Raw genomic sequence first — 72,089 nt, forward strand, 5'->3', positions numbered from 1 at the left:
TCCAGGGCTTGTGGCAGGGAGACCCTACCGCAGGGTCTCCGTCGCAAGTCCGATGGTCAAGAGCATCGCAACCATCTTTTTGGCCGCTCGCATATGCTGTGGGTGGTGACCCACAGCTATGCGAGCGGCCAGGAGGCCGCTCCATTTTCATGGAGGGCCCTGATTCAGAGCGAGCGCTCTGGTCAGAGCGTCCGGCTCTGAATCAGGCCCACAGTCCATGGCAGATCTGCGGTGAATGTGCTGCGTGGTTATGCGTTTATTGAGAGGGAAGGGGGGTAAACCTGGCACCCACAATGGTTGGGCATGCCATAGTACACCTTGTAATGTGACTCTTCCCCCAGCAGAAGCCTGTACTCTACGTCCCATTGTATGACTTAAAACGTTGGGAGGTTTTTCATTACACACCCCAGCCCAGGCCGGCTACAGCACATCTGCATTCCTGTGCACCACCTGCAGCCTGCCGCCCATTTCTCTTGTGCTTTCCCCGCCGGACCGGCCCAATCAATGCGCCGGGGTTAGGTCACGTGTCACAGCAGAATCACATGACCTCGTAGACACGACGGGAGACTGACGGGCCTTTCACAGCAGGGAGACGGAGCGTTGTCAGGGGCGGCCGAAATAAGCCCCGGAAAAGGAGGGTCTACGTGGAGTGAGCAGCGTCTAGCGAAGGAACCAATAGCGGCCTCCAGCGGGAGGAGTGGCAGGATTCCTGCCCAATAGCGAAGGCCAGAGGCGGGATCGCTGTTGGGGGCACCAGCTGGTGTGTGGAAACCGGACACCGGATCCTTGTGATGGACGGGAGAAGAGGAGGCGGCTACTCTGGGAGAGACAGATATCCGGGAAGGGATGGTACGGGAACGATAATGGGGTTATATACGTGTAATGTGAATGAGTACAATGGTAGCAGTATATATATCTGTGTGCATACATATAGCCGTCATTGCCTGTGTGTAGTGTATGAGCCACAGTCACAGCCGGCGCCAAAGTGTACAGACACCTCAGCAGCACACAGCTGTAATCAGATAGGGGGGGATAAGTGCAGCAAGCTATTATATATTGTGGGGTATATTGCACTGATGTCACTTCTGCATTTATTATTATCAACATTTACTTATATGGTGGTACAAGGGGTCCGCAGCGCCTTGCAAAGTATATAAACAGAAAACAGTGCAAAAGACTCTAGCTGGGTACACAATTACACAATCACACTTTCGATTTCACTTCGGTTCAGAAGTCCCGATCAAAGTGCCCATACGTGCAAACACACCTATACAATCTAACTTGCAGTCGTCGACCGTCATCTGTTTAAAATATTGGATGAAGAGACACTAAGGGACCTATTTACTACAATCCGCATTTAAAATGTGGTTGTAGTGTGATGTTTCCGACTAAATTTCGCTTTGCGAATGTAATAAATATCACAGGGATTTTTCAAATATCCCTTACAGGGACAGAGCTTGCGATAAAGCTTTGTCCCTGCGAATCCCGTCCGCACACTTCTCCCTGTATTAGTACGGAAAAAAAACACGTGGAGACTGTGTTTGCGCATGCTCCTGCCGCCAGCTACCGTTACCCCCCTCCCCCCCTCGAGTCTTAAGTCATTAGCAGCTTAGGCGGGAATTGAAACAACGTTGCGACCATTGTATAAGTGTGTACCCAGCTTTATAGTACAAAGCATTGCAGTACATAGGATGCTAGCGGTAAACACTATGCAGCATACAAATGTATTCTCATACACCTATCCTTTATGCATCATATTCTGTAATTCCCGGGATCTTCTCTTTTTTTTTTTTTTCTTATGCTACTTTTTCTTCAATTTTGCTTCTTAGTTTGCATGTAGTGTACTAGCTACAGATGTGTCCTTATACATATTTGCTGCACTCACGTTAAAAAGCTCTTGGCTCGACAGGTCCCATGAGACTCTGGTAGGGTTGGGTGTCTTTTTTGCATTTGTTTTTTTTCCGAAATACGTCTTAAGTCGCAATGCGACTGCGACGCACCAAAAGACTGTGCAGAGTAGCAAGAAACCTGGCGATTCACTCACTCCAGGCAAGTCGTGCTTCATGGCATATTGAGACTAGCTGTATGAGGACACATCTGTACTTAATATTAGAGTTTTTTTGCCTCAACGGAATTAGAATCAAGTCCAATTTTGCATCTTAGTTCGCTTACATAGTGTACTAGGTACTTACGCTTACTGTTTTGGCGCAATTTGAGGATAGGTGTATGTGGACATGTCTGTATGCTGTCAAAATACTCACAACATTAGTGGCGGGCAAGACCGGAGATTTGGTGCCGTTGTTGGCAGCAGGCAGGAGATGATGGCATAAGTGAGGAAAGGAAAAGCAAGTATATGAGAAAAGTAGACACTACTCATGAAAGCTTAGGGAGGAACAGGCAGTTGGATAACAGAGCGGAAAGATAGTAGTAAGCATGGAGCTATGGGTTAGGATGAGAGCTGGAAGACTTTAATAAAAAGTGGGTTTTGAGAGCCCGATTGTAGCTTTGGAAGGAGTCTGAAAGGGAATGTAGTTCAGTGGTGAGGGCAGCATGGGCGAAGTCTTGGAGGCAGGAGTGGGTGTAGGTAATCTCGGAGGAGAGGCATTAGTTGTTGGCAGAGCAAAGTGGGGGAAAGGGAGTGTGGAGGGAGATATTGGGGATAGAGGACTGGATGAGGACTTCGTAGGTGAGTGTGAGGAGTCTGAATTGGATTCTGAAAGGGAGGCAGATGTAGAACATTTGGAGAGGAAGATGAGCTGTGCAGCAGCATTGTGGACAGATTGGAGTGGAGAGAGAATGGAGTTAGGGAGGCCAGATAAGAGGATATTACAGTAGTCCAGTCTGGAGATGAGTGGGTGGATGAGGGCCTTTGCTTCTTCCATGGGGGAAAAAAAAAAGAGTCTGATACTAGAGATATTTTGGAGGTGGAAGCAACAATACGGTGAGAGGGACTGAATGTAGTGCTTGAAGGAGATGGAAGAGTCAAGGACAATTCCAAAACAGTGGACTTAAGGGATAGACAAGATGATGAGGTTGTTGATCGTGTAATCAAAGGTGGTAAGGGAATTTGGGAGGGTGGGAAGACTATTAGCTCAGTCTTAGACATGTTAACTTTAAGAAAGCGCTGAACATCCAGTAGGAAATAGCAGAGAGACGGTAAGCGTAGAGGGGAAGAGCTCAGGAGAGAAGAGGTAGATCTGAATATCATCAGCATGGAGATTTATTGGAAACCAAAAGAGCTGATGAGCTCACCTATAGAGGAAGTACAAAGGGGAAAAAAGAAGGGAACCCCGAACAGAACTTTGAGGAACACCAAATGGAAGCTGAAGAGGGGGAGTAGGAATGGTTAGAGAGGTAGAAGGACAGCCAGGAGAGGGCAGTGTCACTCATTAATCATCATTGACCAATGGATTTAAACGGCAATTGCAATAAATGCTAAACAAGCTGGATTTTAAATCCATTGGTCAAACTAGCTCTGATAAACTGCACTGCAATTATTGAATAAAGTAGAGGCTCCACTGTGGGCATGCGAACATTATCAATACAAGAAAAAAGTTTATATTTTCTTTCTTCTTCTACTGATTGACACTGTATCAATATGCAGGTAACAATCCGGACCCTTGGATCATGCATATGCTGAGGAGGCTTTACCAATATATAATATAATTTTCTGTAATTGAGTTGTAGCATGATCCTGTCACTGTACAGTGCTGTGTAATATGTTTGTGATGTATAAATAGAGGATGATAATCTCCTTGTACTGTTAAGCTGGGTACACACGTAAAGATTTTCTGTCCAACCATCCAACTAGAGGTTGAGTCTCCCATATCCAAAGTGCTTGGGACCAGGGGTATTTTGAATAACGGAATATTCCGTATTTTGGAATATGTGTATTCCATGATGAAATATCTTGGGAATAGGACCCAAATATACACACAGAGTCCCTGATTCAGACCCGCAAGCGCTCGCAAGCGGGTCGTTGTTGGCCAAGTGCGCATGCGCACGACGGAGGCGGCTCCGTCGTGTGCATGCGCGAGACCCGAATAACGACGGCCAAGCCGTCGTTATGGGTCTCGCACCAAAGGGGGCGTGCTGTCGATGGTGATTGACAGCACGCCCCCTTTGGTGGGCGTGCCGGGGGTGTGGCTGCCCAGACGGAGGCGTTCCCATGGGAACGCCTACCGTCTGGGGCCGGCCCCACTGACATCACTAGTGATGTCAGTGGGAGTGCTCTTGGCTCTGATAGAGCCAAAAGCACTCCAGGGCTTGCGGCAGACGAGACCCTACCACAAGGGTCTCGTCGCAAGCCCGATGGTCTTGACCATCATTTTGGCCGCTCGCTGTAGCTGTGGGTGGTCACCCACAGCTATGCGAGCGGCCGGGAGGCCGCTCTTAAATTCAGAGGGACAGCCCTGATTCAGAGTGAGTGCTCTGTCAGAGCGTCCGGCTCTGAATCAGGGCCAGAATGCATTTGTGTTATTTACACCTTATACACACACACAGCCTGCAGGTCATTTTATACAATATTTTCAATAATTTTGTGGCTCAAACAAAGTTTGTGTACAGAAATTAATTTATGTTTCTTATACACACAGCCTGAAGGTAATTTTATACAATAATTTTAATAATTTGAGCCTTAGACAATGTTTGTGTACATTGAACCATCAAAAATTTCATTATCTGAGTCATGCCAAAAAAATTCCGTATTTCGGAATATTTGGATATGGGAGACTCAACCTGTAGTTGATTGGTTGGAATGAAAATCTGGTAACATATGGGAGTAACTGTTGATCATCAATTTACTCCTAAATGCCAGAAAACAGATGAAAATGGTCGTCAGACAATGTTGTTAAATGTTTGATCTAAACAATTTGTTCAAACAACAGTTTTTGTCCATTTTCCGGCATTTGGGAGCAAATTGCTGATTCTCATTTGCTTTCATACCTTACCAGATTTTCATTCCAACCAATCAACTAGTTGGATGGTTGGACAGAAAATCTTTACTTGTGTATGCACCATAAGTGTGTGTTATATGCAGACCCTAATAAGACAGACCTTATACCCTTCTCAGTTAGGTGTATTTTTCAACAGCCAATACATTAATTTTACTGTAATACAAGCAAGGTGATCCCTGTGAAAAACTTAGCATGGTTCATGCAAAACATAACCAGACAATTATTTATACGGGGGTTTATCAATTTACTGTACAAATGGATTTACACACAAGAGCCCACCAAATAACACTGGTAACAGCTGTCTTTAGGGGCTTATTTAATGACATGGTACAGGGTGTTCAAATGTGCTTTATCATTTTTTGGGTGGGATAGATATATCTATATAGTAAAGCTGGGTACACACTAGGGGCCTGATTCAGAGCCGAACGCTCTGACCAGAGTTCTCGCTCTGAATCAGTGCCCTCCTCCATGAAAATGGAGCAGCGGCCTGGCCGTTCGCATAGCTGTGGGTGACCACCCACAGCATATGCGAGCGTCCATGATGATGGTCGCGATGGTCTTGACCTTTGCGACCATTGGGCTTGCGACGGAGACCCTGCGGTAGGGTCTCGCTGCCGCAAGCCCTGGAGTGATTTTGGCTCTATCAGAGCCAAAATCACTCCCACTGACATCACTAGTGATGTCAGTGGGGCCGGCTTCAGATGGTAGGCGTTCCCATGGGAACGCCTCCGTCTGGCAGGCACGCCCACCAAAGGGGGCGTGCTATCAATCAACATCGACAGCACGCCCCCTTTGGTGCGAGACCCGGAGCGATGGAGAGCCCGTCGCACGCCGGGTCTCGCGCATGCGCACGACGGAGCTCCCTCCGTCGTGCGCATGCGCAGTGGGGGAACATCGACCCGCTTGCGAGCGTCCTGCGCTCGCGAGCGGGTCTGTATGACCCCCTAGGTCGGCCGACCTGCCAACCTATCTGATAATTGGTAAGTGCATACACACTTGCCAGTTGAGCTGCCACTCATCGACGGGTCCCTGCAGCATGTGTACGGGCAATTGGTAGGTCGCCGGTACACACCAGCAGATGACCAATAAATCTTTCTGGTATATCGGCCATCTACTGCGCTGCAGGGTCGATTTGATATGTCTGTGACAGACGTATCGGATGTACCCACTTGCCAGTGAACTATAGATATATCGGCTGTTCAGTGTGTACCCAGCTTAAGACTTTTCTAATACTCCTACCCATCCCTCTAGGGATTTTTTCACTGCAACTAAATTTGTTAACTTGATTGTTGTACTGTTATTTTTAACACCCTCCTAGTGTTTCGTCTCCCCTTTAATACCCTATTCACACTTTCTGTATCGAATGTTGTAATGTTAAAAGTGATAGTATTGTCAATCTTTTCTAATGCTCTCCTGAAGGATATGGGGCGTATGATTACACATATGACTATGGTTCAGACCCGGCTGGCTCATACAGTTCTCTTCCAGAATCATGGATGACGTCCTACCCGATGTCGCATAGTGATGGAGCAACGCACATGGGATCTGCCAGAGAAAGGTTAAAGTGTAGACACCGTGTAACTTTATTGTCTGCAACAGACTGAATTACTATATTGAGAATAGTTGTTATAAAACAGACAGCAGGGTATACATAACTGTTATCTTTTATAGGGGGTGTAACATGGCAGATCTTTTTTTCCTCTCTATTTTCAATTTGCAAAATTAAACAAGAGTAAAATAATGACTCCTTGTAAAGCATAAATGATACGGTCACACCCTTCTATCAGTTGTTGGGCGTCCTAGTGGCTGGTACCAGTGCTGCCTGTAAGATAATCACCCGCTCGGCAGTGTTAACAGTGATTGTCTCCTGCCGAAGGAGGCGGTAACATTGTGGGTTCCAGTTGCCCGACACCTCCTGTGGCTAAAGCTCTGATTGGACAGCTGGCAGCATTGGGGTGCATTATCTCACAATTCTCCTTCTTTTCCCGGCCACTGTACTTCGATCTCTTACAATCTGAGAGGGTTATCTGGATATTGTGCATCAGTTTCCAATAGCTGAAATATTGTATGGAATTATTTGCATTGGGTTTACTGCTTAAATATTGTCTTAGTATTATGATGAAATGTAAGTTTCAATTCATCATTATCCATTTCTTGCAATCCATAGTGATGGCACAACTGAATAGACACAGCCAGTATACATAGTTTCTACAACTCTTATTAACTACAGCTAATGACAATATAAATACAAAGACTTCCCTGTTACAGATAACACATCTGGTGCCCACTTGTGTTTGGCTTTCTCTAAAACATTTTATTACAGTAGTGAAGGGTCAAATAAAAATGAACAATAAACAATATGCTGGGTTGCTTCTATTATTATAGTGTCTTGTGAAATGTCATGCACTTGTAACTGTATTATCATATAGAAATACTGCTCGGAGGTTCCTGGGCATGTCTGTGGTCTTCCCATCTGGTACTTCTCTTCCTACAGTACATAGCATGCACCAAATGCCCAGGACACACTACACTGAGGTGTTGTATTACTGTCATTACATGTAATGCATCTTATTACTCCATTGGGGCTTGTTACTAAGGTTGAAAAGAGGTGGGACATAGGGAATATTCTGTAGATCTTAGAAAGATCGTTCATTGTATTGGGTTCAATTTAGGGAAAGTATTGTTAAATAAAGCAGAAGCTTTGCTGCTTCTGCTCAGATGGCAGTCCTTTATTTATTAACTTTGATTATAAGTAGTACTTCCCCTTACAGGACAAGTGATGTAATATGATACAGGCTGATCCGACACATTGTTTCTAAAGCTGGGTACACCCTTAACGATGTGTAGCCAGCCGATGTCGTGAGCGGCAGGACCTGGCGGGGGTCCCATCATCGGCAAGTGCTTTCACACTTGCCGAGGGCAGGGGCAATGCTGCATTCGGCAGCATGGTCCCTGCTGACAATATCGCCCTTTGGACATGCATGCAGGTCCAACAGGCGATGTCGCCGATGATGTGACATCGCGGGTACACACTTGCCGATGTGAACGATACGTCGTCTGATCCGCCGGACCGATCGTCTAGTGTGTGCCTGGCATTATGTAGCGGTCACTCAACGAATCTCTGAAAGTTTGTCCTAATCTTTCTCCCGACATTTACAGTCTCTATGACCGGATGGATCGTTCCAGATATGGCTACTCTGAGCCACAGAGAGGTTATGGAAGCTGGAAGGAGCCGCGACCTGTGCAGCAAGGGTGGGGAGGTTTCAAGAGTAACTTTGGATCCCCTGATGCAGCTAGGAGAGCAGGACGCCCCGCGCCGCTCTTCAACCCAGCAACTTTACCAGAGGTGGCTGGTTTTCAGTCAATGAGGGCATTCACTGGCAATTCCTACTTTGGAGGAGGGTTCAAGCAGAGGACCAAAAAAATCTGGAAAGAGAGAGTAAGGAAAATAACATCAGCTCTGCTCAGGGAACATACACTCTGGTTAATTAGACATATTGATAATGGCTCCTCCTGCTCGCTCTTAAAATTAATTTATGTAGCCCCTGTAAGTTTTTCTGAGAGGAATACCTACCTATGGGGGAGATTTATTAAAGCTTGGAGAGAGATAAAGTACCAACCAATCATCTCCTAACTCTCACTTTACAGACTGCGACCTAGATTTATCAATGAGTGATGTTCTTGTTATCACTTGTTTCTAATCTCAAATGGTGCTCCAACCAAACAGCTACTAACTGTTATGCATTTGAAAAATGACAGGAGCTGATTGGTTGGAGCACTATTTAAGGTTATTAACAAGTGATAACAAGAATATAATTTGTTTATAAATCTGGGTCACAGTGTGTAAAGTGACAGTTAGGAGATGATTGGTTGGTACTTTATCTCTCTCCAAGCTTTGATACAAATACCCCTATATTTTTAACATTGCCATATAAAGGTGAACTGTATTGTACAACGTTTTGATTGTCAGGAATATTTTATCAGTTGCTTATTGGATACTCCCATACTTCTCTCATACTAAGGAGTAGATGTACTAAGCCTTGGAGAGTGATAACCAATCAGCTCCTAACTGTTATTTTTCAAATACAGTTTGTAAAGTTACAGAAGCGAATTGGGTGGTACTTTATCTCTCTCCACTTTATCTTCGTCCAAGGCTTAGGACATCTCCCCCTTAATCATGTGCTGGGAGTGACTGCAATTGAGTGATACATACAAGATTTTACTCGCATGTATTTTGTTTGTGTTCAACTTCACTTTTCTGGTTTTGTCGGTATCTCATCAAAACCTGTTATGTGGCAAGGCATGGGATTGCGGTCCTTGCATTCTTATCAATCCAAAGTTGTTAATATGCATTCCAGGCCAACAGCAACTTTCAAGCTATCGTGTAAAGTGCACCCATCACGTACACACATTGGAGGCAGCCATTTTGTGAACCAATCCTCCTGAAGGATGCAACCGATCTGTTCACTAGAAGTTAGTGACATCACTGATGCACAAAAATCACTGATGTCATCTCACTAATTACTGGTTGGTTAGTAAGCTGCCTCCACAAATATAGTTACAGCCTGCTGTAAATATGTAAATGTCCATACATGGAAACATAAAAATGAGGCAGATGTGCAAGTCCTTCAGTTTCTCTTACTCTGTAACCCTTCCTTCTTTCCAGACAGCCAAGAAAAAAATTGTAAAAGATGGAGCCCCACCAGAAAAGAAGATAAGAGCAGCCTCGGAGGACAACGGGGCAAAGTCTGAAGCATCTGAGTCAGAAGGAGGTGAGATGTCAAAGTGCACAGACATTATACTGGTAGAGGAGCAGGATGTTTACAGGGCAGGAAACTGATTGTTGAGAAAAATTACTCAAATTGTTGAGATAATTATTGGAGAACAACATAAGCACAGTTTTCGACTCTGGTGTGTGTGAATGATAGTCTGTACTCACTGTTGTCTTGATGAATACAGGCCTGCAAGTTTCCCCACGTCATTGCGTATTAGTAAGTTTGATGTAAATTGGAGAGATTTGTGGTTACTATTATTATTATTATACACTCAACCAAAGTACTGTCCATGAGTATCGGCTCAAAGAGGGAATAAGGTTCATGTTTTCTCTTACAGATGAGGACACTGAGGGGGCTGGAAGGACCACAAAGACTGTAAGTCACTTAGGACATTGGCAAGATAGAAGTGACAACCTTTCAGTATGTGGACGCATCATAATAATAATTTTAGCTATATAGCGCCTTTCTCCAGAAGGACTTGAGGAACTTTTCAGAAATCATGAACATAATACAGAGGTTTAGATTTGCAGTAAATACAGGAACCAATGCACATAATACAGGGTTGATGCAGCCATTTTGGATAATAATTTCCAAAGATAAATTATTCAACCCATGAAGGTACCAGGAGCGTTTTTTGTTTTTTTTTGCTACTGCACATGCGCCAAAGATGCACATCAAGCAATGGATTAGTGATGGCAGTCCCAGAGAGGATTTAGTCGCACAGTGAGTGACCGGTAGTAGGCGTTTGGTGGAGGTAACAGGGGGTGATTGGAGCTGGAGAGGCCCCCGCGTCTTAGGGGAGCTGCTCTGTCAGAAACTTGCTCAGAGGTTTGATGTGCGACCGATGTTGCCGCTGTTGTACGTAAGCGGCGGATGTGAGACGCCGGAGGTGAGCGTCTCTGCACAGAATGGTGGCTGAGTCATTAGCACATTTTCCCAAGTTCTCTGTGCATGGAATCACAGCAGCGACAGGAACATCCAATGCATTGTTCATCCTACCTACGAGAGTACCAAGTTGGTCTAGTTTATGAAATAATTGGCCAGGTCCACTCATGACTCAGAAAGTACAGAAGTATATGCGCTGTGATGTAAAAAAGTTTTATAAGGTCTTCTTTTTAACCTGTGACACTGTAAGGAGATAGACAGACATATGACATTGTATAGAGCATGTCCTATTTTCTCTTCCAGGAGAGAGATGACAAAGAGGAAGAACGAGAAGAAGCCACCAAAGATGGAAAGGGTAATTAGTAGAATCTTCATGAAAATGAAGCACTGATGGGGATTAACATGAATAGATCCTGTCAGATGACTTTACCTCAGGCTCATCAATTCTGTCATTCCACAGAACAGAAACAAACATCTGTCAAAAAACCGCAAGAAACACAGGGCAGACGTCTGCGAGAGAAAATGGTGGATAGGTACAGGGCCTGGGTCATTTAACACAGCAGAGAGGGTTTGTCTGTAATTTAATATCACCAACAGTCGTTTCTCTTCCAGAATCCAGTTTGTCTGTTCTCTGTGCAAGTTCCGGACGTTTTATGATGAGGAGATGTCCAGTCACTTGCAAAGTGCTTTCCATAAGGAACATTTTCACTATGTGGGGGGAAAACTTCCCAAACAGTCAGCTGACTTCCTGCAGGTACAACTCCTGCCTTCATATTACAAGCGCTACTTATTTATCATATTACTGTGCTCTAATACCACCTTGTTCCTCCTATTACCTCTCCAGGAGTACGTGTTACATAAGAGTAAGAAAACTGGGGACCGGCGAAGCACCATTGAAAACCTCAGCACAACAATCCAGCAAATTTACCGGGATCAGGACCTGACCCAGGGTAATGGCCCCTATATTAGGACAGGTTTCCCACTTAAATGCTTCATTTTCACTTTAATTGCAGGACTTTGCTTTTTGCTTGCACGGGCCTGGAGTTCACTGGAGAAAGGAAACACTGATCTTAAGTGGAGCCTTTACTTACTTGCTTACTTGAGGCTCCCCTCACACAGATGCAGGAGGAGCGCACACGCCACAGGCTGCCTGGATCAGCCGGGCTGGACCAGAGTTTTCCCTCACACGGGAATGTACTCTGTGTCCCGGGAGAGTGAAGATTGGAGGGGGTGGAGCTTCCAGCGCTGCTCTCCCCCTCCGGCAGCAGTAGCCTTGTTGCTGTATTAACTGCCTTTGTAACCCTGTTTTCATGTACTTTCAGCCTGGGTACCTGTTTTAATTACTACCTGCTAATTGGATTTAGGTGCACAACTGCTGTCAGATGTTACAGAAGCGGGGAGTTCTGACAACATGCTTCGCTTCCCGGCAAATTCAAGTGTAGTATCTGTTCTTATCAATATAATATCTGATACACTCCCTATCTGAATCGCCACAGGTTTATATACTCCCTCTATGTTCATGTAGATAGTGACTAATGACGTTGGACAGTAACTGATGAAGTCAGAGTACGTCTACTGAAGAGGATCTATCCGCTACACTGACAGCATAGTCGGTGTGATGGTTGGCATTGTTGCCTTGCCGCACTGTGATCGTGGGTTCGATTCCCGCTACAGCCCTAACACTGCGGAGTTTGTATGTATTTTAGGCGCTGTTTACTCCCATGCGTGGGGTAACGAGCAGTTGCCCTCAGGGGCCTTGTGTGTGTAGGACCTGGTGACATGTAGGCATCTGGGGTGCTGCATCCATTAGGATGGGACCTGCTGGGACTCTCAGCAAGTCGGTGTACGCCAAGTTCAGGCCCGTGTATTCCCTTATCTCTGGCATGGGTTTTGTTCCCTCTATAGGGTTATGTTCCCAGCCAAGGTGTGTCCCGCTCTGGTTCTGTGTTTTTGCAACGTGCGGCGTCCCAACTTACGTCAGGTTCCTCTATTTCGGCGCATTTTTTGCAGGAATCCTCTGCTGTGCGAGGCGCAGGTGGAGGGCCCCATTAGCGGTTTCACAAAGGAAAGACCTTGCGCAGACTTGAGCTGTCCCGAAGGAATATGACCTGCTGTCTTTTCTGCCTCATTGTTGCTGCACACCACTTTGTTGCCGGTTTAGTTATGGATTCCTAACCGGTGGCTCTGGGTCTGAAGTGTTGGTGACGGAAAGTCATTACCCTTCTGCGAATCTCTCCAGTCTCATCAGGGAGGCTTCGGAGACGCTGGATTCGGAGGGCTCTGTTCCTCACACAGTTTCTTCCAGCGGATTGAGTATCGAAGGTAAAGAACCTTCCAGGGTAGTCGCTGCGGTAGCCGTTTAGACCGCCAAACGCCCCTTCCTGGGCAGGGCTCTGCATCCAGTGGGGGTCCGCTAGCTAGACCTTGGAGGGTGGTCTCTGGTCTGCTTTGATAGGTTCTGGAGTCGTTATCCGGACTTGGCGAGCCCTGACATGGGCAGCGTGAGCTGTTGTCACTACTACTGTCTCCCTCTCTCCCTCCACCTCTCCCTCCACCTCTCTCCCGCTCTCTCTCCCTCTCTCTCTCTCTCCCTCTCTCGACTTTGCAAGGTCTTCCGTGTCTGTGCCTTCAGTTCTAGGGATGGCCTTCGACACCTCTCTCCAGTGGTGTTGTCTTGCGGTGGACAGTGCTGGGACCCTACCGACCTTGGTCTCAACGGTTTGGTCAGTGCCTCGTCCTTGTTGAACATTCTGTTGTTGGGCAAGTTGTCTCCACTTAGAGACCATTCATTACACGAGGTTCTACTCATGGGAGTCACAGTGTGTAATTCTCCAAACTCAACAGGGTTGCTGGGCATCCCTCTCATCTCAGTTCCCATTCTATATGGTAGCACCTGTCACTCTCCATTGGTGGAGGGTTTCCGTTCTTCTCCTCCAGGTCCGCGAGTCTCCTGGGCTGAGATGCCGTGAAGTTGCTTTTCGGCTCTGGGGCTTTGGGTCACCATCCACAACGGCTCGGCTGTTCGATGGGCCCGAGCTCCAAGCCATCATTCTAAAGGGCTCTGTCCGTCCTCACTTGCCGATCGCAGTCGGTCGGACAACGACCCGGTCATGGCATAGGTACGTCTTCCGGTAGGCAGAAGTGCACGGCAGTGGTCTCTCTCTAGAGTGGTCTTCCTACTGTTCGGGAGCAAAGCTTTCCTCGTGGGGATTTTAGGGCCTCTCGGCACATTTGCAATGCTCCACAGTTTTGGATGGGTTCTGGGTATCCGCTGGCTTCCGCAAGTGGCTGCCTTGACTATTCTGTGGAATTTTTATCCAGAGTGTCTGTTTCCGCTGTCCACACTGTTCCTTCACGTTTCCAGGGTCATTAAGGCTTCCCGAGTGAGGGTAATCCTGGTGGCTCCAGGGTGGCTGTGCTGGTCATGGTACACGAATGTTCTCCCGAGGGCATTCGGCTCAGGGTGGCATCTTTCACTTCGTCCACACCCGCTGCAACTAGGCTCGTTTCTACCGGGGGACTATCTCGGTTGGTTTTCGCGCCTGACCCTTCTGTGCCCGGGAGTGATAAAGGTGCAGGTCTTTCTTTCTCGTGGTCCGTACTAGGCTGCAAGCTCGGACTCTGTTTCCATCTCGGGCTTACCTCTGGGTTTGGAAACTCTACCTCTTGTGGTGTAACCGTTACAAGTTTTCGCCTCTCACATTTCTTGGCCTTCCGGGTTTGGAGGCTGGCTGACAACTTTGTCTCATGACATTACAGGTTTTGGCCCTGTCATTTTCTTTCCAGCTGCGTTTGGCTCTTCTTCCAAGGGTCCATACCGCTTTTGCACAGTGTGCTGCGTATTCGCCACCTTTTCATCCGCAGGTGGAGCCGTGGATTCTTAATCTAGTCTTCTGAGTCGTTTTTGTTCAATGGATCTTCAGTTAGTTGCTCGGAAACTGTTCTTCCTTATGGCTATTGCCATTTAGGGTTTGCAGGTAGCCTTGGCTTGTCTTCCATGTAGATTGTGCGGTTCTCAGTACAGGTTTTACGATTCCAGCCAACACTGATTTCGGGTGTTGTTCTTCCTTCTTTGGCAAATTCCCGGGACTGGGATGATCTGGCTCTGCTAGTTGGGCTGAGCTCTGCAGATTTCCTCAGACGCGTCATCTTTGGTACGCTGCACTGTTCTCTGCGGGTTCTTTATGATAGTCAGAACATGATTGGCTGGCTACTCAGCAGACCCTTGCGCGTTGGATCCATTTGGTCATTATTCCAGCCTATTCTGGTGCCGCCAGACACCGGGTGTCAGCGCCTTCTGCTAGGGCGGCAGCCATCTTTTGGGCAGTGCGACGCAAGACTTCAGGTTCACTGTGCGGCAATCTGGCCCCTGTCCGCACGTTTACTCTTATTTACGTTTCAGTTTTTTTTGCCTCTGGCAGCACCCACTTTGGGCATACAGTTCTCCAGTCATTCAACCTGTGCGTTCCCTCCCCTAAGGGCGACTTCTGAACGTCCCATTGTCCAGTGTGTCTGTCCGTCCCCCCCCCCCCCCCCCTCCAGCCTTGCTGCAAGAGAAGATAGGATTTTTGGTCAACTTACCGTTGAATCCTTTTCTCTTAAGCACCTTGGGGAACACTGAGATCACTCCCTCGCGCTCAGTCGTGTGAGGTGTCTTTTCCCTACTGGTTTGTTTGGTGGTTATAACAGTTTCACGAGGTTTCTGCTACTCCTCTTCGGACTCTTTTAAGAGGTAAGAATTGTGGGATTGCAGAGAGTGAGGAGCCTAATTTTTAGAACTACAGTTTAATTTAAGTGCCAGCTCCAGCCCCAACCTACAATCCCATTGTCCAGTGTTACACAGCCTGCTTAGGAGAAATGGATTCAACGGTAAGTTGACCAAAAATACTATTTTTATTTTAGGCGAGATTGTGCGCAATGGGCACCACTTGTGACACGGGGAGATGTACTAAGCCTTGGAGAGTGATAAAGTGGAGAGAGAGAGAGAGAATACCAGCCAGTCAGCTCCTAACTGCAATGTTACAGGCCATGTTTGAAAAATTAGAGGAGCTGATTAGTTGGTTCTTTGTTTCTCCACTTTTCACTCTCCAAGGCTTAGTACATCTCCCCCACAATGTATAAAGGGCCTCATTTATCAACAGGTTTTATCATATGCAACAAGTTTTAAACTCGTAGTGTATAATATATGCTGCTCAAGCCAATCAGCTCCCAACTTCATTTTTCAAACAGATGACAGTTGGGAGCTGATTGGCTGGAGCACCATTATCATACGCTACGAGTTGTAAAACTTGTTGCGCATGATAAAACTGGTTGACAAATGGGCCTCACAGTTTATGCTCTGGTACATTTCTGTTGAGGGGTAATGCTGGGTACACAATTAACGAAGTGTACCCAGACGATGTATCGTGCGGCGAGTCCCGGCGGGGTTGCCGGCATCAGCAAGTACGTACACACCAATGCCGGGAGCGAAGGCGCCACAGCGGTGGCCATGCTGCATTCGGGAGCGTGCTTCGTCACCGACATAGCAGGTACACACTGCCTGTTGTGGATGATGACAACATATCATCTAGTATGTACCCGGCTTTAGTTTTGATTCTCGTGAGCAAAATTTCCCCACCTGTGAGCTTTTTTTCAGGGCAACTTACCATGAATGGAAACTATAGTATTTTTGTAGGTACCTTTTACAGACGGGTGCTGCATGGTGTGACGTGGATTGTTCCACATTTGCCTGCTTGGTTATTAGTGTATACCTGGTAAATCAGATTAATCACAAAAACCTAAAAATGTCTTTTGGTCTCATGATTTACATGATTTGCGTTTTACTTATCTTGCATTAATTGGCTGAAGGAGGTATTATTTCTGATGCATTTTTGCTTTGAAGCAAATTTCTGGGCAAATGCAATGAAAGAGTATGATAGACTGAACAGGGCTGGCTTTGAATCCCACAGATAGAAGATAGCCAGGCATACAGGCTGAATTTGGGCTGTCCACCAAGTGGAATTGAAGGTAGGAAGCCGGGGCTGGGTGTCATAGAAAGGCATCGCTTGTCTGTAGGTGCTGTAGCCATCATATGCTCCTGTTGAGTGGATAGCTCCACTCCTCCCCTGCACAGGCAATTAGCTGAGCAACTTGGTAGGGTTTACAATGGTGAGCTTGAAGGTGGAAAAGCTAAGGGCCTATGTTTTTTGCCTCTTGCAGACTTGGGAATGGAGCATTTTATGAAGAAAGTTGAAGCAGCTCATTGTGCCGCTTGTGATATATTCATCCCCATGAACTTTACTGCCTTACAGCGACATCTCAAATCCCCTCTACACAACCAGAACCGCAGGGTGAGTCCTGTATATAACCTAGGTTACTTCCTGTATTGTGGGGACAATTCTGCTGCTGTCGGTCTGTTTATTAACCGGTGCTACAATAATTAGTCTTCATTCTAGCACCCTGCTTCTATCACAACCTGTGCAGTTCCTCTTTCCTGCCTGGTGCAGGGTGCTAGACTGAACACTAATCATCACAAGTTACGGGAACAATATCCGGCAACCCGTAGTGCCAGGTCATGATTTTACTAAGATGACTGCATACATAGACATATAAGAAGTCTCAATGCCTCATATTGAACAGATTGATTTTCAATTATTACTGGGCATCGTGGTCCATGTCAGGCCTTATGTTAGTTGCCTGTTGGCCAGAGATTGATGGCAGAAAGTCACTGTTATCATCTTTCTCCTCTCTCCCCACTCTAGAGCATGATGGAGAACTCTAAGAAGACGGCACTGGCTGTAGCAAAAAGTATTTTGAATAACAAATTGATCAGCCAGAAACTGGAAAGCTATATAAAGGTGGTTACCTGTCTGTGTGTGCTCTGACTGCTTACTAACTAGCGGATGCCAGAAAGCTGCTGTAGTAGTGAGACATACCGTTACCAGGAGTGCAGGGTATGGAAGATATCTGTAGCTATTAAAGTGCTGCAAATATAATTGCAAAGCTCTGTCTCACTTTAAATGTTGTCAATGGACTGCAATAGAGGTTAGTTTGTTTATTACCTGGTAGTAACGGAGTGTGTGTATTTGTTTAAAGCTCACATGAATGCAGCCTATTCATTCACTATTTCCATATTTATTTACTTTTATTATGTTCTGTTTATTTAAATAGCATCGTTTTTGCAAATCTAACCCCAATCCTAGTTCTAATCATTCAGTAGATACTCTATAGCAGTGCGTATCTAGCACTAAATCTACCGGTGGAAGTTGGGCGCAGACAGCAGGCTGTTAGGTCCATATTTAAGAAACATATACGCTCCCTAACTGTTAGCCACAGACTGTTATATTTGATGTAGTATTGAGCATTTTCCTTGAATTTGCACTTTATATTTCATCCTAAAACAACCCCTATGCTGAATATAAACTGACCAAATCCTCATCGGACTTGTTGGTAAATGTGCTTGGCAGATTACTGCCTACCACTGACATATGCCTGGCCTGCGTGTTCGTTCAGCTTCCAACCTCACTAACAGGCTCTTGTGACGCTGGAAGAGACCGCGCAGCATGGCCTGATCTGGTGCAGTTTGGCCATAAACATTTACTTCTAAATTGTACTCTGATTAAATAGGTGAGTTGAGATCCGAGAACGAGAACACGCGTAATCTTTCAGAACCCACATGTCATCTTTATGGAAAATCCCACCTTCCGTGTGTTTTGGGACACGTAATGTATATGTTATCCAAAATACAAGCCGGGATTTCTGTAAAGATGATGTGGGGGCTCGGAAAGATGACGCATGCCCTCATTCTTGGATTCAAACTTGGCAAAAAACAAGTTGTTCATCTTCACTTGTAAGTTATAATCCAATTTAAATGCAGTTATTTAAACAAAGACTTGTGGTGATATCAATTTTCATTTTCTAATACATTTTCTAGACTTATTTTCAAAGAAGATAATAAAAGTAAAGCGGGTACAGTATATAAAAGGCGGGTGGCATAGCCATTAAATAAGAAAATAGCAGGACTGATTCGTTGTCTGTCGGTAAATGTCATGCCCAGACTAGAGACCGTGAAATCTGTGATTGTGGAACACTGTCTTTACGTGATGAAATATCAGAGTAGGGGGGGGAGCGTAGATCAGTGGAACGGCAGCTAGGACCATTTTGCAGGAAGAGCAGAGGATGGGTGTGAGCAAAATTCTTCCAAGGTGCCCATGAAGTTCTGAGCTTACTAGGAAATCATGCAGAACTCTACTGATATATTCTAGATGATAAAGTTGCAGTTGATGAAGGAAAGGAGAGACAGGGTTTCACAATATTGTTCAGCTATATAAACTATTACCTGTACAGGTATTTTATTTTATCATTAATTTTCCAGGGGCAGAATCCGTTCACAGATGAATATGAGGAGAACGCAAGAAGAGGCATTGGCACAGAGGTAGCCCTAGAGGGCCAGAAAGATGATTTGCCCTCATCCAGTGCTCTCCCTGATTCACTGGAAGTTGATAACTCACATGTTACAGCATCTGGGGAGTCTGGTGATGAGAGAGAAAAAGAAGAGGACCTAATAATGCAGTGTGAGAACTCTGAGGGGGGCCCTAATATACAAGCCGAGGAGCAGCTCAACACTTAAGACCCCACTTATGGGCATGAAAGATCAGAGGTTCCTTATGATACTCCATAAAACCTCAAACGTGGTAGGAGTTGAATCCTCCTGAGCAGAGTTACCCCTGACCAAAATATGGTACATCTGAGTCAAGGTAGCCCAACATTTACCATGGGGCATATTCTGGTACTTTCAGTATATAACACCATAAACAGCCTCCATACACACTGTTCTTTTCATTCTGAATAAAAAAGAAACATGGTCATTTTTCAAAAAACAAAATCTGAATGTGATGTCCCATTGGAATACTGTCATCCTATCTTCAATAAAAATAAATATTTTTACGTGTTTTTTGTTTGTAAATGTGTTAAGATTATTTTAACAGTCTCTAGAGCAAAAAAAAAAAAAAAATCATTTCTAAGAAGACTTCATTATATCAAAGGGATTTATTTGGCTCCACTAGTATGCATACATTCCATAAATTCACTTTTAAAGTGAGATTTGAGGAAAAATCTTTTAATGATATTTGAGGTAACTGGGGACTATAAGGTGTAGTGGTGGATCCAGGAGGACGGGCACTTTTAATTTGAATGCTTAGCCATAGCTTCTCCCCGCACCAGCACGGAACTACAGTTTTATTTAAAGTTCCCTGGAGGGTAGGGGAAGTTGCAGCATGAATTGAATTTTATTTTTCACACCAGACTTTGACAGTGGTCAATATAAATGCCGATTTGCTCCGCAGAGCTGGAAATGTTTAGTGAGCGTCAGTGAGAGGGGGATCCTGTGCTGCCACCAGTAGAGCGCCAAAATGTGAGGTCTCTCTATTAAAGCTGTGGGGGGCTCCATATCACAGAAGGGTACGTATCCATTTGGGGTACATGCATCCAGCGTGGTAGGCCATTCATAGGGACAGTTGCCCTAGGTAGAGTTATTTCTTCCCTTTTCATGTACCTCTGCTGGATTCTCTGTGAAGAAGCACACTGGAAGCAGCAGCTGTATTAGGTGTTCCAGCACTCCACTTCTGCACTCTGGGGGTGATTTTTCTGGGTAGCTAGTTCCCTCAGATTACAGGCTCTGAGAGCTGTCCTGCAGGTTCACTTTTTTTTTGTCCCTCTTTAATTGCGTTCTGCTATGGATTTGTGATTTCTGCTCTGTCATATCAGGCAAGAGCGCAAAGGCTGGAAAGGGTTCTCCTATCAAAGCAGGTACTAGACTAAATTGCCAGTGCAATTATCAGGTGCTTCCACTTCTGCAGCCTGGTGGGCTTGAGATCAGGTGTCACCCATGACCGGGGGGAACACATTGCATTCGAGTTATCTGAACTAGCCTGGGCCAGTTCCATGGCTCAGCTGGAGTCCAACACCCGGGTGTTATGTTGGGGTTGCCTTTCCAAGATGTTCAAACAGGTGGGTGTTTTTTGGATTGGTCTCTAGTCCCCAGGTCTGATTAGTTAGACTTTCTGGTTCTGTGACATCCATTCAAGAGGAGCCAGCTTGGGTTCAAGAAGCACGGGTAAGAACTTAATCCCATACGGAGGTCAAAGTAGTGGCTGATCCCGACTTGGATAATTCCTTGTATTTTAAGGTTGAGGCCAATGGGTCAGCAGATGTCTTGGCTCAGGCGATACAGCAAGTTCTAAACATCCTAGAGACTGAAATGGCTAGGGTGTCTGATGCTTCTAGATTTAAGTGTAAATGGATGCGATTGGTTTCTTCACTGTAGTCGCTTTATCTGGGTAGTCAGGTATAGCCGGTGCCAGAATGTAAATGCCAGCTCTCAAGCAGAATTTTGTCCAACTATCCTCATTCTATTGGGCATACAGCATAGTTGCATTTGCCTCCAATTGTGGATGCCTCCATTTAGAGTTTGTCAAGATTCACCACTCTTACCATCCCGAGTGAAGCATCCCTAAAGGACGGTGCAAATTGGAGAGTGTAGGTCCTTCATACATCTATTTTTTGTTGTGGCCGATGCCAACCTAAGGCCCATCATGGCTTCAGCATGTTGCATGTGGTGGAGGAAAAGTGGATGGTAGAGCTTTCTGAGGGCTTACAGTCCAATAGGCCAAGAGCTGCTTAACTTGTTATGACATTATTTCCTCAAGTGTTGTCATTACTTTGCCATATGGACAAGAGTTTATGGTTTTATGCCAAACTCTTCCAGGTACGGAAACCAGACTGGTCCATGCTAAATTTGGAACTCCGGGTAGAAAGGTTCAAGATGGATTCTCTGAGGTCCATCCTAACAGTTTGGAGCTAGGCGAGTTAAGGGTGTATACTGTAATCAAAGACCAGTATGTGCACATTCCCATAAGGAAATAAGATAGGTGCCTTCTCCCAGTTTGCTGTGCAGAACTTGCATTACCAATTCAAGGCATGTCTGTTCATTCTGGTGATTGCTCCATGAATATGGCCGTGATAAAGGCTCTGCTGATGAGGTACAAAAGAATTAATATCATTACCTACCATAAAGATCTTCTGATCAAAGCCATTTCACCATGTTTGTTTCAGATTTGTGTGCTGGAAACCACATAGACCCTGGAATCCCACAAGTGGATTGTTAATTACAAGAGGTCCAACTTCACTCCTTACAGAATATGGTCTTCCTGAGATTTCTGTACGACAATCAACAGCAGCAGGTGTTTCTGTTGGAGGGCAAGATCCTCTCACTGCAGGGTTTGATAAAGTCCTTGTTGGTTCACAAACCGCACCAGATTCACGCACATATACCTCGTCCTGTTCCCAAGAATTAGGTTGAAAGCTACACTGATTCCTGGCTGCATATTCTGCTCCTGGACACCTAAATTTTCTTGGCGCAAGCCCATACATATTAATTCACAAATAAATGTCTTAATTTTTGAATGAGGGTTATTGGAAAGACTGGCTTGATTTTAAAGGTGATACACTATATACAGTTTAACTAAAAGGAGTTCCAGTCCAAACTTATTTCAAAGTGGAACAAGGTTACTAAAGTGTATTCCCACCATTGAAGTCAATGGGTCCCCGCTCATTGGCTGAGAGGCGGAGGATTGCCTCTCCCAGCCAATGAACGTTCACCCAATGCATTTTTATGTGAAATGCTGTGGCTGGAGCAGCATTCGGGAATTACCAAATGATGGTACTCTGTCCGGGGGTTACATGATCGAACCATAGAATTTGACGGCAGATAAGAACCACTTGGCCCATCTAGCCTTGCCCCGTGATTTCATATTTTTTCTTATAAGAAGACCGTGGATGCCTACAGGAAATGAAGAGTAACGGAACCAAGAGGTGGGTATGTTTTGTGGTGTTGTTTTTTTTACAGGTAACGATTGTGGATTCTACTGGACATGAGAACAGAACAGCATAGGGACAAGGTAAGTATGTAGTGTGAATGTATGTATGTGTAATAAAAATATACAACATACTGTATGGTGTGTGTGTCATAATTTTTTAAATATTTGCAGGTGAACTAGAGGTACCAACTGGCCCTTAATGCACTGCATTCTGGTAATTGTGGTTCTCCAAGTAACAGCATATGGGGGAGGTCTGCTTGGACCTCTAGTTCACCTGTAAAGTACAATATTGTTTTTACTATTTGTTACACAATCAACTCCGCATCCAACGCCCAAGGGTCTGGAGGATAGTCCCGTGCTATCAGTCCCGGCCTGGGGTACCTGGTCCCTGAACCTCTCCCACCCTATTACATTTAGCCACATGTCTGATTAATGGGACTTTCTTCTAATTGTTTTGTTCCCTAAGATAACAAAGGTCACACAAATACTAAAGAAAGTAAAAAGGGAAGGCTTTCCAGTCATCTTGGTATAACTGGATGGTCGTGGTAAACGTATAGTTTTAACATGGCAGAGAATCCATCTTGACAGCTTCCACCAAGGTCCGACCTCTTAAACTAAGTCTGCTTTCTTCACAGGAATTTGCAGAAATTGACAATAAAGGTGTGGCTGTTGAAGCCATGATCCTTCAAGAAAAGGGCTTGTCTCATAAAGGAATTAGTACTATGCTTAAAACCATTAACCAATTTCATCCAGGAATTACGATTACGAGTATAGAAGATTTCTATTGGCATGAGACACAGGGTTTCCCTGCCACATTTAGAGTTTTTAGATCCAAGTCAATACCTGTGGACTGGGCTGACGGGGGTCAGCAGAATAGTGGTGGTAGGAGGTCTACTTATAGGTGAAACCCATGTGGTAAATGCTTGGTGCTTTCAGAGAGATCAGTGATATCTGCAAAGCTCCCAGTCTGCCCTGGAACCAACTGAGTGGAACTCAACCTCTTTCCCTGAATGTGTCACGTCTGAGGTTTGGATTTGGTCAGAACAGGCGTGGGAGGCAGAAGAGGAGACTTGGGAGGCATGGATGAAACTGGGTGGCTTGAGCCAGGACTTCCTCTTGTATGATGTGAGGAGTTATATAGACTGTAGAGGATGATGGGCCCGAAGCCAAGGACAGTAAAGTAAATGTCTTTATTGAACAGCAGATTGGAATAGGAACTACAGTATATAAGATACTGAAAAGATGGGCATTGAAGAACTTGATTGGTTTGAGACCGATGTTGATGAATTGAAGAACTTGATTAGTTTGACACCGATGTTGATGAATTGAATACTGGATTGGTTTGAGATTGATGATGATGATGAATTGCAGTACTGGATCAGTTTGGGACCAGTGTTGAATATATTGGATGTAAATAATGATTGGAGTAGCAGATGGGACTAATGGTTGGAGGTATAGGCTGGGAACAATGTTAGTAGACATGAGCAATCTCTGTGGTAAACCAAGACTGGGTGTTAAATGAAATAGAGACTTGTAACCAGACTTGGAACTGGAATCACATGGACTGGAACTGTTCAGATACAGAGTACCTGGGAGCTCAGCACAGAGCTGTAACTTCAGCAGAAGCGACGTTGTACTGGCAACAGAGGCCAGTCATGAAATGGAATTTATAGGAGAGGATCCCAGGGATTAGATGCTGCGATCAGCTGGTCTGGGAGCAGCACTCTGAGTGAAGGAAGAGTGTCAGGTGACAGAGTCCGACATGGCTGCGCCCATTGATGTACGGTGAGGTAAATGGCTGGGGAGGCACTGGCTAGTATCAGAGCCAGAATTACATATACATATATGAACCTCAGGGTTCATGTGGGCATTATACAAAGGTGTAACAGTATATAGTGCTGGAAAGTTGGTGTGGTTTTTTTAACTCAAATAGCTATTATTACATTACAGATCATACACATCAATAAACACATAAGTTTATAGCAGTAACAATATGGTCTCACATTCTGTTATACAATCTGCAATACATTATATAGCACATAGACATTAAAATTGAATGATATGGGAAGAGAAGAAATGAATGGAGGACAAAAAGAAATAAAAAGGGGGAATAAAATAAAGAGTACACACCTACTAAAAACATTTAAATTAACATAAAAAAATTACTGGAATTATCATATAGTATATGTATATGGAATACTAGCTGAAGTCATCATCGAGACACGAGTGTCATAAAAATTAGACCAGGGGCGCCATTTAATCAGTGGGGATGAGGTAGAAGTGGAATATTAAAAACCAAAAGTTTCCATTTCAAAGCTTCTTTGGACCTTAGACACTATTTTCGATAGAAGAGGGGGATCAGATCTTTTCCAGTATTGTGCTAAGGCCGCTCTTGTAGCTATAAAAATAAGTCCAATAACATATATGTTATGGGCTTGTACTGATAAGGGAAAATAATGTAAAAGAGCAATTTCTGGAAGTTGTGGTATGACCTCCGAAGTGACCTAGGCAATTAACTGAAAGACTTCTGTCTAGAGAATTGATTATAGGACAAGACCAAAAAGTGTGTGTGTACAAGTGTGCCCTCGGATCCACAATTTCTCCAACAAAATGTAGAAGTCTCAGGCCATATTCTGTGCAATTTATCTGGAGTGTGGTATAGACTTGTATAAATTGAAACAAAATTTCAGAGTGATTCAGACATTTGGACATTTTAAAGGTATTTGTAAGTATTGTAATCCAGTCCTCATTTGTCAGGGATATTTTAAGTTCTGACTCCCATCTGGTTTGTATAGAAATGTTTTTGTCTTCCAAAGGGGACATAAGCATTCCGTACCACATAGATATACCGCCTTTATGGCCAGTAGTGGAAAATGTAGACATTATGTATGGAGGTGTAGAAGGGAGGGGTTGTGCCGGAGAGGAGGTGGATAACACCCAATGCCTTATTTGCACAAATTAGTAAAAATCATTCTTAGAAATAGAATACTGGTCTTGGAGTTGTTGAAATGACCTAATATGTTGGTCGATGTACAAATCTTTAACTTTTAGAATACCATGCTCATACCAATTGCGTAGGAATAGGTCGGGAATCAATTTTGAGAGTGCCAATATGGAAATGTTAGAAGATGGAAGAGAAAACTCACCATGCGCACCAATCAGTTTATCCCAAACTATGAGGGTATCAGACACACTCCTTAGAGTAAGAGAATAAGGTTTATCCACAGCATTAACCCATAACAGATCTCGTAGAGGAAAAGCTTTACACATAGAATATTCTATATCTACCCATGGTTTAGTGGGAGGAGGAGAAAGCCAATCTTTCACCTGGTTTAGAAAACCGGCATGCTGATACAACTCAAGGTTAGGTGCAGCCAAACCACCTCTAGCCTTAGATCTAAATAAACAGACTCTAGCCATACGAGGTCAGTTACCCTTCCAAATAAACATGGCAATAACTGAATAGGATTTATTTAGAAAGCCTGATGGGACCAAGTACTGTATAGCTCAAAATAAATAAAGAATTTTAGGTTAGTAACATCATTTTCACGGAGGATAGACGTCCCATCCAGGAGATTTCATAGTTTACCCACATCCTAGGAAGTGCAGAAAATTGGTCTAGAAGTGGCTGATAATTACACTCTATAACATCCTGCAATTTTAATGGTATTCTAATTCCTACGTATCTAAGATCAGAAGTCTGCCAAGCATAATGATAATGAGTTAGAAGTGTATGTAGGGAGGTTCGATCAATATTATATGCCAATGCTTCAGTTTTTGAGGTATTTAATTTATAGTATGATGCTGCAGAATACAGTATGAAGAAAGGGTAAAGAAATTTCAGGTTTTGTGACAAAAAGTAGTACGACATCAGCAAAGAGACATATCTTATGCTGAGTAGAACCAATAGAGAAACCTTCAAAGGAGGGGGAGGATCTATTTTGTTCAGCAAGGGGTTCCATAGCTAGTGCAAATATTAAAGGTGATAGAGGGTACCCCTGTCTTGTCCCATTGTAATATTAAAACTATTTGAGAGAAAACCATTACTATAGATAGGGGCCGAAGGGATAGTGTATAAATTTAAAATAGCCTTCAGGAACAATCCAGAGAAGCCAAACCTAGCAAGAACCCGAGACATACTGTATATAACCAATGTAGCCTATCGAAGGCTTTTTCCGCGTCGAGGGAGAGTAGGACCATAGGAACAGGATGAGCAACATGAGCTTCCAGAAGGGAAAAAATTCTTCAAGTATTATTTGGGGCCTGTCTTCCCATGGTAAAGCCAACTTGATCGTGAGACACCAAATCAGGAAGAATAGGATTCAAGCTATTGGCTATTCGATTTGCATAAATTTTAACATCGGAATTCAATAAAACTATTGGTCTGTAGTTTTGGTATGATGTCAGATCCTTGCCAGACTTAGGTATAGTAATGATTTGAGCCACTAACATTTCTTTAGGAAATTAGTTGTTACATCATTACAAAGATTAACTAGTATAGGGGTTAGAGTACACTGGAAATGGAGATAAAACTGTTAATAAACCCATCTGGGCCAGGGGCTTTATCTTTTTAAGAGATTTGATAGCTCATTGGACTTCATCATTACTCCAAGAGAAACATAAAGCAGCAGCATCTATATAAGAAAGACGCTGCAGATTAACGGAATCTAAAAAGCATTAATTGAAACTTCAGAAGTTTGAGGAATAGAACAGGGGTGGGGACCCTTTTTTCTGCTGAGGGCCATTTTGATATATATAACATTATTCGTGGGCCTGGTGCAGACCACACCCCCTCCATTGATGTCGCATGGGGCGGGGCCACAATCGCCGGTGATTACAGCAATGCCCGGAGCATCCTGAGGATGCTCCGGGGAGCTGTAAGGGCAGCGGTGTGACCATCTGAAGAATCCTAAGGATGCTCCAAGCAGCACTACCGCATAGATTCTGGCTGCAGGGGGCCATTCTAGGCACCATTCTAGCCAGATGAGGCTAGCAGAAAAAAGCTCTGAGGGCCAGACCAAATGATTCCGTGGGCCTTATATGCCCCCTGGGCCTGAGGTTCCCCATCCCTGGAATAGAAGAATCCTGAATAAGGTTATAGTTTCTCATAATAAGAAGCAAATTGTTGTGCTACATCCCGGGGGTTTGAAATTAAAGTTCCATCAGATTTAGACAGACATTTGATACTATTAATAGCATTTTTTCCCCTCAGTTTACGTGCAAGCAATCTACTTGCTCTGTTTCCAAGAGTGTAGAATATTTGGTTCAGCTTGGTGATAGCACGTTGAACCTGAGAGAGGTGCAAATCATTTAATTTCTTCCTGGCCTTGAGCAGAGCAGAGTGAATGACAGAATGACAGAATCTTTTGGGTGTCGCTTTTGTTGAGCTTCTAATTTCACGAGCTCAGATGGGCACGCAAGTTGAACTTCCTGGTTAATTTTGAGACCTTTGACATTAATACTTAAAAAATTAACCATGAAGTAGAATCAGGAATATATGATGTAAAATATCCAGAAGCATTGAAATAAACTTCGTAGGGTGAGTACATGTGTGACAAAAATAAAAATAAAGAACAGGGAAAAATGGGGGAAACAAATGACAAAACTGGAATATAAACAGAAATAGCATCCATAGAGGAGCTAGAGCTTCTGTCACTAAAATAACATGACAGAAAGGTTGAAGGTGTTGGAGGGCAGGCCTGGCTGGAGAACCCACAAACTACCTCAATCTGCAGAACATTTCCTTGAATTATTATATAAATAAAATATTTATATATCAAGCATTGCAAAACTTAGTAGCATATATAATATAATGAATTATAATGTAACCACTAAAATAAAAAAGAGAAAAACAAATCCTTAAAAAGTTACCCAACTAAAGTTAACTTACTACCTATGTACCTACCGCTATCTCTGCTAACCCGCCCCCATTACAATACACTAAATTCAAATTCAAAGTCTTGTTAATCACATTCGGCTTTTAAAGAGCTAACCAAATAACTCTGCAATATGGTATATCACGTAACAGTAGGGCTGAAGTCACATTAACAATTACAAACAACCAGATATGCTCTAAAGAAATATGGTATATTTAAAAAAAAATGCAATTCGTAAAGTGAAATGGAATATTTGTTAGAAAAAGCATAGTTATAAGATCATAATAAACTTGAGATAAGCACAAAATGTAAACATTTAAATAGGAAACATCTCAGCTTCATTCGGCGATAAGAAACCAACACAGATTAACTGTGATTAACTCAAATGACAAATGGAAAGGGGGCAATCTAGAAATGGATGTAGAAGAAGTCTAGTAAATGTAAGGAGCACTTTACCAAATCAAATCATCTCGGCACAGTTGACCACTCCTGTGGGACAGGATTGGGTGAGATGTTAGGAGAACTGTCAATAGAAATGCCCCAATTTTTAAGAATAGCTGGGCCATCTTCTGGTGAATGTATGACTGTGTAGGTATAATATCTTGTTACTATCAATGTAGTCGGAAAGCCCCATCTGTATTGAACATTTCCTTTACAGCGTTTCAGCGTTCAGCGTTTGTAACCGAATCTGGGATATCTCTTATTAATGTTGTCACGTCTGGAACGATCTTCCAAGTCAATCACTTTATCTCAAATAGAGGCCAAATCTTCTTGAAGAGTATTATGCGCTGAGATCAAGTCATTATGAGAAGCTACAAGTTCTTCCATTTTGGTTTGCAAATGGTCTGTACGATCTCCAATTTCACATATGTCAGACCGCAATGCTTGAATGTTGGACTTTAGTTCCGAGGTTATTTCCGTCTTAAATGAAGTCAGCATAGTACAGGGTAACAGGGCCATCTAAAAAGTCTATGTCATCCTGGGAAGGTGGAGCAGGACTGCTCACTTGTTTAGATGAGGTTTTACAGATTGTAGCAGTCTCAGGTGATGATTGTTGAGGGTGACTTTTGCCAGAAGTAGAGGAAGAGCCACAGAAGTGGACAGTTGGAGCAGATTTGGCTGCGTTCATTTTTTTTTGAGCCATGAGGAAATGATTTAGAGAAAAAGTGACCCTTGAAGTGAAATTTTGTATAAATGGAGGTAGCGGTAGAATTTCAAATAGTGGATACATTGAGACAGAAAAATTAAAGCAACATTTTTAGTAGGGGCAGCGGGAGTATCATAGCCAGCTTTAACAAGTGAACATAGTGCACTTCAGCTCACATAGCCACTGTAATAACGCAGAAGATCCACTGGAGGTCAGCGTTACATCATGAATGGAGGAGCTAATTTAGAAACGTTAGAGAATGAAATGGAGATATCAGTGAATATATTTACAATGGAGGAGAAGATATGCTTTAAAACATATAAAGAACCCGTGGAGCAAGTATTTTGAGCTCATAGATAGTAATGTACACTAGAGCAGTTCTGGAATCCAAATATTAGTATTCAATAACAGATAATCAGAAACAGGGATATGATGCTTGTTAAAGGACTGGAGCCTGGTATGGTGCTGTCTACCACAGTAGCATTCACCCCTATTATGAAGAAGCTAGAGATAGGACAGAGACCTCGGTCCAGCCGACAGGTCCCTTACTGTGGTCTCTAAATACTGCATGGACTCAGGGGGAGTGTGGGGAATAGAATCAGGGATACCAGAAGCTGGGAACTGGGAACAAAGTTGGCGGCTGCGTGTATAGGAGCTATAAGTGAGTACCTGACTTTAGACTACAGACATGACAGCCTGCGGGTCCACAGCCAGATTGGGAGCTAATCCCCTCACAGCAGTGGTGATCAAGGCCGATCAGCAGTCTCCCACAACTCCCAATGGTGGTCTCCAATGGTGAAGTCACGGGTGCTGTAAGCTGCATCCGCGACAATCACGAGGGTCCCTGTCTGCAGGTGGGTCATGAGGGAGGGCTCCTAGCATGAAGGAGGTCCGAAGGGTGAACGGAGATCACAGGGACAGAGTAGGAGCCCAGTAGCCAGGAACGTGGCCTCATATCACCACCGTGTCCGCCCACCAGATCACACCCTCAGGCAAGCCTGGGGATTTTGGAGGGTAGATAGGCTGCAGCCTGCAAGGACACAGAAGGTGTCCCCTGGCTCTGTGAACCATGTCCCCCAACAGCAGCAAGCAGGTAGGTAGTGTAGTCGGCGGCTGAAGACTCAAAAATAAGCCTTAATTAGCAAAATTTGGTATGTTTTGTTCAGGGACAGGGCTGCCATCAGAAATCCTGGGGCCCAGTACTGGCAAAATAGGCAGGGCCCCGCTCCCCCCCGGGATGGATGGAGCAGAGTTGACGGCGGGGGGGGCGGCATCAATTGGTACGTAAACCAGTTCAACAACTGCTGTAAAACTCACACACACATCATATATATATATATTATATATATATATATATATATATGGAAATCAACATTGATTCTAATATATATATGTATATATATATAAATGTATGTATGTGTGTGTGTGCGTATATCACACCCACATAAAAATACACTAAAAAGGCCAGATCCACATACAAAGCTAGAAGGAAGGGTAAGTGTAGAAGTGTACGGCACAGGGCAGGGAAGGGCTGGCTGGACAAGGGAGAGGAACAAGGCATGGAATGCTGGCGGGACTAGGGGGGATGAGAAAGGCTGGCTGAACTAGGGGGGAGGCACAGGGTAGAGAAGGCTGACTGGACTGGGGGGGGGACTGGGCAGGGAAGGCTGGCTGTACTGGGGGGGTGGACAGGGAAGACTGGCTGTACTATGGGGGGAGGTACAGGGCGGATAAGGCTGTAACAGGAAAGGGGGCAGTGCAGAGAAGGCAAGGGGGGGAGGCATAGGGCACAGGAACAGGTGGGTGGACAGGGAAGAGTGGCTGAACTAGGGAGGGTAGCATGTCAAGATCAGGGTGTACCTGCTCAGCGGTGCATTCAGCTGGCTGCGCTGGTGCAGCCAGCCAGGTAGAATCCGCCCTACTGCTTAAGTATGGAGAGAGAGGGGGGCCCGGCAGGTGGAATCTGTGCTGCAGCGGCAGCCAGGACTGCAGAGAGAGAATAGGAAGCCGACGTTTGCAGAGCCAATCACAGCTCGCGGACCGGGCAGCCAATCAGGAGCGGCCGCTACGGCTGCTCCTGATTGGCTGCCGTTCCGCGATCTCAGGCTGGCTTGCGGCCACCCTGCTTGTATATTCCTCCCTGCTGTCACTTGCTGCTGCTGCAGCGGCGCTGCTACCCGCCGGGCCCCCCTCTCTCTCCCCTTCCTCCGGGCCCGGGACTCGAGACCCGGCGGTCCCCCCCTGATGGCGGCCCTGTTCAGGGATGTGTGGAAAAGGTAGACAGAGGAGATAGTGCCTCACCTGCCATACACTTTTTACTCCAGAGTTTGACTATAAAAATGATTAGAATACAAATAAAATATTTATAATATTTTCTTTCATATTTTCTTGTCATTATTATAGTCAAAACCTAAGTATGACAGGAAAGGCTCTACTAACCTGCCTCACTTGACTGCACAACATTTACTCTTGCTCCCATACTGTGGTTTAGATGGAACTCTGGGGTGCAGCCTGTGTGCTATCATGCTGGGAAGACACTGTGAGCAAGGTGCTGCGGAGAGCCATTTCCATACTTAGTGACAGGGCATTGAGCGGACAGGGCAGGAGCAGCACAGACAGACCTCAACACCAGCCGGGAGCGATATGCTGCCTAAGCGGAACTCTGTGCTATACAGAAGTGATGCACAGTGTGAGCGGACCTCAGCGCTAGCCTGGACAGAGAGGTAAGAAAGTGTTTTTTTTGTTTAAGTAAATTCTATTGAAAATGTTTTAAATGCTTAAACAAATAAAACACAGATGTGCACATTGATAAACATTATAATACAAAAGGGGTCACAAAATATGATAAAAACCATCTTGTGACAGCAAAATCAATAATCACACAATACACATTACAAAACATAAAATGAATAGGTAACAAAGAAAAAGAGAAAACTAAAGGGGAGATAGGAAAGAGCGGGAGCAGAGGAAGGAGGGGTCAGCACCGGGGTCACAATAAATAACTGGCTTACCACTAAGTTATCAGAGAATAGGAACTAAGATGAGCCCATAAGGGATTAAGGGCTGATTCAGAGCTCGCTCTGAATCAGTGCCCGCCTATTGTATTTTTAGAGCGGCCTCCTGGCCGCTCGCATAGCTGTGGGTGACCACCCACAGCTAGTGCGAGTGGCCAGGATGATGGTCGCGATGGTCAAGACCATCACGACCATCGGACTTGCGACGAGACCCTTGTGGTAGGGTCTTGTTGCCCCAAGTCCCAGTGGACTTCTTGCTCTTACATAGCAAGAAGTCCACCCACTGACATCACTTGTGATGTCAGTGGGGCCGGCCCTAGACAGTAGGCGTTCCCATGGGGACACCTCCTTCTGGGCAGCCACGCCCCCGGCACGCCCACCAAAGGGGACATGCTGTCACTCAACATCGACAGCACGCCCCCTTTGTAGCGAGATCTGGAGCGATTGCTTGCCCGTCGCTATGCGGGTCTCGCGCATGCGCACGACGGAGCCGCCTCCATTGTGCGCATGCGCACTGGGCCAACATCGACCCGCTTGCGAGCGCTCAGTGCTCGCGAGCGGATCTGAATCAGGCCCTTATAGCGGTCAGATTCGCAGAATTCCATCCTAGTGAACCATATCACTGAATAGACCTAAAACTTATCAGGAGACATAATAATATCATCAGTAGACCTATACATTTTGATTTGTTGAAACCAGTCATTCAGGGTCAGGGGAAGGCAGACCTCTAGCGCACAGGGATAACAGCCTTAGCCAGACTATTGAAATATATAAACAGCAATTTTTTTATACAAAGATAAGGGTGAGGTTTGAAGGTTTAAAAGCCAGAATTCAGGCCCCTCTGGTACCTCTGAGCCCAATGACTGAAATCACCCCGTGCCAGAAAACCAGCAAGACTGGACAAGACCATCATATATGGAGTGGGATCCCCAAACCGGTACCACACCTCCAGCAGCATGCAGACTCCCCAGGGTACATCTTAGATAAAATGGACGGGCATCAATACCAGCGAGATATGACCTTAAGATGAGTCTCAAGAGTAAGTATGTTGGTGGAACTACTCCAAGACTTCTCAAAAATACATTTCCATTGAGGAACACTCATGACCATACCCAAATCCCTTTCCCAATTTCTAGTAAAGTTAGGTAGTGTAGAAAAACTATTCTCAATTAATAGTTTATATATAATCTATAACATATGAGGGGAAAAAGACTGAGGGCCCGAGTCAGACCCGAATGCTAAGAAGTGTTCGCTCGTAGCTGGCCGATTTTCGCATGCATATGCATCGCAGTGCATGTGCGCAAACTAGTCCGATCGATCGGGAAGTGTTCGTACGCTGCGCATAGACAGCCCAGCAGAGTGAGTGACAGGAGAAGCCGTTTGTGGGTGGTAACGGGCAGGACACTAGAAATGGGGGAGTGTAGATGTGAACACACGAGTGTCTGACTGAAATAACGCCGCTTCAGAGGTGTGCATAATTAAGAGGCAGTGTCATAGTACACGTCACCTGGTTGTATTACACACTGAAGTGATCGCAGTGCTTGAGGTAGGGTATAGTCTTCCTCAAGCGCTGCATTCGCTTTCGATGGTACCCGATGTACTGATGGTTGCGTACATTTCATGGAGATGACATGCGCTAGTGGGCATCTTAAGATAGGCCGGTGGGCGTTTGCATGCACAAAGCGATCGCATGGCCAGACATAGTGGACGTGCTTATGCCTTGCCGTGTGTTTGCCTGCCATGCTGTCACTTAGCCGAATTTGCATACGCTGGGAACGAGCGAACGCATCTAGCGACCGGGTCTGAATCGAGCCCTGAGATCCCACCAGTTTTTCAAAGTGAGTCAAATCACGAGTCCCTGCATAAAGAAGATCTTTTGAATAAGGAAGTGTTTAGAAAGTGGTTTTTAAGGGCCGGAGCGTGACAGACTGTTGGGATAAAGGTCCGGAACCAGTGTTTGAGAACTCAGAGGACAGGACAGTGAGTAATTTGGGTAATCTGCAGCCTGCCTGAAATCTGTTAACAGATGCTGCAGACCAATTATCACAGCTGGGCCACTGGAGCCTAAATCCTCAAGGAGGAGCCTAGGTCCAGCACCCAGGCCCACTACAACCAGAATGACCACTGTAGCAAAACTCAACACAAACCCCAACATTATAGGGGAGGACCCACAGAGCAACAACTACCGATGGTATAGTGAGCAGTGAGTCCCAAAGTAGATCAGGAGCTACAATGCTGAGCATAAGCAATATAATGCAGGACAGAAGTAAACTTAAGTACAGTGAGGATAAAGTCTACTTGAACCTGCAATGAACAGGAGAGATGTACTCAGGGGACTTTCTAGTAGATAAGATCACTGTGGCAGAAGACTTGGCACTGGAAGCACTAGGAACGTCTTGGTAATGCCCAGGAGATTTCAGAATACAAGCAGGCTGGAATCACAGAATAACTCACAGACTTGGACTGTGGTTCAACCGTATAAGAACAGGAAATTGCAAACGTGGAACTGGAATGGCGTGCGCAGGACCCGTTCTGCGAATGTGCAGAACGAGTCCTGCCTGACTGCATGCACCCTCTATGCCTTTGTCTGATTGACAGGCAGAGGCATTTAAGGGGCAGAGATGGCTGGCGTTCCCTGAAACGTGGGCGTGATCACACCGTTTCCGGGAGAGACAAGGCCAGTGGGTGCGTCCACCGAAGCAGTTTCCTGGCCTTGCAAGCCTGAGTAAGCTGAGGCTTACTCAGTTGGCTGGTAGCCTGGCGCCATCCACCATCGTGACTGATGGTCACAATGGTTATCCCAGCCTGCGAACTTGGTCGCAGTGGTGGGATCGCAAATGAATATACCTCCTTCTGCATTTGCATATTTACAAGGACAAAATTGCAAAGCTGCGCGCAAGCAGCTTTGCAATTCCGTCCCAAGCTGAATCACCCCCAGTTCCAGTTTTGTGACATTCCCTAGTTCACTTTTCGGCTTGCCCAGTTTGTCACTATTATTACAGGTGGCTGTGGATGGGGTTAAGCTCCCTGAATGCTCAGATTTAATCTTGTTTTCCATCCAGAGAAAACTGTCCGTATTACTGGAAGTCTAGATAATCGTACAGGGTGTACTGCATGTATAGCCTTCAATTTCCGTGCCTCATATAGCACCATGGGATCTACACCTGATGTTGAATGCCTTGCAGCATTCTCTCTTTGAGCCATTAGATTTGGTGTTGTTAAAGTTCCTCACCTGGCAGAATGCTAGGAGAGTGTCAGAGGTGGCCGCTCTGTAATGGACGTCACACTCGTTCTCCAGGAGGACCAGGATGTACTTAGGACCAAGCTTTCTTTTCAGGCAAAACTGGTCTCCCATTTTTGGCTTTAACCCGTGGTTGTCTATTCATATATGATACATGTGCTTGTCGACATTCATAATGTCGACAAGGAGGAAATTGGCATCAGTGTACTGCATTCTAACTTTGCCGGCAGTATTGCTATAAATATGCTGCGTTACCAGAATGTTTACAGTTACACTGGCAATAATGTTAAAATGCTTTAAGTTGTAACTGTGTCAGCATACTAGTGATGATCTTCTGCATGTTGAAATGAATGTTGATATGCAGACTGCATTGCATTCATACATCCACAAGATTCTACGGCGTAAATTTACTAAAGTGAGAGATTTTAGAAGTGAGTTTTAAAAGTGATGTTGCTCATAGCAGCCAATCAGATTCTAGCTATTATCTTCTAGAAGGTGCTAGTTAAATGTTAAGTAGAATCTGATTGGTTGCTATGGGCAAGATCACTTTTAAAACTCACTTCTAAAATCTCTCACTTTAGTAAATTTACCCCTACATTTTAATGTATTTAGGAATGCCATTTCTGGAATAAAAGTGCTTTGGAACATCCCCAGACTGCCCAAATGGATGAAAAGGAAAATAGGTGGTTTTTACTTATGTTAAATCCTTTCCTTTGGATACTGAGCCCAGTCCTTTACACTGTTCTGTCAGGAGACAATTCTTATTCTCCTCCTCCACCTCCTTGTTCCTCTCTATCCATTCCTGTGAGGCTTGGAGAAACCTAAATGGAGTGCAAAGCTTTCAAGGATTTAATCTAAGTATAAAAAAATCTCTTTTAATGAGACTGGTCTTTCACAAGCCAATAAGTTCTGTTAAAAAATGAGTGAAAATGTAAGTATGTGACGAGTTTTTGAGGTCATTGTACTGTAGCCTTTCCCAAAGTGTCTACTCAGGAAACTATTAAAAACAAAATGTAATTAATATCAATGGGTATGAGGGGATGTGATCAGAATCCCGATGGCCACAATACTGAGAGCGGCAGCCCAACGGTCACGATACAGGCAGATTCCAATGGTAAGTATTAGGGTATGGTTTAGATACTAGGGCAGTGGTTCCCAAACTTTTATGAATCACGGCGCATTAGTGCATCATCATTGTTTTTACGGCACCCCTAAGCCAATAGTTTGTTATAGAGAAATTCTGAAAAAAATGTAGTGAAGTAGTACAGTGAAGTAAATTGTGCTTACCTGTTAGGTTCAGTAATATGGTGGGGGACAGGTTTGTGCTTCTGTTTGTGCACATATTTACATTACATTGACAATAAAAAATTTGATTTGGTGCTGGACCATCAACCTGAGGCACCCCTGCAAGTGTCCCGAGGCACCCCAGGATGCCGCGGCATACAGTTTGGCAACCACTGCACTAGGGGAAGGGTTAGGCCGCGGGAGGGGTGGGTTAGGGTTAGGCCACGGGAGGGCTGGGTTAGAGTTAGGATTGAGGTTAGAATACTTTACAAAATCCTTCGGATTTTGACCATCGGGATGCCACTGTAGGTATTCTGACCATCGGCACTGTGGCCTTTGGGACCCCGTACCCAACCTGGTATGAGGACTAAATGGTAGAAAACTAAAAAGAATAGTTTTGCTGTAAACTCTGATCACCTTATTTCTGATTGGCTGGCAGAGGTTTTAAAGTGGAAAGGTGTATGCAGGTATATGTTAATGAGCAGCTTGGGACCAAGCAGATGCTCTTGTTATGGTACTGACCGATACACCCATTTCGACCACTCTCAACCAATCATTGAGATAAACAAAAAATTGGCATGTGTGCGCATATAAATAGGTAGTAGACATCCAGGGCTGCGATCAGAATTGTGGGGCTCGTTACTAACAAAATAGGCAGCCCTGCCCCCCGGGTATACTAGACATGGTGGAGGTGGAGGGAGGGAGTTAGGGGGGGAGGGTGACACAGGGCAGGGAAGATTGGACATTAATGGGGGGGCACAGGGCAAGGAAGACTGGACAAGGAGGGGCACTGGGCTGGGAAGGGTGGACTGGAGTGGTAAAGGGCAGGGAAGGCTGGTTGGACTAGGGGAAGGCAAAGGGCAGGGAAGGCCGGCTGCACTAGGGGAGGGGCAGGGCAGGGAAGGCAGGCTGGCTGGACATGGAGGGGGCACCAGTAAGGCTGGCTGGACTAGGAGGAGGAGCACAGGGAAGACTGGCTAGACTGGGGGAGGGGCAAGGCAGGGAAGACAGGCTGGCTGGCAGAACTGGGGGGTGGTCAAGGAAGGCTGGGTGGACTGGGGGGTCACAGTGCAGGGAAGGCTGGCTGGACGAGGGGGAGTAGGGAAGGCTGGCTTGACTGGGGGAGGGGCAGGGCAAGGCAGGCAGGCTGGTAGGACTGCGAGGTGGGCAGGGAAGGCTGGCTGGACTGGGAGGGGACAGTGCAGGGAAGGCTGGCTGAAATGGGGGAGCACAGTGCAGGAAGGCTGGCTGGACTATAGGGGGGGAGCACAGGGCAGGGTCAGCATACCTGCAGTCTTCATAAATTTCCTGAGAGAGAGGGGCTCGGGTGGCAGTGAGGAATGCACTGGGCGGCAGGCAGGGAGAAAGCATCGGCGCTGCTGCATTAATACTTCGGAGCCGGTTGCAAACCCACACAGCTCGCAGAACGGCAGCCAATCAGAAGCAGCCGTTCCTGAATGGCTGATCAGGAGCGGCCGCTCCTGACCAGCTGCCATTCCACGTGCTGTGATTGGCTCGCGGCCAACTCCAGTCCATAGTTGAAATGCTGCAGTGCCGATGCTTTTTCTCCCTGCCTGCCGCCCCGTGCTTTCCTCGCTGCTGCCACCCGAGCCCCTCTCTCTCTACGAGCCTGGTTTTGGAGTCCCGGCAGTCCCCCCCTGATGGCGGCCCTGTGGACAACACAATAGGATAAATGAGGCAAATTAAGCATATTGAAAACAAGTGTTTAGAGCTCCAAGAGAAAAATAAGAGCCACATTGAGTGGATATGTACTCCTGGATTGGGATATCTGTGCATTCATTTGAAGTGTAAAGTAAACCAGGTACACAGCTGCATATTGGAATCTGTGGTGCGAGTGGCCAGTTTAATCAAGAGCAGTCAGACAAGGTAACCTCACAGAGCAGTCTAGTTAAGTGCTTCTCAAACTCTGATTCAGACCCGCTCGCGAGCACTGAGCGCACGCAAGCGGGTCGATGGAGCTCCGTCGTGCGCATGCGCGAGACCCGCATAGCGACGGCCAAGCTGTTGCTATGGGTCTCGCACCAAAGGGGGCGTGCTGTCGATGGTGAGTGACAGCACGCCCCCTTTGGAGGGCGTTCCGGGGGCGTTGCTGCCCAGACCGAGGCGTTCCCATGGGAACACCTACCGTCTGGGGCCGGCCCCACTGACATCACTAGTGATGTCAGTGGGAGTGCTTTTGGCTCTGATAGAGCCAAAAGCACTCCTGGGCTTGTGGCAGCGAGACCCTAACACAGGGTCTCGTCGCAAGCCCGATGGTCGCGATGGTCTTGACCATCGCGACCATCTTTTTGGCCGCTCGCATAAGCTGTGGGTGGTCAACCACAGCTTATGCGAGCGGCCAGGAGACCGCTCCAATTTTAGGTAGGAGGGTCCTGATTCAGAGCGAGTGCTCTTGTCAGAGCGTCCGGCTCTGAATCAGGCCCTCTGTCCTAGTCCAAATTTTAAGGATATCCATGCTTGTGCACAGAGGTTGTAATCAAACTAACTGAGGTACTCACTAAGGCTGGGTACACATCAGAACTACGTATATCCCAGCTGACCTGACGCCCGATGGAAGGATATATTGGGCGGCCGTACACAATGCACGATCTTGTGTACGATCGCGTGATATACCTGATATACATGAGGTGCGAGGTAAAGTCAAACAGCGGGGACTTGCACGCGGGGTCTCAGGGACACCCGCACGTGGAATCCCTGCTAATTGAATCCCGTCCAGTGCGACAATTAGCCGCGGGGTTTATTGAATATGCCCCTTAGTAAATTCATCCTTAGGGATCTATCAGGGAATACACCAATTGAATGTACTATTATATTTTTTATGTTTTAAATGCATGTGTGGAGTGCTTTATATGTGTTTGTGCTCTTTTTACCCCCAGGTGTGACAACATCTTCTGCATCTTGTAGCTATTTAGCTAAATGTGATCCTGTTTGTGTCTTCGACATGATCTATATTTGTTTCATCGTTGTTTCAGCCATTTGTTTACATAATTTATCCAATGTATGCCTGTTTACATAATTCAGTAATCATCTTTAAATTCTACTAGAATGTATATAATTTATGTGGACAAGTCACGCTAAAAGTTGGGACCAAAGAGCTCTGTATCTATGGGGAAGAGAAGAAGAGCAGCAATGGTAGACTGTGGGGGTGGAGCTAAATCTGGGTCTATCTTTGGAAGGAGTTGCCATGGTGATAGGAGACAGAATGTCGGCCATCTTTGAGGGTTGGTGGCAGTTAGGGAAGGGAGAGCCCAGGGGACATATCCCAGGGCTGAGTATGATGCAGGGACATAAACTGCTTTGTTTATAGTGAAAATATCAAGTAATAAATAGAGGATTGGTCAGACATAGCCTAACACATAAGAAAAGAAGTAACACACAATTCATCAATTGCTGTTTCCAGTAGATTCCAGTAGTGCTGAGGTAGGTAAACTCTGGTAGTGCTGAACTACAAGTCCCATCATATCCTGGCACCCAGTAAGGAAGGTTTGGAGCTTAGGGGGCTGATGCAGAGTTGGAAATAAATCAGGTGTAAAATGTAGCTGAAAAATGTCTATATTCACCCATATGCAGAGCTGTATGTATCTGGTGATGGGTCTGTAACGTATATGCCTAGTTTGGTACTAATCATCTTCAGCAGCACCATGCACTTGCAGCAAATATGCTGCTGTATACAACCTGTTCTGCCTCTTCAGTCGTAAATGCAGATGTGATCAAAATACATCTGAGCATGCATTAGACCTGCTTACATGTGCTCCTTTACTGAGCGTGCGCAATATGAAAATACACTCTGCAAATGGGCCTACGTTCAGCTCTGCAACAGCTCCAAAGCATCTATCGTTGCAGGGCTTCAACTAGGAGTAAGCGAGCAGCACCGGTGCAGCACCATGGCACCTGTATTTGGTTTGCAGGGTGCCTAGACCAGAGAGCCACCCAGAGTGTCCAAAGTATGCTCTGGCGGCTTAGTTTCTCCCTGGTGACGGCGGCCCCGTCCCCTTGACATGACATCATGATCTCCCAGGGGCGGGGGGAACAGTGGTTTCTTATACGGGCCATACATCTACGGCCCTGATTCCCTGTGCTGTCGATCCATGGCAGATCAGAGAAAAACATCATGTTAAAGTTCCCAGACTTGCCGATCCCGATAATTTTTTGGTCAGGATCGGCAAATCAAGGATTTCCAACATGTTTGATTTTGCCAATTCCTTCACACTGGCGTTGGCAGAAAGGGGGAATTGGGACAATCCATTGCAGATGTATGCACCATACTTGCCGACTATCTGACTGCTCCTTCCGGGAGGGAGCAGCCAGGTCGGCTGGGCAGGGGGCGTGGCCAGATGGGCAGATGTAATCTGCGGGCGTGACAGGGATCGCGTCATTTTGGCCCCACCCCCGCTACGCAATGCTGATAAAACAAGCATTGTGAAGCAGGGGGTGGGGCCAAAATGACGTGATTCATTGTGAATTGCGTCACTGCCCCCCCTGCTGTGGGGGTTTAACAGGTATTCGCGGGGGTCGGTGGGGGTGGGCGGGGGGGGGATCGGCGGCAGTCGGGAGGTTTGCCTGCCTTTCCGGGAGGCCGGGAGCTGCACACGTTTATCAGGAGGCTCCCAGCTGAATCAGGAGAGTAGGCAACCCTGGTATGCACCCCATTAGTCACAGTATCAAGAACTCCTTCCAGCAGAGCTATAATCAAGCTCAAATATTACCCAGCTTTTAGAGGACACACACAGGAGCAAAGACAAGTGGAGATGAATATCTTCTGGGAATGTTTCCCTGGATGTTCTCTACAAGCCTATGTGCAGGTGCAAAAATAATATAATAAAATAATGCGCTGTCAGGAGCAGTTTGTCCAAGCAGCTGCTCAAAGGGAGATAGTTGGTTTCCTGAATAGAATTAATGAAAAGTAAAGCAGTGCTAAGATTAAAAAGTAAAAAACACATTTAATAGTACAAGTCAAGTTAAGCTCATTACATAATCCACTAAACAACATAAATGATTGAATATAGGCACAGATAATGTTCAGTAATAGACATGCATGTCTCAAATAAAAGCTCTTAAAACAGAGAAAACACCCTTTATAGGCGCAGTCTGTTGTGCACCAGACGAAGGGCCTGATTCAGACCCGCTCGCTAGATGCGGCCACTCGCTCCCAGCGTATGGAAATTCAGCTAAGTGACTTCAATGCAGCCGCTCACACGCAAGGCATAAGCACGCCCACTATGTCTTGGCAAGCGATCGCTTTGTGTTTACAGATGCCCACCAGCCTGTTTTTTAGCCGCCCACTAGCGTACGTCATCTCCAGGAAGTATATACAACCATCGGTACATCGGGAACCATCAGAACTGACCGCAGCACTTGCGTTTGACTGTACCCTACCGCAAGCACTGCGAGCAGTTCAGTGTAAAAATCAACCAGGTTGCATGTAGTATGACGCTGCCTGTTAATTATGCACGCCTCTGAAACAGCATTGAAACACTCAGGCACGCCTGCGTCCGCACCTCCACTCCCCCGTTACTACTGCCCTGCCCCTGTAACCACCCACAAACGGTCTCTCCTGTCACTCATTCCACTGGGCTCTCATGGCAGGGCGAGCGAGCACATTTTGATCACTAGTACTAGTTTGATCAAGCGCACTGCAAACTACACGCATGCGCACATTAGCGAACATCGTTTGCAATGAGCGGTCGGTTGCTAGTGAGCAGGTCTGAATCAGGCCTCAAGTCCAATGTATAATTGGAAACCCAGTTAAGTATATATTACCAGTTCGTCGTATTGTCCAGCATAAGGTTTTGTTTATGATGGTTTAGCGTGTAACAATTGCCAATAACCACAGCTGGGCAATTCCAAAGGTGGACCAAGTCCCACACAGTAACTTCACTCCTCAAGGCGGTCCTTGGTGGCGCTGTTCCCAGTAAACACTGCTGGGTACTTTCAATAATGGACCATGGCCCTCATTCAGAGCCACTCGCTAGCGGCAGTACGCTCATTCCGAGCGATGTTCGCACATCTGCGCATGCGTACGGATCGTTATACGCATGCGCGAACCAGTCAGTGCGGCCGAAATTCATGTGCTCGCAAAATAGCGAATGCCTGATAATTTGAATGACAGGATGAGGCGTATGTGGGTGGTAACAGGGGAAGGTGCTTGAAAACGGGGAGTGGAAATCAGAACGCAGGCGTGCTTAAAGGTCAAAACGGGCGTTTTATGGGTGTGCATATTTAAAACAGCAGCGTCATTGACCACGTCACTGGGTTTTTTTTAAGCCAGAACTGTTCGCAAAATTGTGGTAGCAAAAACCAACCACAAGAATAGCGAGCAGTTCATACGCTGGTCGATGTACTCGATTAATCTAATAAATAGCGGACATGACGTATGGTGCGAGCGGCCAGGGGGCGTTTTTAACAAATAAACGAGCGTATGTTTTGCTCGCTCGTTCAGATTTAGAGGTGTGAACAGACTGCAATTTGCGAACGGATCATTTGAATAGCCACCCCTTGTTTTTTAACGAACGACCGCAAATAGCGAACGGCTCTGAATCAGGCCCCAAGTCCCACTGTGTGAATCCACAGGTCCCAGACTTAGGGCCTTATTCAATTAGGCTGTGAAAACCATTTACCGGTGATAATTTATTGCCCATGACGTCAAATTCGCCGTTTTCACTTTTCCCCATATTCAATTTCAAAGTCTTTTCGCAGGTACGAAAAGTCTTTGTCAAAAACCGGGGTTAGCTTTTCACCATAGAATAGGTGGAGAAAAAAAGTGCAGAATTGGGGTTTTGGGGTGCATACTTTAAAAAAATGTACCCTGCACCCTTTGGAATGTCCCCTAAAAGTAATCTGTGTCAAAAAAAAATGTAAAGTTCAATAGGACACCCCAAAAAAAAAGTGGTTTCATTTTGGGGGCAAAAAAAAAAAAGTTGAGTGATAAACTTATAAACTAGCGAAATAAACTCAGGGGGGGTCCCCAAGTATGTGGCAGGTGTTTTTTTATTTTGCGGTTGGTTGCAGCAGGTGGATTTATAAAGAATTTTTAAACTTCACTTTCGGGACTTAAAAATATGCTTGCACCCATTTTCATGTACCCCAAATTTGATGGGACTAGTTATTTTATTAAAATTGTTACTAAATGCTATTCTTCACAACTTTTTTAAAAGCACATTAAAGCACCTGTCGAGACTGTTTAAAACCCTAAATACTTTTAGCATGGCTTTTCGGAGGTACCCATAGCGATCCCCCATGTTAGTGCATCTTTTGGGGGTGACAAGCTGATTTCCCCAAAAATGACAGGACTATTCGCTACATACCTTTCCGCCGGGTCCCGTTTTCGCAGATTCCAAATTGAATACGGGGATACGCGGGCATGCGCCCAATACTTTATCCCCAACAAAAGCTCCAATGACAGCGAAAAGTCCGGCAATGGACTTTTCGCCTCTAGTTGAATATGGCCCTGAGAGAGATAATTTTTGGTTTCAAGCTGTAACCAGTATCCACAACTGGATGGTTTCAATCAAAACCAAACAATAGATAAGCTGCTGGTGCCTAAATCAGGGTGTCACGATGATCCCTGGGCCGTTCTTGCAAAACAATCTCTTGGTAACTTCCAGGTACTGTTCTATGTCCCCTATAGTTCTCACATTGTTGGATTCTGGGATCCAAGGCTGAACCACACTCCTGGTAGCCCATATCAGTGGCCCCTATCTCCTGGCATGGTTTGAGGGCTAGGTCTCATCTACCTGGACCACTGCTAAGGATGGCTCCCTGAAGTGGGGGCACACTGAGTAACAGTCCCCTGTCAGAGCTAACCCTATGCATTATATCGCTGTTCAAAGCTGCACTTCCAGTTTGCAGTGACTTACCACCAAAGAACAAAGTTCTGTATTAGTAGAGGTCATTCTCTGTCTGGCTAGGAGGAAAGACAGGTCCATTAGAATTCTTGAGGAAAACAGTCCCAGATTGGCTGCATCTTTTTCAGGGCAATGGTACTTATGATTCCTAGTACATCATTTTAATGTTACTGCACTGCAGTGCCCCTTTCTTCATATTTCCTAAAAATATATATTAACTAGTAATCTGAAATTATGTATTTATAGCCAGCATATTGAATGCAGATGTTTGGACAGGTATAAAGATCTGAGTAACTGATAAGTGTCAGAACATTTCCAAAACATCAAGGCTTGTGGAGTGCTCAAGGTCATCCGTGGGTGAGAACCTACAGACAGAGGTCTGAAGAAGGAAAAACCTCAAACCTCTCCCTGGGTGCATTGGGTGGCCAAGATTAATCTAGTGTTCAGCAAAGGCTATTCCATTTGGTACAATCCAGCAGAAGGGATATTGTGGCACAAATTACAGAAAATATTAATGATGGAGAGGGGAATAATGTATCACATTGTACAGTACCTCAAGCCTTACTGCATATGAGGCTGTGTAGTCACAAGCCACTCCACCATCAAAAGTGCCTACAATGGCACGTAAGTGTTGGAACTGGACCATGGGTCAATTTAATAAGGTTGCCTAGTCCAATGATTCTTGTTTTCTGTTGCATCATGTCGACGGCCAGGTATGTATGAGTCACAGTTTTGCTGCTAGGGCATGCTAAAACTGTTATAGGGCATTCTGGGATATGTAGTTCCACAGCAACTGGAATGCCACAGGTTGCCTACCCATGCTTTAAGCAATTTTCTGTTAGTAAACCCTGGGTCCGGTCATTCATGTGGACGTTAATTGATGAACACCATCTACATACATCATTACGGATCAGTAACATCCTGTAATGACAATGACATTCTGTGATGGAAGTGGCCTCTTTCAGCAGGACAATGCATGGATTGTTCGAAGATGGTGTGAGGATCTTGTACCCTAGTCTGTGGAGAAGTAGCTGAATTTGGGACCATTAACAGATTCTTTATGAAAAAAATAGGTTAATTATGAAGGAGCTTTCACTTTCTTTTCCTCTGGCATTGTAAGTACATGTTGACAAATAGAGGTATACAGACCTTTGTTCCTGATTGCAGAGAAACACATTACATCTTTTTAACCAGCATAAGTTCCCAGGAAAGCCAAAAGCTCTGTCCAACATACCATCAGAGTGAGTGCCAGGCCCATAACCATCTTCTGCTTGTGAGCAACTTTAATTTCTACACATCACAAATAAGGGTGAGTCTGAGAGCAATGAATGAAGGCAGCTGGATTCTCTCAGAGGTCTTTTTGCCAGTAGAGACTCAGGGCCTGATTCAGCAAGGTTCGCAATTGCAAAGCTGCACGCAGGCTATAGATATGATGTATGCACGCAGGCTATAGATATGATGTATGCACGCAGGCTATAGATATGATGTATGCACGCAGGCACCTTTTGAAATTGCAATCCTTGCAATAATGCAAATGTAGCAGGAGGTGTATGCAGGAGCGTCTTTAGAGAGGAGGAGGCCCATGTGCATCCCCCTCACTCCGACCGACACGGCTGGTCAGCCACCGCAGAATCAATAGACTCTGGGCACTAGAGTGTGCCCAGAGTCTATTGCGCATGTGCAGATCGCAGGGGAAATGGCGCTGCCGCCATTTACTCGGCGATCTCACAGTGCATTGCGAAAACACCGGAAAAATTTCCACGGCAGCTATTTTCCGGTGTTTGACCATCGCTGAGAGACCTGACGCGGGACTTCGGAGACGTAAGTAATACAAAGTATGGGTGCAGGGTGTGCGGTGCGGGGCCCCCCTGGACCCGGGAGCCTGTATGCACCACACACCCTGCACCCATTATAGATACGCCCCTTGGTGTATGACACCCCCTGCTGTATTTCAGATCCCAGCATAGTGTCAGTGCAAGCCCTAATTACAGCAATTGTCCCACAGGAGGGCCACTTACCGTTTTTTGAAAAGCATATATATAGATGTTCACATATTAGCTCCGTTTTTTTCATATATGATTATTTTGTAATAAATGTGATATTATTATTCTATGACTCATCCGTTTCTCAACTTTTTAATATGTAATATAACTTACTAATAAGCGCTGGTTTCCATTTCTTTATATACATGAATTTTTGTATCATCGGTTGTTATTAAAAAGCGCCTCCAGGGACAAGTCCTCCGATAAGAGCCCATCCCTGTGATGTGTAACCATCACCGGGACGCAATCCCTTTACTTCTTGCATTGTGAGCCGGCCGCACTACTCTGCATGAGCAGCCATCAGACCACGCATGTGCGAGCAGCCAGCAGCCAGCTCTCGGTAAATGTTACAGGGTATAGACCAGTGGTCTCCAACGTTATTTGAGCTGTGAGCTACTTTAGAAAAATTAAACCTCCTGAAGAGCTAATAAAATTATAGAAAAAAAAATTGGCTAATAACCAAACAACTGAAGGTCATTTAATGAAAATGTCAAAAAAAAGTTTCATAGAAATTAAAAATGCATTTAATTATTACAGCGATATTGTTGTAGTTTGTAAATATAATTTAAGCACAGGCACATTTCACTGTTAATTACCGGCTGCAAGGAGGTAAGTGCAGTAGAGGAGCAAAATATATAGGCAGGGCTGCTGTGTGAGTTTCCGGCAGGGCTGGGCGGGAGTCCCTCGCTCCACTGTAGCGTAGACGCCGTGGGTGGAACCACGGGAAGCACATCAGGTGAATGCTGTAGAGGCTGCGGTAATCACCTGATGTGCTTCGCTGTGACTCTACCCATGGCGTCAATGTTATGGGGGAGCATGCGTCAGAGCTCACTTCCTCCTAGTTGACTCGGCAGTACTGCAGCTAGGTGAGTTACCAAAATTAAGCCCACGAGCTACTGGTTGGAGACCGCTGGTGTAGACCATAGGCTACAATGGCTACGTCAACTAAGAATTGTGTTAGCTACTGGGGCCAAGCTCAGGAATCCTGCACATACTGTAGCTTGGTAAATCTCACAAATAGCAGCCCCCATAGAATCCTATGGGGGCTGTTTGTGTAATCGTAAATGGGGGGGCGCAGTACATATCCCTAATATCTGCTACGGCCTCCCTAGGTACATATAGGGGATACATGAAATCTGCAGACATCACCCACAAATAGGTGGTTTTGGGGGGATATGCCACAAATGTCTTCAATAAATACACCTCTTGCTTTCCCTCCTGTACTTCCTGACTCTGATCTGGAGAGATGGTCTATGGGTAATCAACATGTGGCCCTACAGCTATTGTGGAGCTACACATCCCAGCATGCCCTGCCACAGTACTAATGTGCCCTAATAACAAAACTGTGACAGGGCATGCTGGGATGAGTAGTTCCACAACAGCTGGATGGCCGTATGTTGCATAGCCCTGGTCTATGCTGTACTCTAACTGACCCTGCCTCTCAGGGAAAACCAGTTTGCATGGCACGGAAGAGCATTTTCATATCTCTAGGTCAACTCTGTGAGCTCTCTACAGGACACTTGAGTCTGCTAAAATACAAACGTACACTATTAATGGAATGGAATTATTAAGTTAATGAAAACTTTTTCTTTCTGTAGGCAGACATTTATTGCAGACCATTGTTTGAGAATCTCACTAGAACATGATTCCGTTGTCTGAATTCAAGAACTTCAGTGCACAAGACCCTGCTCTACGTATCCTGAAACCGTGGTGGGATGTTATGTCTGATTACATCAATATCTTTATGCTTATGGTGTCAGTGTTTGCTGCCAGTCTGCAAGTAAGTATACAAGACAGATAGAAATAGTGCTAGGTATAAAGACTGTCATTATGAAAGGTACCTCATGTCACCAATCAAAATAAAAACAAAGAAAAGAAAAGATAAATCAGCGCTGTATATTAAAGATGAACTCTTTAACAAGGTGAATGGCATATGAATAAAATTTAAATCAATTCAGAATGCATTTAAATAACAATGTGTATATATATAATATATATATATATTTCTGTGTGTATATGTATATATATATATATATATATATATATATATTATATTATCAAAGTGCATTAATAAATCTCTGGAGCATATGGGGTAAATTTACTAAAGTGCGGGTGGAGATTTTGCCCATAGCAACCAATCACATTCTAGCTATTATCTTCTAGAAGGTGCTAGTTAAATGTTAAAGTAGAATCTGATTGGTTGCTATGGGCATCATCTCCACTTCTGAAAACCCTCACTTTAGTGAATATAGCCCCATGAGTGAGAGTGGGCACTTTCCTTATCTTATATGTACGAATAGGTGATTACTTAAATATGTTTGTAGTCCAAATATGTTTTTCTGTTATAAATGTTGAAAAATGGCACATTAATCTATTTTGAATAGTGAACTAATATAAATCAGCTGGAAACAGGAGCACAGGTCCCCTTGTAAAAGACAATATTAGTTTAAATCTAATCTTTAACCCTATCAACCTCGCATTCACTGGCCATGGATGCATGGAATAGACCCGGGCTTCAGCCTAGGTCTGGGGTCCTTTATTGGAGGGTCCTCACCTCCCCAGTAATCCCCAGCCTGAACTGACTAGTTGCAGGTGGGGAGAATGCTTTGGCTGGGGGACCCCGTGAAGCATGTCCCCTTGTTGTGGGATTACACCCCCCTCAACCAGGACCGGCTCAGGAGCCTGGTGCTGGTTCATTGAAATACGGGGGACCCCCATACCATTTTTCCCCCTTATTTCCTGAACCAGGACCAAAGCCCGCACTGGATATGCTGGATACACACACACAAGTCTGCATAGATCTCACTGATCTGTGCAGGCTGCATGTTCGGGTATGTGTGGCTGCGGTTAGAACAGGGGGGGGGGGCGATTCAATTGTTGTAGACACGGCCAGGTAACATGGGGAGAAAACATGATCTCATACACCATCGGAAAACATGAGTCAGCATAACACATCCTAATAAATTTGAGTAGCTTACAAAACTCTCCCGTGTCTCTGCGATGCTGAGCGTGTTTAAACTCGGACCAGACACAATTCTTAGTAAATTTAACCCTAGGAGAGGGGATGATAACTCTCCAGTTCTCTCTAAAAACATATTTCCAGGGACTCTTCTCCAGGGGCTGGCTTCTCCCTCTGGCCAAAAATGGTCTTCAGAGGTAGGCAACGAGACTCTGGTGCAACAGTCTGCCTGTTACCGAGGCTGGAACATTCAGAACTCCAATGTAGCAGTTTACAGGTATCACCAGCTCTTTTGACATCTCCTAAATTAATCCAAACTCCAAAGGCTGCCTGTTAAGTCTTTCCGTCAGCTCACTGAATGTAGCTGCCGGGGAGAACTCTCCTGGATCCAGGGGCTGTTTCTACAGTAAACTACCAGGACTACAGTGGACTACCAGGTTAAGGAAGGTACATTTTTACTGTATGTAAAAATATTAAATACATTTTCAATTCTTCCAAAATAAAAAAAAGAATATAAAACCAACACTCAGGGACCAAATTCTAAATATAAGTGAACAAGTGCTAAAAATAAAAAATACAGAGAGAGAGTCTTTGTGGGTTTGCATATAATAAAAGAAACAGACAAAAGCAGAGACAGCTCTACACTAGCCTCTCCTCCCCTTAGGGCACAGAAATAATATTTAAATCAATTTAATATGTGTTGAAATGTATATATATATATATATATATATATATATATATATGTATCTATATATATATATATATATATATATATATATATATCTATATCAAAGTGCATTAAAAATTCTCTGGAGCATATGGGGTAAATTTACTAAAGTGCAGGTTTTAACAAGTGGAGATGTTGCCCATGAATAATATGACCCCATATGAATAAGGAGTTAAATGTATCAAAAATAAATACCTTTAGTTTATTCCATTATCAGTACAGTAACTGAGATATCACAGAATAAAATCCATACTCATAAATGTACTGTTAGGAATCGGAGGTTTAGTCAAGAAGGTGTGATGCTCTGAGGAATAAAAAAGTCCCGCTACAGCCTTGTGGCCTGGACTACTTGGCTAGCTGCGGCCGTGGAGCTGCCTTGAGGGCCGTAGAACAAGTTGCGGCCTTTGGGCCGTGTAGCAGCCTTGGCGGGTTGTGGCCTGAGGGTTTTTAGAACAAGATGCGGCTTTTGGGCAATGAATTAGCCTTGGCAGGTAGTGGCCTGAGGGCCGAAGAATGTGGTGCGGCCTTTGGGCCATGAAGCAGCCTTGGCGGGCTGTTGCCTGAAGGATTTAGAACAAGATGTGGCCTTTGGGCTGTGTAGCAGCCTTGGCAGGCTATGGTCTGAGGGCCGTAGAATGTGATGTGGCCTTTGGGCCTAGTAGCAGCCTTGACAGACTGTGGCCTGAAGCCGTAGAATCAGATGCAGCCTCTCTGCCATGTTGCAGCCTTGACAGACTGTGGCCAGAGGGCCGTAGAACCAGATGCGGCCTTTGGGCTGTGTAGCAGCCTTGGCAGGCTGTGGCCTGTGCTGCTGGGTTGACACAAGCGATGATATGCTGGAGTGCGGCCTGTGCCGCCTGGATGTCACAAGCGGTGGCATGCTGAACTGTGGGCCTGATTCAGACCCACTTGCAAGCAGGTCGATGGTCCCCCACTGCGCATGCGCGAGACCCGGGCGCTCCGTCGCTACGGGTCTCGCAACAAAGCGGGGCAGCTGTCGATTGTGATTGAAAGCTTGCCCCATTTTGGAGGTGGGCAGGGGAGATGGCATGCTGAACGAAGGCATTCCCGAAGGAACGCCTGCCATTTGGGGGCGGCCCCACTGACATCACGAGTGATGTCAGTGGGTGAGCTTCCGGCTCTATTAAAGCCGAAAGCTCACTGGGGCTTGCGGAAACGAGACCCTACCACAAGGGTCTTGTCGCAAGCCGCGACGGTGGTGACCATCGCGACCATCACCTGGCCGCTCGCTAAAGCTGTGGGTGGTCACCCACAGCTTAGTGAGCGGCCAGGAGGCCGTCTTTAAAAAACCAGGGACACCCTGATTCAGAGCGAGCACTCTCAAAGTGCGTCCGGCTCTGAATCAGGCCCTGTGTACGCCATACTTGCCGACTATCTGGCTGCTCGTTCCGGGAGGGAGCAGCCAGATCGGCAGGGCAGGGAGCGTGTCCGGCAAGGAGGGAGCATGGCCAAGCGGGCTGATGAGATTTGTGGGCGTGACGGGGTGGGGCTACGCGATCGCATCATATTGGCCCCGCCCCCGCTACACAATGCCAATAATAAAGGCATTGTGAAGCAGGGGACGGGGCCAAAATGACGCGATTCAGCGTCACCCCCCCCCCCGCTGCGGGGGTTTAACAGGTAATTGTGGGGGAGCTGGGGGGGGATCGGCGGCAGCCGGGAGGCTTGCCTGCCTTTCCGGGGGGCCGGGAGCTGCACCCGTTTATCGGGAGGCTCCCGGACGAATCGGGAGGGTAGGCAACCATGGTGTACGCTGTACGATGAAATGCGACCTGTGCCGCCTGGATGGTGTTTATTGTAATCCAGGTATCGTGCACATGATGTAGACCAAACAAAGAAATCCAATTGTACCGGAAAACTGGTCCAGGCTTAATGTAACTTGGAGAAAACTTGTGAGGCTAGGCACCTAGAAATTGGATTTCTTTGTTTGGTCTACATCATTTGCACGATACCTGGATTACAATAAACACCATGGATATCTGAGGGCTCCGAGTGCAACATACAGGACTGTATGCTAATAGGATCATCCCTCTACATGGTGACAGGAATTGGTAACTTTACGTTGGACACAAACGTTCCTCACATTGAGACTGAGATTGTTAATATCTTTTATTAAAAAATCCGGAAACTTTCATAGAAACAGGCACTATTTACCGACAAAACTGGTGGGAGAGGCTAAACGTTTTATTTTGCTCAATTTCATTGCTATGTATTTTATCACATGTCATATGTACAATTGACACATTTTATTCATTTATAATAAATTGATCGAGTATTTTTACATCAATACTGAATGGTTATATATTTTAGCGCTGTTCCCTATTTACTACAATCCATATAGGTTGTAGTGTCATTTTCACCTAAATTTGCAGTGTGAATTTAGGAAATATCATAGAAATGTATCAAAAATCACTTGCAGGGACAGAGCTTGCGAATTGTCCCTGTGAATCCCTTCCGTACACTTCTTACTGTATTTTTCACAAAAACTACATTGAGAAGGCGTCCACGCATGCGCCACAGGTTCACCAACTCTCGCCCCCCGCGCTCTCCCCCCCCCTTCCCGTTCAGCTTACACTTGTTTGCCCGGTGATGTGGCGACGTTCTCTAGGACTCCGGTCAGCTGATCTCGGGCTCCTGCACTGTGACCGGTCAGCTGCTCTATGCTGTAAACTGAGATGCCGGCATAGAGCAGCTGACTGTGGTCACAGTACAGGAGCCCAGAGTCCAGCTGACCGGAGCCCCACAGGACCTCTCCGGAGCACCGATCAATGGTCCCTGGATGCAGGTAAATGTTTGGGGGTTTTTTCACTATGTTTTTTAAGTGATCACCTTGTGGTTTATTTAAACCACAAAGCTGATCACCGAGGGCGGCTCCCCGCTCTGCTCTGCCTGTCAGGGCAGAGCAGGAGTTGGGGAAACAGGGGAAAGCCTGGATCCCACCATCTGAAGATGGCGTTATTATCAAAGGGTTTTCCCAAGTATTTTTTTACAATTTATTACAAGTATGGGAAATGCTTTCTGCTTATTAAAAATATGCGAATTGAAGGGCTTGGAGTAGTTTTTCATGAAAAGTGCTCCAAAAGCCTTTTTATACATTTATGTGATACTAATTTGCTGAACAATATTACCTGGATCCTTAGACAGACCGGTATTTTTTTTCTTTGTAACAGTACATCAAGTTTATATGCTCAATAATTCTCTATGTACCTTTATGAGTATGGTTTTTAATCTGTGATATCTTAGCTACTGTAATGATTATTGAATAAACTACATGTATTTATTTAAATACATTTGGCTCCTGATTTATATCCTAAGGGGAGGAGAGCCTCTGTTTTTGTCTATGTTTCTTCCTAAATATATATAGTTTAAACATATCTTCTGCACTGTCCCTGTTGCTCAAGACTGGGCTTGCTAGTCCGTTGCACTGCAGCCCAGGATTCAGCTTTCCCGGGTGCAGTGCTCTAAAAACACATTTTTATCCTTTAAGATACATTTTCATACATTAAAACATTTAATTTACACACTTGGCTCTGTTTAAGCCTTTTTATATGCCACAGCACAGGGTAGACCTGATTCGGACCCGGATACATTTGCTTTTGATCTGCACATGTGCAGGAGCCGCACTCCACATATGCAGATCTGGTCCTGCGTCGTCGGACACATTACAGCTGCAGATGTTGGGTGAGTGACAGTCTGCAGCCATTTGGGGGCAGGGAGGTGGACCCATTAAAGAGGAGTGCAGAAGCCAGTAGCTGCGTTGTCAGACGCAGATTCACTGGCCTTGGCAGCTTAGTTGAAACGGGCATTCTGAGCAACCTTTGGGTTGCTCAAATGCCCAATGGCCAGCGTGATGTTCGTGATGGTAATCCTATTCTGTGTCTTCGGTTTCATGCAGCAGATTTTAGAAGGCTCAGATGGGCGTCTCAGTTCAAAAGTTGACACCTGAATTGTTTACATACTGTAGCTTCTCAGATCCACTGCTACCAAAGACCCAGCACCGATCTTTCCTGCATCCATCTTTGAATTAGGCCGTGTTCCCTAGTGCAGCCCTCCAGCCCAGGACTTAGCTTGCCCGAGGCTGCAGGGTAAAATAAAAAACATTTCCGTATACCTTAGTCCCATTGCATCACATTGAGGGCCTGAATCAGCAATGATCGCAGATGCGTCGTCCGATTGTTATGCACTGCGCATGCATCATAGCCACAGTGCACGTGCGCGAACGATCCACTACGATTGGGACTGTGATTGCTGTGGCTATGTAGACCCATCACAAAGTGATCACTGGAAGTATTATTCTGGGGTGGTGATGGGGAGGATGGTCAGAGAAACACAGGCGTGCCAATGAGATGGAACGCCATTACAGGGGCGTGCTTAGTTTAGCCCCTGCGATGGCATATGCAGCCTGAGCTCTATATACCGACAAGAAGTTTAGCAGTTTGTGGGTGAGGTCAGCTCAACAACTACTGTGCGTATGGGTCTGGGTGCGTGCGTGTGCGATCTTGCGATCTGTGCTGAATCAGGCTCTAACTGCCGCAGCACACTAAACTTAAAAGGATACATTTTTATTAATATTTAATCCATTTATATTATACTCCCCTGGTGCACAGCGCATTGGACGTTAAGTGCTTTCTTGTTGCAGCCCCGATCATCTCCCGTAAGATATTACAGCGGACGTTTTAAGAACACTTATGGAGCGGTGAGGTTTGAACACTGAATCAAGATTCATGTTCCCACATTTGTCAGTAAATTTACTAATGTCTGATTGTACCTCATTGCACTATATTTTATGAAAAGTGCGAGGCCAGCCCTAACATTTGGCAATCTTAGACAATTACTTAGGGTGACAATTACATATTGTCATTCATCCAGTGTTTGTAACAGCTACAGCAAGAGACCTCCCCATAACAATACTGTACCTCCCAACATTTTTCATAGGTCAGGACTTCCCAAAAAGTGGCATGGCCTATCCATAAAGGGCATGGCCTAGCAGCTCGCCCCCGTTTCCATCACTAATGACAGGGCCGAAACTAGGGTTTTTGTCACCCGGGGCAAGACAGTAATTTGGCGCCCCCCCCCAGTAATTCCCCCATAGTAATGCCCCCTGCAGCAGTACCCCTATAGTAATGCCCCCTTAGCAGTGCATCTATAGTATTGCCCCTGTACTAGTGCCCATATGGTAATGCCCCTGTAGTGCCCAAATAGTAATGCCCCCTAGTAATGCCCCTGAGAGCCCCCTGGTAATGCCCCTGTAGTGCCCAAATAGTAATGCCCCTGTAGAGCCCCCTGGTAATGCCACCTGTAGAGCCCCCTGGTAATGCCCCTGTAGAGCCCCCTGGTAATGCCCCTGTAGAGCCCCCTGGTAATGCCACTGTAATCCTCCTGTAGAGCCCCCTGTTAATGCCACTGTAGTGCCCCCTGGTAATGTCCTGTAGAGCCCCTTGGTAATGCCCCTGCAAAGCCCCCTGGTAATGCCCCTGTAAAGCCCCTGCTAAGCTTAGCTAAGCGCTAAATTTCTAAACATAAACATAAAACAGGGCCGACTGCCCACTCAAGCAGGGATGCGGCCTTCTGCCTCCATCCGTGCCTGAACAACTCGCAAGGGAAGGAGCAACTGCCCAACCCCTGCAGGGACAATACCAGCATTGTTTTGGCCACCTGCCCACATCATCACTGATTTGAAAGCAGATCAACCACAGCGAAGGCAAAGGGCCCACCAGGCCTAGTGGTAGCCCTTGACCATAAACTGACATCCACGCCTAACCTTTGCCGTGATCGGATCTGCCCCCAGGAAAACAAACCATTAAACCACACCAATACTGACACCGGCCAAACAAAGTTAACCAGCATTCAGTATATTTATTCGCCTCTAGCTATGCAGATGATGGAGATAAAGAAATTTACTTGCTATGTAGCCACATTTATAAAAGGCGGTTAGTTGTGAGCCTAACCACTAGGCAGGTCTAAATACCATACAAAGCACTGTTAATGAGAAATATAGGGGAGGTATTAGATATAGACCAGCGCTACACATTGTGACCACATACACTTATCGGAGTATGTGCAGTAGGAATACATGGACACGTGATGAGTCATGTGAGCAGCAATACTGATAGAACCAGGAAGTAAGGCTGATACATGCACATAAGGTTAGGTCGACTATACAGGGCTGATGGCCCTGTGACGTCACAGCCACGTGAGTCGGCCTGAAAGGGGGAGGGGCGGGGATGCTAACAGGGGACCAAAAGTGTCCCCTCGCGGGTTCGCTACGCTCGTCACGCTTCAGGCACGGTGGCTCGCTGCGCTCGCCACAGATATTTATTCCCCCTCTATGCCCTAGTGGATGGTAACGCAGGAGCGGTCCAGCCTCCTGCAGCGGTCACGTGGTGTCTACGTCACAGAGGTCCTTTCTCCAACTTGGAAATAGCAGCAATCATAAGGGATTCCCAGGTTAATTACAGTGGGTATAAAGCAGGGTAAGTTACACCATCACCCCATTTGCCCTTGAAAAAGTCCCAAAACGGGGACGATACGCGTTGGGACCACCAGGACATTTGTTGCATTGACTTTAAATATCTGGACTTTTTTTGTTAATAGCAGCAACACACAGCTGCTTTTTTAGTACAAGCCTACAATAAAAGGTTTTTATTCAGAGAAACATCAGCTCCATAGTCACATCATTTAGCCTCATATGCATGAAGTTACAAGTCAGCAAGCAGGGGGACCAGCAGAAGCCACTATTTGGTGAGTACTTTCTAATCTACTAACAATCTGCATATATAGTGTCCAAGTACCCTGATACTGCACTCATTTCACTTTGAGGTATCCATGATGTTATAAAGAAAAGAGGGAAGAAAAAGGAGGGAAGAAACACTCAGAGACCTCCTGCATACAAGGACATCACTCACTCACCATCGACAGCACGCCCCCTTTGGTGCGAGACCCATAACGACCGTCGTTATTCGGGTCTCGCGCATGCGCATGACGGAGCCGCCTCCATTGTGTCCATGCGCACTTGGCCAACATCGACCCGCTTGCGAGCGCTCAGCGCTCGCGAGCGGGTCTGAATTAGGCCCTGTGTTCCTTGGACTTAAATTGGTCCTTGTATAAAACAATGTAAAATATGAAACCAGATAACTTGAAACCAGATAACTTGAAACCAGATAACTTGAGTATAAATCCTCACTAATGAAATGCAATTAGTCACAGTCTCCTATATAGTTTAGTTGCATACATATAGGGCCTGATTCATACCCGCTCGCGAGCGCACAGTGCTCGCAAGCGGGTCAATGGTCCCCCACTGCACACGCCGGAGCCGGCTCCGGCGTGCGCAAGCGTGAGCCCCAGCGAGCGACGGCAGCTCCGTCGCTCCTGGGCTCACTACAAGACAGTGCGGCTGTCGATATTGATTGACAGCTCGCCCCATTTTGTAGGCGGGTCGGGGGGGTGGCTTGCCAAATGGAAGCGTTCCCGAAGGAACGCCTGCCGTTTGGGGGCGGCCCCACTGACATCACGAGTGATGTCAATGTTGAGCTCTCGGCTCTATTAGAGCCGGAAGCTCACTGGGGCTTGCGGAAGACGAGATCCTACCACAAGGGTCTCGTCGCAAGCCCCGATGGTCGCAATATTCGGGACCATCGCGACCATCACCTGGCCGCTCGCTAAAGCTGTGGGTGGCAAGCCACAGCTTAGCTAGCAGCCAGGAGGCTGGCTCAAAAAAAAAAAATGCCGTCCTGATTCAGACCGAGCGCTCTGAAAGAGCGTCCGGCTCTGAATCAGGGCCATAGTGTGCAATGCTCACCGGCAAGTTGAAAAGCACAAATTGGGATTCCTTTAGCTTAAGTGTACGGGATCCAGAGGAAATGCTTTCACTAAAATATTAGTGTCTGCTTCCCTGTGTAACTTGTAGAGGATGGCGGCAATGCGTGTCCACTGTATGGCTGTCCGCCTGAGTCTGGGGAACCACAGTGTCTCTGTTTACTAACTTGTGGAGGATAGCGGTACTTGGTATTTGGTTTTGAAAAAGACTGGATAGCCAAAAACTGCAACAGATTCCTTAACGACCTGACTGAATGACTCCCACTTCATTCCCCTATGGCCAATCCATCTCACCAGACTGCATTCTGGAAATAATGAATAATATGCCACTAAAGGTGAATGAGAGGCCCAATAGACAAAAGAGTGCCCCACTAAGAAATGCACTGATCATCCAAACGTAAGCCTGTCAAAAGAATAAAAACAAAGATGTTAATAACTGCCATGAACAACCATAAAAAAACACGGCCAGCAAACCACAACAGTGAAGCAACACGACTATTGAACCTAACAGCACTAATTGGGCCTACTAAAAACCTAAGGACAGCTTTGGCGCAGGGCCAGCCGGCTGAAGCCGTAGTTAAAACTAGGGGTAAAACAAAAATTCCTCAAGACCCCCACCCAAAGGGCAGCGAGTAGCTAGTCCTCAAGTTAGGGTGCAATTGACAGGCTAAAATCTGATATATTTCTTTTATACACCAGACCTCTACCTGCCAAGTGCCCGGATGTCATCCATGGACCAACCCGCCACAGCGGCAGCCGTTGCAGTGCCTATGCAAAACGAGTGGGTGCCATAGTTGACTTGAGATAGACCCAACTCCAAGATACAGCGTTTGAAAAGGCAAGCGAATTGATAACGCGACACTGGAGACGCATCCATGTGCATCAACGAAGTGCCTGAAGACAAGGACAAAGCCAAATAGGACAAAGCCAAAACCACCGGACAAATCCTGCGGTTCGAGCAACGCCCCATCGAAACCCAATGCCCCCTAACGACCTGGTCAGTTTTAGAATGCTGTACCTTACAGTAAATCCCATCTTCCCGTCCCGAACAACCACATGAGACAAAGCATCGGCGACACTGCCGTCCTGGAAGGAGCGACTAGTTTGCCAACCCTGAATGCCCCATGATACGCCATTGCGAAAGCGAGACGAAAAAGGCCAACTTCATAACCCGAGGAACAAACCCTCCCCGCAACATAAAAAATCTTACGCAGTAAAAAAACATCAATCGGACGACGCGAATCGGGCCGAGCGGGTACTACTCCCGAAATAGTAAGAAAGACTTGGTAACATCACTTTCACCTCTCAAGCGAAGGAAATAATCATACGCTCTTAATTTCCGAGACGAGTAGAACTCCCCAACAAAAGCAAGAATAGGGAAATCCATACTCTTACCTCGAACTTCCTCCACTGTTCCCACGTGGAAAGGTAAGCCAGATATGTTGCAGTAGACAGCGATCTATGTGCTAGTCCCTCCTTGTCGGCCCGATTACCTGCCACACATAAGAGGCGCAAGATTCACCAATGGTTGCCACATCCGGGGCCAACCGCCGAAACCTCCCCCAGTCGAAACGAGATAGCGCGTCTGCCCCATTTTCAACCCCAGGTACATGCTGAGCACTAATCGAGATATTATGCTGCAGGCAGTGCAAAACTATTTGTGCAAGCAACGTATAACCTGCAAAGAAGCCGATCTCTGACTATTGATTACGTGCACAACGCCAAGATTGTCACACCATAGGACCACCAAACAATTTTCCAGCCCTGAACACCACAGCTCGAGCGCAACCATTATCAGGAATAATTCCAGAAGCAATAAGTTCCTAGTCAGACCCTCTGAAAACCATTCCCCAGGCCATGGCGCCGCACACCACTTCCCCTCAAAATACGCCCCAAGAACAGAGGAACCCGCTGTGTCCGTGAAGAGCTGGAGAACCAGGCTGCAGACCGGTGGGGCCATCCAAATCCTCACCCAATTAAAATCCTGCAAAAAGGCTTCCCAAATCAACAGATCCCTGCGCATCTCCTGTGATAACCTAATGAAATGGTGCTCACGTCTGACCCCGGAGGTAGCCCTCTCCAAGTTTCTACAAAAAACTCGACCGACGGGGATAACACGACACGCGAAGTGAAACAGGCCCAGCAAGGATTGAGCTTGCTTACGGGTAACTTTACCCATCGACAAAGCAAGCAGGATACCATCACGCAAGCGAGCCACCTTAGGGAGCCGGCACAAACCCGCCCTAGTGTCTATTTCAACACCCAAATAAACAATTACTTCCACAGGGCCCTTGGTCTTATCATGTGCAATCGGTATCCCGAAGCTGTCAAACAAAGACATAGTGTCGCCCAACAGCTTTCCGCAGTGCGAAGAGCACTCCAGACCAACCAAGAGAAAGTTGTCCAACTAATGAGCGATGCCTACTTCCCCTCTGGCCCTGACCAAGCAACAATGTAGAAAAGCGCTAAAGCGTTCAAAATATGTGCAGGAGACCAAGCACCCCATGGGTAAGCACTTGTCTATATATAAACCATCGTCCAACCTAAAACCCATGTATTTGAAAACTGACCAATGAAGCTGAAGCAAACGGAAGGCTGATTCCAGTTTGCACAGAAGGGCGACAGGTCTGAAGACACACACCATATCTAGGGCCGATTGGTAAACCATGCGACAATAAACCTCAGAAATAGCATCATGAACAGATGACCCCGACAGGCATGACAGATGCTGAATCAGCCTGAACTTACCGGGCGTTTTTTTAGGCACTACGCCCACCGGCGAGAGAACCAAATCCGGCATGGCGGGTTGGTCGAACAGACCAGCCATGCGGCCCAGAGCGACCTCGGGCATCACCTTTTCGCGTATAACCATTGGCAACTCCCTAGCCAAACGCAAGTTCCTGACAACTCCCGTCTCCACCCTGTCGCTATTGGGAAGTGAGAAACCGACTGTAAAACCCAATCTAAGAAAAACTGCATTGTCACGAGCAGGATAAACATCCAGCCATTCAGACATTGATTCCACCCGAGGAGGGAGCCCTACTTAGATGAGGAAGGACCGAGGCCACGAGCCAAGAGAGTGGTCGCAGCCAGGGCCTTTGAGAGCCTGGCCAAGCCGTGGTAATGGAGGGGGCGTGGCCTAATTGCAGGAGGCGTGGCCATGCCCCCTTGAAAAAAAAAAGAAATAATCATCACTTTCAGTGTGATCGCTCCCCCCCCGCAGCCATAGGAGACTGCTCTGGCAAGCCCAGGCCCGGGTAAACTGTACCCGCTCCCCCCCTCTCAGCGCCCATGGTCACAGCCCGAGCCCACCCCCTCCACTCGCGGGTCTGCTACAATCCTTGATCGGGTGTGATCCCCCACACCAAATACAAAGATGCTGAAACCTGAACTGGGACCCAGACTGCACTGCCCATTATTGTAGGCAAAACACTTACTATGACCCGATCTGATGACCGCTGGGATGAAAAGTGTTACTGCTGGATGCTGCGCTAGGACCAGCCCAAGGGAACCTATGAAGAGCCGACACTTCGGAAGATGCCCTATTGGCTTGAGCCACGTCAACAAAGATTTCAACGTCCTTTGTCCCGAAGTCTATGACCTCCCTCCCATGCTGTTTGTGCCAAAATTCTCCATCGTATGTTCTCCAAGCAAACCCGCGGGACGAGGTAAAAAGCTCATGAACGAGGTATTGATAACGCTCATGTGTTCATCAGGACGTGTTCATGTGTTCATGTGTTCATCAGGACGTGTCTCTAGGTAACAAGCAGCAAAAACGTACATGCCGCGCAACCAGTTGTGATATGACCTATACGACTCCAACGCCACGTCACCTTTCTTTTTCATGGTCCCCTTCTTTGCCCTACTTGAGTCTTCTTCGTTCCTACTCGTGAGAGCAAAGAAATTTACATAACGCCCTTTCTGAATCCTTTCTTTCACACTAGGATTCATGCCCCTCAGCACGGCCGTGTTCACGCAATGTACACCATCTGACTGCACTGAATCGACCATCAAACTACTACTAGATGACCTACGTCTCCTCTTAGCCCGCCGATGCCTTTTGCCAGCATCCTCAAAGGTAGAGGTCGATAAGGGGGATGACAGGTCCGCACCCCCATCCCTTCTACCACTATGGCGCTTACCTTTATGAGCTCTAATACACCTAGCACTGCAATTGCTTCCACCAACATCCAACCCAGACGAAGTAGAGATCAAACCAGACGACGCCCCTTGTTCCCAATCGGGATCCAGCGAGGACTCACCAGTAAATATGAGCCTCGACAGCTGCACTAGATGTCCCCGGACCCTCAGACACCGTTGGTTGATGATCCATGCCAACTCCGACAGCGGACCCAACTGCAAATGGGGAGAGATGGTGAGACAACACTTCTGGCATAATAACATTACCATTATATGTTGGAAGCTTCTCAATCACTTCAGTAATATCACTCAGGTGCATGTAAGGGAGGGGTTATTCTATACAAGAAACAGCAAAAAGTATTCCCCCAGCACTGAAATCAGCAATACGATTTGAAAAACTACATGGTGGTAGCTAATTCAGTTGCATATATTTGCAAAAATATGCCTAAGCCTCCAGGCTACATCACAGCTTCTCTTATACTGGAGGTCCCTAATGCTTGGTTCAAAGTCTGGGGTGCAGAACCCCAAAAAGCAAGCGAAGCCCAGCCACTCCAGGGAAGCACTTCAGTAATAACAATAAATCAGAAACTATGTGTTAATAGGTGATGCATAGGTGAAAGCTATAATTAAAATGCTAAGAAAAAAAATAAATATATATGATAAGAGAAAAAAAAACACCTTCAAGTTATATATTTTTTGTCTTAGCATAATAACATTACCATCAACCGTTGCACTATGGGCCTGATTCAGACTTGGGAATAGAGAGAGATATCTCTCTCAACTGATCATCTTGGTGAAACCATGCTGCACTGCAGGTGGGGCAGATTTAAAATGTGCAGAGAGATTTAGATTTGGGAGGAGTGCTTCCAAACTGACATCTAAATTGTAGAGTAATAATGTGCAGTAGTTGTGGGCTACATGTAAAAGCAGCCAGTATTTACCCTACATGTAAAAAAATGTATGTATTTACACCCCTTGCATTGCAATATGGTTTGTTCAGGTTCACAGTTGAGAGAGATATCTCACTCTATTCCCAAGTCTGAATCAGGCCTATGATCGCTACCCAGCCACTGGCAACGTAACCGCGGGCACCAATGCCTGCGTTAGTTGTGATGCCGAGGACGCAGAACCGACGGCCGGAATGCCGACCGGGGCCCCGCTACTGGGACTGGTGGTAAGAATGGCGACCAGGGCCGAAACAATGGATGCGCACAATGCTGACACACCCTCCACATTTAAAATCCCCCGTTTGTGGACCTGTAACCGAAGACTGCAAGGCTCCAGGGAGTCCCCTGCGCTGAGGAGCCTGCCGCACAGCGTCTGCATAGTACCTACAAGGAGCCAACCCCAATGCCTGTCCTGTACTACTAATCTGCAATCCAGAACCCCTGACACCACTCTCACTGTCACTAGAAAACCTAGCCAGGCCCAGCTCCTTGCTGACGGTATCTACAACATAGCACCGGCGCCTCTCGCACCTGTGAGTCCTAGCTTTCCCCCCAGCATAGGCACAGCTAGGGTAGCCAGACTCACCACGGTCCCGGTGTCTTCTGATGCAGGATGTGCGACCGGGGAACCAGAGAGGCCCTGATTTGCGGCCCTTTCACAAGGACCTCCCTGTTCCTGTGCAGTCACCCTGGCGCCATCCGCCTCTCCACCAGAGCCCGCTCACCTCTGTCAGTGGACATGGCCCAACGAGGCCCCCGTTGCACCCACCGTCGCGCAGCCCCCCGGAAGCCACACTGCCAGCAAGGTAACGCACAGGCAGTGCGATAACTCTGCGGGGCCTCTCCATAAGCACCAAAAGAAGAAACGAGTCAGGGGAAAAGAAAAGCACAGAGAAAATAGAAGAGTGTAGAAACAGGTAGAAGGTAAGAAAAATGTAGAACAAAATAAAAAAGAGATGAGAGAAAAATATGATTAACCGCAAGCAATGCAATAAGACAAACTGTAGTACTTCTCTGTCCAAATCGATAGAATCAGAGAGGCCTAACCTTAGAGACTTACCCACAAAAATCAAAGAAACCCCTCCCCATTCCTGCTCCAACCAATCATCAAAATCACCCCACTAAGTCAAATCCCCTCCCACAAAAAGCTTAACCCTTATGTGTCCGTATAGAGTGAAGATGTCCAGGCATGTAGGCAGAGGAGTAGTGTGGAACCATGGCGCCCAGAGAAAGTGCATGTCATAGCGCCCCCCACCCCTCCCTGTACTGAACTGTGCTAGTGGGGTATGGCCAGCCTGCTGGGGAATACTGAAGTGAAGAGAAAAACAGCAAACAGTGGCAGTATCACACTGGGCATTGAGGCCCCATTGGGGGAATGGAATGCTTTAGTGATGCACTATCTTACATTAAGGAGTAGCTCCTTTGGCACTGCTTTATTTATGTATAGCACCTAGGATCTGACTTTTATCTCCTTTGAACCATTATCAGTCAACAGAAGAGATTGTATTATATATTCTGATCATTTAACTTAAATTGACAGAATACATGTGCTACAGTGAAATTCCACAGGGTGCACAGTTTATGACTGCAATTATGGCCACAAGCAGCTATCACTGGAGTGGGGACACCTATGGGAAGCTCCCTTCTCAGCTATGCTCCTACTTCGCAAATATACATTGCACCTATAATGGGAGTACTACTAATAATCATGTCATGTTCTGTCTACCACCATTATTATTATTTCAGGTCTCCTAATAATATTTTTTTCAATTCCGTAACTTTTTTAGGATATAGAGCAAACTAACCGAGATAAAACTAACAGGCGGCAGTCAAACTATGTAGCGCCCCATGAATTCCGGAACTCTGGATGGAGCCCTCTGTCCATTTTGGCGCCCGGTGCTCATGCTCCACTGCAACCACCCTCGCTACTCCCTTGCCTGTAGGTTTAATGTCCCTCCTGTCACATTACATGACCTCCGTGCTTCTTCTCAGTATAGGTTCTTGCACATTTTCAGTCCCAGGCCCTTGTGGCCCTTAATTTGGTCCTGCCCCATACAGGGTGCCAGGCATTGACGTGGACATGCATACATAATTTTACCTGTGATGGGCTGAAAGATTAGCACTTTCTATGATGTCACAATTAATCAACACACTGTCACTGAGGAGCAGAGGATGGTGCACTATCTACAACTTGCTAAGATAAGAATTATATTAGGTTTACTCAGAACTTCGATAATTGACTGATTTAATGTCCAATGCTGCGTCATTGTACTCAAGCGATTGGATTTGCAAAGCCGTCGGTGGGCATCTCAATACAAATCCCAGAGGCTGCGATGTTTGCATATTTTCACACAGTCGCTGCGTACAAAAAACGCACTTGCAATGGGATTTGCATCCATCTCTGAATCAAGAACTGTGTAAAAGCAATACCTCTTTCTTGTTGGAGGCTGCTGTATATTGTGTGTATGTCAGGTCTCCCCTGTAATTCATGTTATACAGGAGGTGATGTATCAACCACCAGGTTGTGGTGTCTCCCATAGCAACCAATCAGCTTCTACCTATCATGTTATAGAATTTACTAGACAAATGACAGCTAGAAGCTGATTGGTTGATATGATCAACTTCTCCACTTGTCCTCTTTAGAAGGTTTAATATATCTCCCCCCACAATTCATAACTGCCTGCTGCTTGGCTTTGGATTCACATTGTTTTCTTGAACCAATAAATGTGTCCCTTTCGCTTGCACAAATAATAGCAAAGTTTTTTTTATGTAATAGATTTCTTATGAGAAAATGCTGTGTACACCTATACCACCAAGTCATCAAGGAGCTGCTGCAGTTAATCTTACGTCACCGAGCATAGTGCAAAGTTACCTGGTCCCTTCAGGTTACAAGACAAAGCTGGATTTACAGTACTATTTACTGATCAATCAATGGTGCTATGATAATGTCGTCCTTTCTTACTCAAGGTTCTTTCCTTACCTTATCCTGACCAACTCGATGATTTTCTTGATTACCAGCAACTTTTGGTTTAAGTTTCCAGGGACAAGTTCAAAAATCGATCAATTTATCTCTGTTTTGGGAAAGTGTCTAAACTCGCCTTGGACCATTAAAGCCCTTTCAGAGACAGCGTATGAGCAGCTGGCTCAATTATCTGTCAAAATGGAAGGTTCTTCTTCAGTAATAGCACCTGTATCTATGCTCAAAAGCAGTGAACTTCCTGAAATACCACCAATCTCACAGCAAGACCCTACCAATGTCCTCTTTGAAGAAGTTGAAAGGCCAACAGCGACGTCTACCAGTTCCAAGAAGCTTGCTGGAGCTGTGGTAGACACAGGAGGCACTACAAAAATTCTGGATAAAAAAGAAGGGGAACAGGCCAAGGCTCTTTTTGAGAAAGTTAAAAAGTTCCGTCTCCACACAGAAGAGAAAGACATACTTTACTGCCTGTACAAGAGGCAAACTATTCTCAGATTGCTGGAGGCAACAGCGTTTTTGGCATATGTTTCTTATTATACACCACGTATGAAGCATGTTATCCATTGTATTGAGCCATTAAACATAACCGGGTACACAGATTATTATTGTATCCATGGGTTGTGGAGAATGTTCAGCATGTTGTCCATTGGCTACCTGTTTGTACTGTGTATTTACACCTGTATATGCCTTTACACAGTAACCTGGATCTTCTACTACACATTAAAGGAATACTCATTTGAAACTATCCGGAAAGAGTCAGGCACAGATGACATCCCTGATGTAACCAATGACTTTGCCTTTCTCCTTCACTTGATCGACCAATATGATAAGCTTTACTCCTGGAAGTTTGCAGTCTTCCTGTCAGATGTGAGTGAGACCAAGTTGCTCCAAGTTAACCTAAACCATTATTGGACCCTGGAGAAACTGAAGCAGTGCTTAACCATCAACTCAAAGGGAAAGACAGAGCTTCGACTATCCAGGATGCCTGGCATCCCAGCTCAGGTCTTTGATTTGGTGGAGATAGAAGTATTGAAGCTTGAGTTCATCAACAGTATGACTTTAACAGCAGCTATTTCCAACCTAAAGTTGCTGAAGGAATTGTGGGTGACTGACATTAATGTGAAGGTGGAAACACAAAGTCTGACCTTTCTAAAGAAGAATTTAGAAATTCTGAGAGTGAACTTCAGCAATCCTGATGAGATCCCATCTTGGATGTATAACCTTTCCTGTCTGCAGGAGCTATATATTAGTGGCCGCCTTCAGTTGGAAAATAAGACAACTATTGCTTTACAGTCCTTCAGGGATCTTACTCAGCTCAAGTTTCTTTCCCTCAAGCTCTACACACCCATAATTCCTCCAACTGTACTGGATTTGGTCCATACTCTTAGAAGTCTTACAATCCATAATGAAACTTGTAAATTGTCCTCTGTCACCAATCTGAAGAAGTTTATAAACCTAACTGACCTTAGGTTACTTTATTGCCAGTTGGATCGGATACCTAGTTCTGTATTCAGCCTGGTGAAACTCCAGAAGGTAGACTTCAGCAATAACAACCTGAGTACCCTGGTGGAACTCGGTAGCTTCCAGCAGTTGAAGAACTTGGTTTCTCTGCATCTGTCCAATAACAACATCTCTACTATCCCTCCACACATTGATAAACTAGCCAGCCTAGAAATGCTGTACATAAGTAAAAATAAACTCACAGAAATTTCTGTAGCAGTCCTCAAGCTGGTCAAACTGTCCCATTTGGATGTGTCTAAAAATGAGATCTATACCCTACCAACCGAGATTGGGCAGCTTGTAAACCTGGAGTACCTCTCGATATCTCACAATAGGCTGACTTTACTGCCCAACCATCTTTTCTCCTGCACAAAGTTACAGACTCTGATACTTTCCCATAACCACATTTCTGTCATTTCACCACTAATAGGAGAATTAATACAATTAACATATCTAGATATAATGGACAATAAACTTGAGAAACTACCTGCAGAACTAGAAAAATGCTCCTATCTCAAGCGAAACCAGCTGCTAGTCGAGAAGGAGGTCTTTGACACCTTACCCCAGGATGTGAAGGAGAAGATGAAGACTTCTGCCAGCAATGGTGCAGTAAGTATTTATATTAATGAACTTCTGTAATCTTCCAATATAAAACATATAGGGCCTGATCTGTATGCTATTCCGATGTTTACGCAGTTGAGCAATTATTGGCCATCTGCGCATGTGGCTAAGTTGCAATGCGCATGAGTCATGGTATATTACCGTAGTCGTTTCGCAGCAAATTTTTACTCGCAGAGTGATTGACTGTCAGGGTGCATTTGGGGCAGTGGTGGCAAACAACACAGGCATGTCGTGATCATTTTGGGGGCATGTCACATCCTGCGTCTGCGCACCTAAACATGGCTCTGGCATCTCAGTTCCCACGGTCATTCTGCGGGACTATAGGGTTACTCAGGTTTGCAACAATTGAATGACCTTTGACCGATGTTGTGTCTTTGTACCCAGATGCTGCAACATCTTCCGTAGATGTTTGAATTTGCAAAGCTGCAGGTGGGCTTCTCAATACATCCCCCGGTGGCTACAACATTTGCATATTTTCACATAGCGGCTGCACACAGAGATACAACAGCGACGGCAATAGCGAATAGCTCTGAATTAGGCCAACAGATAAAAGAGACAGTTCAAGAGACCCAATAGAATAGATCATTTACTTTTTACTGTTTACCATAGTTTGCGCATGCATATGTGTACATAGAGGATGCGGTCACAATCCCGAGCGCCGGAATCCCAAAGGTAAGTAGCAGGGTTAGAAGGAGGGTTAGTGTTAGGCTGTAGAGGAGGGTTAAGGTTAGGCACTGAGGGGAAGGTAAGGTTTAGGGTGTGGGGAGGGGGAGGTTAGGTTTAGGCACTAGGGGGGGAGGTTAGGTTCAGGCACCGGGGAGGGAGGGTTAGGGTAGGGAGAGGGGGAGGGTTAGGATGCTGACCGACAGGTGACAGTATCCTAACCCTGTCGGGATGCTGGTATCGGTATTCTGACCCTATTGGGATTCTGACCGCCAGGATCCCGGGCGCTGGCATCCCACACTCAACACGTACATAGATATAGCGCTTGCCACAGAAGCCCACACATCTCATTTCCTGATGGTAGAGATTAAGAGGTATTCACAGCTCCTTAACTTGGCAGTAAGTTTGATGGTCAGCATAGTGGTTTAGATTAAGATGACGTCATATAACTATGTATGTGTACCTAAAGTGATTGTTTTGTCCAACCAAAATCCCAACTATTGAAAGCGTGATTGGGCTGGCAGAAAAAGTCTATTACCTGATAACCACATTGGCCTGTTTGTGCACTGTGCAGTGTCAGGAGACATTGTAATCCATTTGCTTAACCTGTTCAGGGTGCAGACGGATCTATCCATATGGCTTTTTACGTGTGCCCAAGTGAGCAGTGCAGCTTGTATGGGGAGTTTTGGTCTGGAGGCACACTAAAGATATAACAATAGGATAATACTACAGGGATGGCCAAATGGACAGACGTTTACAGGCCTGGCAAGTGGGAATATCAATGTTATTATATGGCACAACCATTGATGTATGCTGAGAGGTTCCCATTTGTGTAGGGTCTGAAAGAAACTAATATACCGGGGCAGTAATTTAGAAAATAATATAAGCATGGATAATGTAACAGTGTGGAAGTTCTGTACTACACTCCCTTTGTTCTTACTCTGCAGCAGTGACAGCCCAGTGTAACACAGTAATCCATCCTCAGCTAGTACCATTTAGAAACAGCAAAAAATTGGACAACCCTAAAACTCTGCGCACTCCTAACAAACACAAATCTAGGCAGGGTACCGATACAATACTGTAATGCTTATCTTGCTGCCAAGGGGACGAAATTTCAGTTCTTCTTGTATGAGATCTTGCAGATGGTGGGAAAAGAAAACAAACAAGAAGAAAATAATATAGTGTAGTAGTTCGTAGATATGGAAAGTCTCTCAAATGACACAGAAAGGTGTAATTCTTCTCCTAATTGTGGTTAGAAAAGATGGTCGTACCGCACTCACGTAAAAAAATGGTGTTCCTCATATAAAGAAGATCTCGTCACCAATGTGAAATCAATCCAATAATGGACCTCACCCATGCATGTGGTAGAATATAAAGGCAGACGTACCCCAACTTACACTGATTGTAAATAGATCGGCTCATAAAGGTATCTTTGATTTTTAATGCTTCTAATCTTCTGTTTGTAGTTGGTTCCTTTATCCGGGTGCTGGGAGGCAGGAGTGTGGGTGCTGCTGGCCCGGAGGTCTCTTGTGAACGCCTTCCCCTGCTCACAGACTGCGCAGGGGAAGGCGTTAGAAGATTAGAAGCATTGAAAATCAAAGATACCTTTATGAGCCTATCTATTTACAATCAGTGTAAGTTGGGGTACGTCTGCCTTTATATTGTACCACATGCATGGGTGAGGTCCATTATTGGATTGATTTCACATTGGTGACGAGATCTTCTGGCTAAAAAGATACCTTTATATGAGGAATCCACCATTTTTTTACGTGAGTGCGGTACGACCATCTTTTCTATCCACACTTAGGAGAAGAAAAGATCTCATACAAGAAGAACTGAAATTTCATCCCCTTGGCAGCAAGATAAGCATTACAGTATTGTACCGGTACCTTGCCTAGATTTGTGTTTGTTAGGAGTGCGCAGAGTTTAGGGGTTGTCCAATTTTTTGCTGTTTGTGACTCATTTATTGGAGGTTGGTGATCCCCCCACGGTCTATCCCTACTTTGCAGCCTCTTTTTGCGCAGTTGTCCACTGTATTCTTCTATCTGTGTATGGTACCATATAGAGTCTCTCTCCCCATCCTCAGTTCATGTACAGCTAGTTACCACACTGGAGTTTTCTAGGTGTGGAGGGGGGCTTACCCTTGCCTGGTGTAGACTGTTATTCACAGGTGAAATTAACTTTTTAACATGGCCTTTTGGAACAGGGTTGCAAGATGCTAGCCTTTGTAACAGAATGTACCATCCCAGTGACAGGGCCACCTCTATGTTTGAATATTTAGGATCCTTTTACTACAAAGCCACTAGTATTTGATGTTTGTAAGTTAGAGGGTGGGGAGAAAGAGAAAGACAGACAACAACAAAAAACTAAGGAGTAGATTTACTATCCGTCAGGTTTACAAAGCTGCCAATGATCGACGATTTAACCAATGTAGTTCAAAGGGTAATAGTAATTAATGCTAATTCAAATTATTTTAGCATTCATCACTATTGCAGTTTGCAAAAACATTGGTCAAAGCCTCTTTGAAAAAAACGGCCAATAGTAAATATACCCCTAAGAGTCAGCATTTTATGCGCTAATGATTTAGAGAAAGCTAATGATATGTGAATGGCACTATGGTAAACATCGTCTAAACCTTCATTTCTTTACAGAGTTCTTAGCAGTCAGAACCTTATATCACCACACATAAGAAGCAATGCAGAATATGGACACAAAGATGTTGAAACCTAACATTTGAATTCTATTCGCCGAAAAAAACTCTCTGAAACTGATCTTTTTCT

At 45.7% G+C, this 72,089-nt stretch overlaps 1 protein-coding gene and 1 pseudogene across 2 annotated transcripts; both read left to right on the top strand.

Moving 5' to 3' along the window:
- The first annotated feature begins 551 nt into the window (after positions 1-551).
- Positions 552-19,547, top strand: AKAP8L (A-kinase anchoring protein 8 like). Of its 2 annotated transcripts, none has more exons than XM_088480359.1 (12): positions 552-849; positions 6,444-6,513; positions 8,115-8,394; positions 9,622-9,727; positions 10,068-10,105; positions 10,919-10,970; positions 11,076-11,148; positions 11,228-11,369; positions 11,460-11,565; positions 16,814-16,944; positions 17,356-17,451; positions 18,969-19,547. In XM_088480359.1, exons 1-12 carry the CDS (start codon positions 792-794, stop codon positions 19,221-19,223), a joined length of 1,407 nt encoding a protein of 468 aa, XP_088336485.1. In that variant the 5' UTR covers positions 552-791; the 3' UTR covers positions 19,224-19,547. The 2 variants fall into 2 exon arrangements, with proteins under 2 accessions (XP_088336485.1, XP_088336484.1); XM_088480358.1 differs by having other exon boundaries at positions 553-849; positions 6,375-6,513.
- Positions 19,548-48,581: 29,034 nt separating this feature from the next.
- Positions 48,582-68,664, top strand: LOC148515111 (volume-regulated anion channel subunit LRRC8A pseudogene; annotated as a pseudogene).
- The last annotated feature ends 3,425 nt before the right edge of the window (positions 68,665-72,089 follow it).

Source organism: Taudactylus pleione, unplaced genomic scaffold (assembly GCF_031769625.1).
Source record: "Taudactylus pleione unplaced genomic scaffold, aTauple2 ptg000253l, whole genome shotgun sequence".
NCBI lineage: Eukaryota > Metazoa > Chordata > Amphibia > Anura > Myobatrachidae > Taudactylus > Taudactylus pleione.

Coding starts and splice junctions, on each gene's coding strand:
- AKAP8L (XM_088480358.1), top strand. CDS start 792: ATGGACGGGAGAAGAGGAGGCGGCTACTCTGGGAGAGACAGATATCCG. Junction 10,971..11,075: donor AGCCACCAAAGATGGAAAGG/GTAATTAGTAGA, acceptor GTCATTCCACAG/AACAGAAACAAACATCTGTC. Junction 11,149..11,227: donor CGAGAGAAAATGGTGGATAG/GTACAGGGCCTG, acceptor TTTCTCTTCCAG/AATCCAGTTTGTCTGTTCTC.